The 72,089-nt window shown below is 37.4% G+C and overlaps 1 protein-coding gene across 1 annotated transcript; it reads right to left on the reverse strand.

Moving 5' to 3' along the window:
* Nucleotides 1-8,200: 8,200 nt before the first annotated feature.
* Nucleotides 8,201-50,013, reverse strand: PLSCR4 (phospholipid scramblase 4). Its single transcript, XM_081302290.1, has 9 exons — nucleotides 49,882-50,013; nucleotides 35,085-35,112; nucleotides 33,878-33,988; nucleotides 23,008-23,243; nucleotides 20,050-20,092; nucleotides 18,818-19,044; nucleotides 15,193-15,354; nucleotides 13,192-13,350; nucleotides 8,201-10,439 (listed from the first exon to the last, which is right to left on the reverse strand). The coding sequence occupies exons 2-9, from the start codon at nucleotides 35,089-35,091 to the stop codon at nucleotides 10,392-10,394; spliced, it is 993 nt and encodes a 330-aa protein (XP_081158416.1). The 5' UTR covers nucleotides 35,092-35,112; nucleotides 49,882-50,013; the 3' UTR covers nucleotides 8,201-10,391.
* Nucleotides 50,014-72,089: the final 22,076 nt, after the last annotated feature.

Below are 72,089 nucleotides of genomic sequence, written 5' to 3' on the forward strand. Positions count from 1 at the left end.
GGGGCTGTTCTTCAGCCTTTCCCTGAAGCCTCTTCCCACTTCCCTCTCTCTCTGCTTCCTGGCTGCTGTGAATGGAACATCTTCCACCAAACCCTTCCTCCCTGCCTCATCTTGTGCCTGGAGCAATGGACTCAGCCAATCTCTGGAGCTGTGTGCCAAGATAAACTTCTTCCTCCTCTAAGTTGTTCTTATCAGGTATTTTGGTCACAGTGACACAAAGCTGATGAACACACAACCTAGTCAGGATAAAAATGACTTTAGCTTCCCTCCTGTGTCTATCTCTCAAATGCTGTTTTTCACACCAACAATAAAGACACATTTTCTCTGAAATTTACAGAGCTATCAGTGAAGACAACAGCTTCATTTCTTCCCTGATTTCCATGTCTGGACAGGTCCTTTGTCCATATCTCAAATATGTAGCTGTAACACTCCCTGAATAGAAACCCATAAAGCATTGTGGAATGGACAGAGATATAAAGACACAGGAGACACAAAGGAAAATGGAACTACTTTAAGTACTAGGAAAAATAATCATAATAAATTCAAGGCGATAAAAGAGATGCTGACCATGGTTAGGAATATTTTCCTGGCTGATTGTCATCTGATTTGTCAGACTTCTTTTTTATTTATTTATTTATTTATTTATTTATTTATTTATTTATTTATTTATTTATTTTATTGGTTGTTCACAACTTTACAAAGCTCTTGACATATCATACTTCATACATTAGATTGAAGTGGGTTATGAACCCCCAATTTTACCCCAAATGCAGATTGCAGAATCATGTCGGTTACACATCCATAATTTTACATAATGCCCTATTAGTAATTGTTGTATTCTGCTACCTTTCCTATCCCCTACTATCCCCCCTCCCCTCCCCTCCCATCTTCTCTCTCTACCCCATCTACTGTAATTCATTTCTCTCCTTGTTTATTTTCCCATTCCCCTCACAACCTCTTATATGTAATTTTGTATAGCAATGAGGGTCTCCCTTCATTTCCATGCAATTTTCCTCATCTCTCCCTTTCCCTCCCATCTCATGTCACTGATTAATGTTACTCTTTTCTTCCTACTCTTCCTCCCTGCTCTGTTCATATTTGCTCTCATTATATCAAAGAAGACATTTGACATTTGTTTTTTAGGGATTGGCTAGCTTCACTAAGCATAATCTGCTCTAGTGCCGTCCATTTCCCTGCAAATTCTATGATTTTGTCATTTTTTATTGCTGCATAGTACTCCATTGTGTATAGATGCCACATTTTTTTTTATCCATTCATCTACTGAGGGGCATCTTGGTTGGTTCCACAGTCTAGCAATTGTTAATTGTGCTGCTATGAACATTGATGTGGCAGTATCCCTGTAGCATTCACAATATCCTCAAAAAAAAATAAAATACTTGGGAATTAACCTAACAAAAGAGGTGAAAGATTTATATAATGAAAACTACAGAACCCTAAAGAGAGAAGTTGATGAAGATCTTAGAAGATGGAAAAACATACCCTGTTCATGGATAGGCAGAACTAACATCATCAAAATGGCGATATTACCAAAAGTTCTCTATAGGTTTAATGCAATGCCAATCAAAATCCCAACAGCATATCTTGTAGAAATTGACAAAGCAATCATGAAATTCATATGGAAAAATAAAAGACCCAGAATAGCAAAAGCAATTCTAAACAGGAAGTGTGAATCAGGTGGTATAGCGATACCAGATTTCAAACTATATTACAAAGCAATAGTGACAAAAACAGCATGGTACTGGTGTCAGACTTCTGATTAACCATTTCCACGTCCCCAGATATCTTCTGTCCCTATCTTCTGTCAGGCCTTCAGGTGGCAGGCTAGTTCTCTCTGGGAAGAATAATATTTAATGGCCATGAACCATAGTTCTCTTTCTCTGTTCAGGTGATGACTTGATTCTGTTTCTGTTCATCTGATATTCCTTTTTGAACAGACAACATAGTGGAGAATGTGCGAATATTATTTATTTATTTTTTTTCTGTGAAAGACACTCCTAGATTTTCCTGTTTTGAAAAAAAAAAAATAACTGCCTTTCACACAAAACACCTAAACATATATATTTTAAATTTTGCATTCTTATGATGAAAAGTCATCATTTGCCCTAATAGTTATCTGAAATCAACACTCCTGAGTCTTAAAAACCATCTCAAAGTTTGAAAAAAAGTTTGCCTCTTTTTTGAAAAACTTGTTCACTTTCTCTCCACTAAACGAGGTACTCTGCATAGCCTGGAGCCACAATGTGAGCCACAGAGTCAAAGCACTGGTTCATGAGAGCCGCGACTGTTGATCCCAGCCAAGGGAAAAACAGATGCAAAGACTTCTTTCCTTTGAAGGAACAATATGTTCTTTCACGCTACTTAGAATCCATGTTCAGCTAAGTCTATCAAATCACAGGAAAAATATATTTCATAATTTTTTTCCAGAAATTGGGATGGACTGTTTCTTCCTAAGTGTCTTCATCCAATGATTAAAAAATTAATTTCCCACTTAGTCGTAGGGTAGCTGCATTACCTTTGTTGATATTTGCATTACTTGTCCATGATTGGCACGAACCCTGTAATACTTGCCATGCATCTCTACAAGATGCTGGTGTTTTGAGGCATACTGTGTGACCATGTGCTTTAGAATAGTTTTGAAATTTAAAATAACTTGGAACCTGGTTTTAATTTTTTTATTGTTTAACATATCAATGTTATAAAAGAGGTTGCATTAAATGTTTTAGTCTCTTTTAAATTCTTAGTATGGTGGCAAGGAAATGAATAAAAATTGGAGACCCGCACTTGGGGGCTAGTTCTACTAATTCACAATGTAACTTTGGACACATAACCTGGCTCTCTCTCTCAGCTTCTACCTTTATAGATTATGATGTAGAGCAAGTAGTCTTTAAAGTGTCTTCTGACTCTAAAATCGGTTCTATTCATTAAAATTTACAGATTAAGATGATAAATTCTTGGCTGAAACAAATACCATTTACTAAAGAAATTCATAGGCTGGTGCTGCCCCCTATCGTTCATGGATTTTCTTCTTTCCCACTGGGGTGGTGACTTGGCTGCATATTGATAAATATTTTGTTATTCTAATTGTCTCTTTGACATCATAAAAAAATCAAGAGTCTTAAAAACTTGTGTTATCTATGTTTTCATATATTATAATAAAAAACTAAAGACTCTAATAAGTTATTTTTAATGACTGTTAGCTAAGACAATTTAAGCAAACATGTCTTTTGAAACTATGGAAAGACTATAAAATTTCCTAAAATAAATTTATCTAAACCTGGGTTATAAAAGAGCTGGCATCATTATCAACAAATATCTTTGACCTAACACCAGTATTAGAAATACCAAATATTTTATGGTAATTTGGAAGTTAATAATGTAGGGATAAACAATGTGTCATCTCAAATAGAAAAGTAAGATTTGAGTTCTAAAATAAAGCAACAATCTGCAAAGTCAGAATTATTTTAACAGTTATATTTTCATTAAATAATTTGCCCCACATATTTCTCCCTAAAATTTTTGTATTGTTTGTAAAACTAGGTCACTTCCATTGGAAGCTACATTGCAAACTGGATATTTCTAAAACTCTCTTGCAGTGGAAGACCTAGAAAACCTAGCTGAAGTATAGTCAAAAGACATTCACATGCAAGTGCAGATATTAGGAGAATGAAGGAATTTAGAAGAAGTTAAAAAATAAGGAACAATCAGAAATAGCTGAGTATTAATCAGAAGCTGACACTTTCTTTGGATTCCCAGAGGGAGGGAATCACCAGTCTTCATTAGTGAGGCTCTTTGATTTCACAGACCACAAGGAAGCAGGAGGTGAGACCTGGGGCTGAAAGGTCTAACAATGACACAAAGACCCAGTAAAAGGAGAACCTTCAAAGGAACACACTCAAATGGAAAGGGTAAACTGTGCTGAGGGCCATTACCAAGTAGAAATGACGCATCAAAATTTCCTTGCTAGCGTACCCCATGTTAATGATTTCGCTGTTGACATTGCATGTAAGGTGACCTTGCTCAAAGACCAAGGCGGATCCGGGTTTAGAGCTGATCAGGTTTGAAGAAGTATCCCGGTCCTTGGGTTAAGGGCGTTCCCAGTTTTAGACCTTGGATTTTAGGGAAGTTCGATGTTGAGGATTATTGCTACTGGAAATAGGGCGTTCCTGCTACCTGAGCTCCCATTGAGCTCTCATGAGATTCAGAGAGCATTTTGGGAAAGAAAGCCTCGTGGAGGAGGTGAATTGGGTGGCAGGACAACTGGGATTGCCCCAGAACGTGTGTGGAGGCCGGTGTGAGTTCGGGAATAAAGAATTGCTGTTTGAATCTACAAAGCTGTGTGGTGGCTTGTGATTCTGTGCCCAGCCAAGACTGCGGCAAAACTGAAAAAAATTCATCAACGCTGGCACAAGGAGATTAAGAGAAATCTTGATTTTTTTTTTGACCCATGATACAGGTACAGACAAAAATATTCTCTGAATTCATAAACAAGAGTTGTGACGTTTTCTAGGGAGTCATATTTAAAATGAACTTGACTTGGAGAAGAGCAGAGTGGGGGAATAACATAAAAAGTGGGCTTCAGTTGCTACCACTGCTGGAGCACCAGAAGCAGCAAACATAAACCTCTTCAGAGAGAATGTGCCCCAGGCAGGACCTCCTTGGAGCTTCATGGATTTCCAGCCATAATCCTGAACTTCAAAACACATGAGGTGACAAGCCACCACTGTTCTCTATTTCTATTCCTCTGTATTTGTTAATACCGATATAATCAAACATCCACAAAGAACAGGGGACAGTGGTTTAGCATGTAGCCTCTGAAGCTCCTGCCAACCGGTTTGTGGATGTACAGATTGCTGTGTGACCTTGTGCAGAATACTCAACTTCAGTTTTCCCATCTCTAAAATGGGAGTTATCCCCTACAGTAGATGAATGGATTAAAAAATGTGGCATATATACACAATAGAATTTTACTCAGCAATAAAAGAGAATAAAATCATGGCATTTGCAGGTAAATGGATGCAGTTGGAGAAGATAATGCTGAGTGAAGTTAGCCAATCCCCAAAAGCAAATGGCAAATGTTTTCTCTGATATAAGGTGACTGACTCATAGTAGGGTAGGGAGAGGGAACATAGGAGGAATAGACGAACTCTAGATAGGGCAGAGGGATGGGAGGGGAAGGGAGAGGGCAGGGGGTTAGCAAGGAAGGTGGAATGTGATGGACATCATTATCCAAAGTATATGTATCAAAACACGAATTGGTGTGAACATACTTTATATACAGAGATATGAAAAATTATGTTCTACGTGTGTAATAAGAATAGTGATGCATTTCACTGTCTTGTATTTTAAAAATAAAAGCAATTTAAAAAGAAAGAAAATAATTAAAATGGTAGTTATCGTAGTAAGCTGTATCATAGGCTTGCCATGAGAATTAAATAGATTAATATATTTCATGCAGAGTCATACATGGAATATACAAAGCACTAGAAAGTGGTGTCTGCTCTCATCATTATCAGCATTACAGTTATCATTGTTATTACAGGCAATGGGTCACATTATCTCACCTATCTCCTGCTTAGCTTGGCTTTTCACCAGAGGTGCCCAAGAGCTTATTCACCTGGCCTGGAATAAGATCTTAAGCTAAACCTAGCAGCTCTGTTTTAAAGATTTATTTGCTTTGTTGTCACCGTGGAGATATTATAGGCAGAGGCACAGTCCTCACTCTGGCCCAAGGATCTCCCTGACTTTATCATCCACCAGGGAACACTCACCTCCCACCTACTCTGGGCAACTGGGAACATAGGGTTAGGACCACAGGACTCGCCACATTCTGGTTCCATCTAGACCAGCAGCTTTTCTGTCAGCTGCAATTCCAGGGTCTTCTCTGCCTCCTGCAGTGGCTTTCATTTTCCTTCCCTTTAATCCAAGCTTCATTTTTCCTTCATTACTGTTACAGCAGGGGAAAGAAATTGCTTAGTACCCTATCTCCATGTTACTCTCACCTCCTGATGAAGCTGGGACCCACCTCTACCTCATGATGCAATTGTGAGAATCCAGTAATATACATTTTTAAAAAGAAATGTGTATGTTTCATGCAATTGTTACTTAGCTTCCACTGCAACAATATATTTGCCTCTGTCGTATTTGCTGGGGAATGGAAGGCTATGTTTTCATTTCTGTCTCCTTGAACACCTAGCAGTGAGTGTCATACATGTATTAGGACTTTCATTCATTCATTTGAAAAACACTGAGCATAGTAAACCTATCAGACCCTGTCCTGGGCTTGCAGTTTGCTGTAGTGAACAGTCAATCCCTGCTTTGTTTGAGGAGTTTGCTAAACTGGTCTTTTCAATTGTGCTCACCCTGAATTCATCTTGCAGAGGTAGCTATATATGCAGTTTATCTTACCTTCAATAGTGCCAGGAAGTTTCCCTGTCATGCAGCCTATGCAGCCTGTCTTACTTGTCTGACAGAAAAATATTCTATGGTAACTGAGATGGGGCTAGTGGCATGTGGTTGTGAGTATTCCAACACCCATTTGGGGCATGTTCCAAAGATGTGTGTTTTGTTTAAGCATCTATATTATCCACTAGCTTGTGAGCCCTGGAAAGCAGTAATTATTTATTTTGCATTTTTGTATTTCCCTTTGCCTTGCAGAAATAGCTCAGTGCCTGAATTTAGCAGATGCTCAATAACTTAAGTATTAGAAGGATAAAAGAGTGGAGAGGATGGTAACTTTTTTTAAAAAGACTTTTTCTATTTTTTAGTTGTAGATAGACACAGTATCTTTTATTTTATCCATTTTTATGTGGTGCTGAGGATTGAACCCAGTGCCTCACACATGCTAGGCAAGTGCTTTACCAATGAACCACCACCCCAGCCCCAGATGGTAACATTTTTTGACTGGTGGCTATAACAAATATTTTTAAAAAATATATTGCTTTTATTTTTGCTTTTTTTTTTTTTCATTTTAGCAAGTTCTGAGTAAGGGCCTACCACCTGCTGTTATTAGACAGGCTAACTGGTATCCCGTCAGAGCATACTGCCTCACCTTGAATATACAATGTTCCATTCTGTTTTTCTCTTTTATATGATTTATAACTTAAGAAGCCTTGGGGCAAATGTGAAATGCATTGTGAAGTTATGGGAACGATCCACTTTGAACATTAGCCAGCACTTGTCAAACAGCTGAATTTGATATTTGTCTATTAAATCCAGATCTTTAGTTTTTCCAAACTTTCCTCTTTCAATGTAAATTAAATTAAATCTTGAGCATTAAGAGAAAAAAAAATGAGAAGTAGCCAGTTTGTCCCAATAGGGGCAAGATGTCAGTTTCTGGAATAACTGTCTATTCTATATTTGAACTTTCTGTTTAATTGGTTGGAAAATTCACCTAGTAAGTTAGTCTTGTAACCCATCTCTTTTGCATAATTTCTGGCAAATCTGCTTAAGAAAAAAAGTGCTTTAAATTGCAGTGTTTAGTGACATAGCTGCAAATTCTAGCAGGTTTCCTGCATAATACAATAACATTGCTATTATATTAGAAATTCAAATGCACCTTAAATAACTGGATTAGCCCTTGTAACTAACTTGGTTACATAGGAATCTTAGTTTCTACTGTTGAACGCCACAGAAGTGACTTTATGAATACTATATTAATATAAAAAGGTAAGGACATTGAATGAGCCTAATCCCTAATCTGAAATTGCTTCAGAAATCCCTTTGGTAAAAAATACTCAAAAAATCATGGGCTAGGATGATGGCTCAGTGGTAGAGTATTTGCCTAGCATGTGTGAGGCACTGGGTTCGATTCTCAGCACCACATCTAAATAAATAAATTAAAACAAAAGTCCTCAACAACTAAAAAAAAAAAAACCCTCAAAGAATCAGTCATAACTCAAAGAATTAGACAGTATTTTACTATTAATCACATTACATTTATTTGAAAGCCAAAACAACATGAGCAAATATTTAAAAACACATGCATTTTAGAATGTGTTTGGTTTTTAGTCCACCTGATTAATTTTACACAATGAAATGCCATTAAGAAATGATAATGTGAACTGTATGTTAAAAATATGATGCATGACATTGTTTTAAAGAAAGAGACATTGTAACTGAAAAAGATATGTTAATACCATAAAACCTTAAACAGAAAGTAAAACATGTTATATTTTATTTTATACTATTAATATGTTGCAGGTCTTTGAATACTGAGAAGTAACAGTAAAAAATTCACATACATAAACTTTCTGAATATGATTTGTCTGGTTTTCTATATAAAATGTCAGACCTCATTACAGAAAACACTTTTCACTTATCTGTTTAGGATCATAATTTCATTTTCAAATATAAGGCAATTATTATTTTAGAAAGCAGCAGCTCTTGCAATTTTTTAAAAAAGCTCTTAGCAGCATGTGAAAACGAATATTACAAATAACTAAGTAAAACAACTTTTACCATTAAAATATTAGTATAATTTTAAAATGAGACCCCTTTCTTTCATTGCAAAAAGAATGAGGGCTAAGGCTTTCATCTCAAAACACTCCATCTGAGAATACTCAGGTTTGCTTTAGCTAATAAGTCATAGAGGAATGCATCCCATTCTATCACTGGCTGTGTTGAAAGAACACCCTCCATACCCAGGTAGGAAGTGGACAGGCAACAGAGTCAAGTCAGTCCATGTATTCATTTAAACACCCTTTTTTTTTTTTTTTTGTGCCTAGCCCTTTCTTCATGTTTTAATTTGAAAGAGGGGCTCTCCAAGTCCCTAGGGCCTTGGTAAGTTGCTGAGGTTGATCTTGGACTTGAAATCCTCCTGCCTCAGCCTCCCAAGTGGCTGGGATTGCAAGTGTGTACTGCTGTGCCCTGACCTACCCTGCTTTTAATTACAAAGAAGCACAAGGGATGCTTTGACTCTGTCAGTCCAGCATAATCCTTATTGATAACTTATAGACCAGGCAGAACTACCATGATGGCTGTGTTTTACTATTTTCTTCGTGTAAAGATTTATGCAATATGTAAATAAAAAGCAGCAAAGCAGTATTAAGCAGCATCAGGATTTGTAGCTTGAACTTTTATAAGCTGCTACACAAAATGTTACATTTAAAAATTGAAAATGTATCTACATTTCTTGCCATTGGAGCAGTTTTATGGTCACCTGGGATTTTGAAAGGAAAAAAAAAAATGTCATTTATTTTGTATCACATCCAGTGAGATAAAGAGATTCAACAGGCAATATTTGAGATTCATGTGTAAGGCATTGGTGACCAACAGACATTCTACATTAAATGTGCAAATTATTATGTATAATAATTTATACATAAGATGTATTGAATGCGGGGTTCCTATAAGAATATTAATGTCCCTATGATGCTGCGATCTTGGTTAGCTGTGGTCCTGGTCAGCTTTTTTCCTGATAGTCTGATCCTGCCTTTAGATACACACAGCTTCTGATTGTCCATGTCCAGGAATAAAAAAAAAAAATAGCATGTAATATATAAAAATTATAATAAAAAAGAATACATGTTTTATTTTGTAATAAAATTGAATTTCTTGCTGAAACTTTTATATACTTGGCAGAATGGGCTTTTTTAGTTTGTTTGTTTTGGGGGGGATTTTTTGGTGCCAGGCATTGAATCCAGCGGGGTACTCAACCACTGAGCCACATCCCCAGCTATTGCTTATATTTTATTTAGAGACAGGGTCTTGCTGGGTTGCTTAGGGCCTCACTGAATTGCTTAGGCTGGCTTTAGACTCAAGATTCTCTGCCTCAGCCTCCTGAGCCACTGGGATTACAGGCATGCACCACTGTGCCTGGCCAGAATGAGGTTTGGATATTGGTGCACAAGTAAAAATTTCCTTTTACAATACAATGTAATATTTCTTTCTGTCTACCCTTTGGTCTTTACAGATGAAGTATATAATTATTTTTACCAGAAATTGAGTTTGCCTCCTATTAAAGGACATATTAATAGAGAGAAGAAAGGGGAAAGGGCTAGAGATAGAAGCCAGGTCCCAACAGCAGTCTGCCATTTCACTACCTATAGGTGTGGGAACTCTGGATTCATGTTCCCACATCCCAGGGCCACAGCATTAAAAAGCTTGTTTGTGTGTGCTTCCTTGGTAAATGGTCCTCGCTTCTCAGAAGGAATTCCCAGGCCACCGGGTAGACAGAGTCTGAGCTGAAGCACATGTTCTGACTGTGGTCTTGGACTCACACTCTCAGTCTGGCTGTCAAAGCTTACCCCCAATACAAAGAATCTGCCAAAGCAGAGACATATACTTGCAAATAATTGAGGGTTAACTGTAAGCCTAAGGCAGTTTTTTCCAATTTTTTGCATTAACCATAATTGATGATTGGCTGTGTCTCTCTATCTTGATGAGCGTTGTGGTGGAGACCTTTCAAAGTACATGAAGTCCTGAAATTGGAAAAAGAATCACATGTTGACAGATGGATAAGTACATAGATAATCACATAAAATATGTACACTATTATCCTTTATAATTTACTAGGGAACTCTCCCATTCCTGTTACGATAAATACATCTAATGAAATCTTTATGAAGAGGAACTTTATGTTAACAGCAGCAATTAAAAATTTGGAAATGTGGTAGACAATAAGCTTTCCATTTCCAGTAGTGATTAACAAAACTTTATCATTAGAAGGAGGAAAAACTTAATAAATCTGAGGATGGTACAACACCAGGAGTAGAATGACAGGCACTGAGAACTGGGAAAAGGGCATTGGCTTGAAGCTATTGATTTCACTAAAAATCACAGAATGAGTACTAGGAAGTAGTGAGAATGATAAATAATATGAAATGATGTAAAATCCATTGAATGCCTAATATCTTCTAAGCACTCTCCTGACTACTTTACTTATGTGATAGCTAATATCCACATCCTTAAAAATGTAAATCTTTTTATCTCTACTTACACATGAGGAAACTGAGGATCTCAAATGCTAAATGCTTTGCAAAATATGTACCTAGAATGTGACACAGACATAACATAGTTCTTGAAACACTGGCCAGAGCAATTAGAAGAAAGAAATTAAAGGGATACAGATAGGAAAAGAAGAACTCAAATTAGCACTATTTGCTGATGATACGATTCTATACCTACAAGACCCAAAAAATTCCACCAGAAAACTTCTAGAACTAGTAAATGAATTCAGCAAAGCAGCATATAAAATCAGTACCCATAAATCAAAGGCATTTCTGTATATCAATGAGAAATCCTCTGAAAGGATTTCTACGCCATTTATGATAGAATAAAAAAAATAAAATAAAATACTTGGGAATCAACTAAAGAGGTGAAAGATCTCTACAAAGAAACTACAGAATGCTAAAGAAAGAAATTTAAAAAGACCTTAGAGATAGAAAGATCTACCTTGTTCTTGGATAGGCAGAATTAATATTGTCAAAATGACCATACTACCAAAAGACAATACAGATTTAATGCAATTCCACTCAAAATCCCAATGACATTCTTCATACAAAGAGAAAAAGTAGTCATAAAATCCATCTGGAAAAATAAGAGATCCAGAATAGCTAAAGCAATCCTTAGCAGGAAAAATGAACCAGGAGGCATCACTATACCAGACCTAAAACTATAGTAACAAAAACAGCACAGTATTGGCACCAAAATAGATTTATAGACCAATGGTACAGAATAGAAGACACAGAGACTAACCCACATAGTTAGTTATCTCATATTAGACAAAGGTGCCAAAAATGTACATTGGAGAAAAGATAGCCTCTTCAACAAATTGTGCTGGGAAAACTGGAAATCCATATACAACAAAATGAAATTAAACCTCTATCTCTCACCATGCACAAAACTCAATTCAAAGTGGATCAAGGACCTAGGAATTAAACTAGAAACTGCACCTATTAGAAGAAAAAGTAGGACCAAATCTCCATCATGTCAGAGTAGGCCCTGACTTCCATTATAATACTTCTATAGCACAAGAATTAAAATCAAGAATCAATAAATGGGATAGATTCACACTAAAAAGCTTCTTCTCGGCAAAAGAAACAATCAGTGAGGTGAATAGAGAGCCTGCATCTTGGTAGCAAATCTTTACCCCTCACACATCAGATAGAGCACTAATCTCTAGGATATATAAAGAATTCAAAAATCCTGATAACAAAACAAGAAATAACTCAATCAATAAATAGGCCAAAGAACTGAACAAAAACTTTTCAGAAGATGATATACAATCAATCAACAAATATATGAAAAAATATTCAACATCTCAGCAATTAGAGAAATGTAAATCAAACTACTCTAAGATTTCATCTCACTCCAGTCAGAATGGCAGCTATTACGAATACAAGAATACAAACAACAATATGTATTGGCGAGGATGTGGGGAAAAAGGCACATTCATACATTGCTGGTGGGACTGCAAATTGGTGCAGCCAATATGGAAAGCAGTATGAAGAATCCTTGGAAAAATGGAAATAGAACCCCCATTTGACTCAGCTATCCCATTCCTGGGTCTATACACAAGGGATTTAACAACAAGCATACTACAGGGACACAGCCACATCAATGTTTATAGCAACACAATTCACAACAGCTAAACTGTGGAAGCAACCTAGATGCCCTTCAGTAGATGAATGCATAAAGAAAATGTGGTGTATATACACAATTCAACATTAAAAGAGAATAAAATCATGGCATTTGCAGGTAAATGGATGGTGTTGGAGAATATAATGCTAAGTGAAGTTAGCCAAACCCCCAAAAAAACAAATGCTGAATGTTTTCTCTGATTTAAGGATGCTGATTCATAACGTGGTTGAGCGGGAGAAGCATGGAAGGATTAGATGAACTCTAGATAGGGCAAAGAGGAGGGTGGGGAAGGGAGAGGGTATGGGGGGGAAGAAGGATGGTGGAATGCGATGGACATCATTACCTTAAGTACATGCACAAATGGTGTGACTCTACTTTGTGTACAACCAGAAATATGAAAAATTGTGCTCTATAAGTGTAATATGAATTGTAATGCATTCGACCATCATATAAAAAATTAAAATAAAATAAAAAAAGAAAGTGGCACAGACAGAAATGGTCAGTTTTGAAGTTGATTCCCTTTCTACTGTGCTACGCTGCTTCTCAGAAGGAATGAATCCTTTGGGACAAGTCAAAAGACAAAAGACTCACAATGAGGAAGCAAGCTCCAAATATCATGGCTTTCATCTTCACATCCAGGTCCAACGGGAAGTGGATGTCAAAGTGGTCAGCATCTCCCATGTTGGACAACAGACCATTCCACTTACGGATTATGCTGCCAATGCTGGACACACCGTCCAGGGACTGGACCTACAATGACAAGAATGTGATTTGATGAGGATTGAAAAGTATTAAAGCACATGTCTCAGTCTTCCACACACCGCAGTTTATGCTGTGATAGCATAAATTCAGGCAGGAGAAGAATAATCACATAATTTCAAATGTGGATATTATGGCCAAGAAGGATTACATGTTTTAAAACTGATTGGAAACTAAATTGAAATATATCTTGCAATCCTCAGGCGACTGCTCTTTCCTCATCTTCTAGTTGAGCTAGCGGGAGACCTTGTCACAGTGAGATAGGAATTTGGGGATACAGGAAAAACAAGAGAGACTAAGAAGCACCCAGGAGCCTTTGGAATTCAGGAAACCCCCTGAACCTTTGAAATGCAAAACAAGCATTCCTGAGCAACCCAGTCCAAGACTTCCTTCATTCTTTCCCATGTTCTCCTGCAAAAATGATGTCATCATGATGACAATACTTAAACGTGGGAAAACTGGCAGGATATTGTGTAACTTCAGACTTTACCTCTAATCCAGTTCCTAGCATCTGTACTTCTATAAATATCAATACCCTACACCAAGCAGTGCTGAATCTCCCTCTGGAGATGGCTAGAAATCTCCCTTGAATGTGTATTTCTTACTTTACCCTAAAAGATGCCACTACCCTGCGATAGTCTGCATTCTTTCTTGAATGTTTCTGCTTTCCTGAGTAAATCTGTGTCTCTGACTGGTGCATGCTGAAATTCTTTCCCTTTATGTGTGCCAAAAACTCTAGTGTCCAGAGTCAAAGTTCCCATCTCTGGGAACTCCTTTGGTGACTGTGATTGGAATTGATCATTGAATTCTTCTCCATAGAACAAAGGGGTGGGAATTGGGAAATGGGAGAGACGTAAGAGCAAAAGCAGATTCATAATACTGTCCATTACTTGTGGCTTGAGCTTTTGGGAGAGAAATCCACCCTGCCTAAACATACATCAGGATGCCAAAGGGGACCCTGGCTCTCACCACAGGGAGTATACGTGAATGTCCCTTGGCAATAGGAACAGCCTACCCTGCAATTTGGATTATCTATATTTTATACAAAATTGTCTTTTATAAGTAAGTAGTATTTAATGATACAAAGTGAGAACTAGGGGAAATTTATTGGGTATTATAGGAAACACATAAGAGTAATTTCAGTAGATGATAGGTTGGATTGAATTCTGAGGCCTTCAGAAATGACTCTATATGGAGTTCAGGAAATACTCTAGGAATTTCCTTTGTCATATTTGCTGATAATAAGCAATTATTTTGTAAACCCTGTGATAAAAGTGAAACAAAAGGATTTTTTTCTTTCTTGAGCAAAAGTTATAATATAACCTATGAGGAATTTTATCCATGTTGTCGGTGTTATCCATTTCTTGAGGGTGCAGATAGACATCTATCATACCCATAAGCCATTGGCACAACTCGGAGTGCACTACATGTTCTGTGTTACGTTGGACACTTGCATTAGAATCTATATTCCCATCTTGGAAATTCGTAGGAAAAAATGGTCAAGTAAATACAACCAAGAGCAGAAAAAAAAATGGATTAGGTCAGATTACTAACTCTCAAAAGTTCTGATGTTTTCAATGATTTATTTTTCTTTGTCAAGTACAAAAATAGAAGCAGGGATTTGGGGGAGCCAAACAAAAAGCATTTCACATTTTGGAAAGTATCAAGTAATCTATTCATAATGACTTGAAAATCATTGCCTGTCAACTGGTTAATGAACACCTTCTTCTTACTCTGTAACTCATTCACATGATAAAATTGTCTAAACAAGATCATTCCAAGGTCTATTAGAAAAAAAAAAAACGGTAGAAACATTATGTTCACGGCATTTACCTCGAAAACAGAGTCGGAGCCACAGCCATAGGTAGAGCAGGGTCCGCGCACTCTCAACACATTCTCTTTCTTCTCATTCTGGATGCTGTAGACGGCTCTGCACAGGTTCCAGTGTTCTGCCACAAAGCCAATTGTGGCTCCAGGAGGACACTGCACCTCCAGCTATGGAGGCAGCAATCAGGGAGGTCAGGGAGGGTGGACACAGACCTATGCAACACACATGCCCACAGCCTAGACATGCTCCTGCACTCAAGGATCAGGGAGATTGGTTCTGGGAGAGGAAGTCTAGGTCTCCTGGGCTACAATTAGAGTTGTATTTTAATAAGCAGCCTTGTGGGATGAGGTCATGCTTCCCTTTGGGACAAAGGGCAGGCTTAATTCTGCTTTCTTATAAGAAGGCCAGCTGTTCAGGCTCAGTGTTCCTAAACTCCCCACGCAGCATTGCTTACATACACAGCTTCTCCAAGTCAACCCGTAGACAGTGGACAGGGAGAGGGCGGGGGGACCAACCCCAGCACACTGATGCTCATGTTGCTTGTTGTGCTGTATCAGTGTCCTTTGTCTCTGATCTAGGAATCTCATATGTCTTCTGACACACTGCATGAAACAGTAATAAGCTAACTTTTAGATTTTTAAGTCAGATAAAAGCCAAATCTCAGACTTGTTCATTATAACAAAAAAAGGAAAAGGAAAGAGGCATTCTGAAAACTGTATGACAGTGGCTCCCTCATCTCCAGGTATATGTTCCAAGACCCCCAGTAGATGCCTGTAAGCACAGTTAGTACTGAAACCCATAGACACTATATTTTTTTCTTAAATATAGATACCTATAATAAAATTTAATTTATAAAGTAGGAACAGTAAGAATGTTAACAACAATTATTAATAATAAAATAGAATGGTTATAACAATACTATATACAGTAGTAAAAGCTATGTGAAAATGGTCTCTTTTAAGTGCCACAGGGCAGGTGACATATACAGCATGGATACGCTGGACAAAGAGATGATTCATGTTCCATATCCCATTGTGCTACTCAGAAAAGCAATTGAAAATGTATGAACTGATTATTTATGGAATTTGTCATTGACATTTTCAGACCACAGTTGACAGCAGGTAACTGAAAGAGCAGAGAAACTGAAATTGCCAAGTGAAACTGCAGATGCTGGTGGAGGAGGGGGACTACAGTGTTCCAACAGCAGAGTGCATAGGTGGGCAGATACAGCCATTTTTAAAGAGAGTCTTAAAATATTGCCCACTCTTTTGCTTTATTTAATTATCATTACAATATTCCTTTGTCAAACAAGATCTTCCTACTTAATAAGAGTTATAAAGATTTCCAAAGTGAAAGTTCTACTATTTCTCTGGTTGAATATGTACCTTTCTAAGAATTCTGGGAAAGGACTATAGAGAACATAGGACAGGACAAGTTTCCTGCACTGTCAAATTAAAATACTATCCATGTACATAAAGTAATACTTAAACACAAACATATAGGTTTGATAGTATTGTAAAGGAATATCTCATGTAAGTTTAAGCCTAAGATGTCATCATATCAAAACAGCCTAAAAATAAGTCACTTAAAAAACTCATACCAGGGGATATTACTCAATCATAAAAGGAATGAGGTAATCAATCTGGGTAAAACCTGCTAATCTTGGTCGCATAATATAGGGCTTTGTTTTGTTATATAATGTTTTCTTTTTTTTAAAAAAAGATTAATTTATTTTATCCAATACATAAAAATGCAAAAATTGTACGTATTAATTGGGTACCATCTGATGTTTAGGTTCACTAATACATTCTGTAATGTTTAACATTTTAAAAGTCTTGAAATGCCAAAATAACAGAGATGTAGAACACATTCATGTTTTGCCAGGAGTTAGAGATGAAGAGGAAGGAGGGGGAGGAGGGTGGTAATAGAAGAGAATTTCTGAGTTAATGGAACTGTTTGGTGTCTGTATTGTGGTAGTGGATACAGGAATCTACATAGCTGATAAAACTATACAAACAAAACACACAAAATAAATTTAAAAATAATAGATAAAATCTAGATCGTGTTATGGGACAAAGTTCCGTAAATTGGGCTGCTTTTGGTTTTGATTTGCTTTTCTCTATCCTGGCTTCTTGTAATCCCAGGAGACTGCATTTATAGGCTTTGATTTAAAACCCAACTCATATATGTGAAGAACAATGCTTACCATATCCAAAAGGGAGGTAGAGATTCATTCCAAATATAAGGCTCTTATCACAAAAATAATAGTTACAATGGTGTATTTGAGAATCATAGATAACATTCACTGACAACTATACCATTTGCCAGGTTTTGTGCTCAGGAATTGATATTTATTTATCACTTGTCCCTTATAACAATCATCCTGTCAGATAGGTACCATTAATATCTGTGCATTACAAGTAAACTAAGGCATGGAGCAGGCAGTGGGTAAATTAATATTTAGTAAATATTGATCCTTAACCTATAATGTAAACATCCAAGTTATTCTGTAAGGTAGTGCCTACCCAGAATATGAATCAGAGACTCAAGAGGTTCAGTAAATTGTCCAGATTGATGTGGGCTACACTATATGGGCAATGACCAAACAGACTCTATATCCTGTAAGAAATGCTTCTCCCATGGGGAAGTCCCAACTCTGTACCCATTAATAGTTGCCTAGCATAGCATATTTGGCAACACAAAATTGCAATCCTTATACAATGTAAAAGTGTTCTCTTTGGTTCCCATTTTTCTTGGGCAATGTACCTTGTCTGAGAATGATTATCTAGATGTTAGTAACCATTCTTTAACTTGTACTCATCTAGGGTCACTTTGACCCACTTTCCTTCCGCTATGACTATGGAAAGTCCCATGAGAAACTCTGAATGAGAATGAAAATATGATTAAGGACATTGCATTGTTTCGCTAATGGCTTTATTTAGCTTCTGTAACCCTGCTTGCTTGCTTGTTGCTATGCCAACCTGGATGCTTTTTTGTGGGTTTTTGCTTTTAAATACCCTAAAATGTTGTGAGTCATGGCTGTTTCCTGCAGAGACAGTTTGGGTCCTATAGAAAGCAGTCAGACAATAAAGACTCAAATTTGGATAAAGTTGGGGGACTTGATGTGATTTCTAAGCGACCTGTCCTATAACAAGTGGTGTATATGGAATTCAAACTCTAGTTGGCCTCTCTCTAAAACTGCTTTTCTTTTCCCATAGCAAACGACAATCCTAAAACTGCACAGATAAGTAACCAAACCATAACTCAGCACTCTGGTTCCAGCTGCGAAGGCACTTCATTGATTTAAGCTGCTCCTTCTGTCTCCAGAAAGGTGTGAATTGTGATGGGTAGTGTAAAGATATTGGCACTCCCTTCCATTCTAAAAACATCTGTTATTCTTTGCATTGCCTTATGCAGAAATATGTAGGTGTGACTACTGTCGATCTCTACAAATTCTCCAATTCAGTAGACAGAAACTTAGAATTGACGTCATTGCCCAAACAACCTTAATTTGTCCTTGACCTGCCAACTAGCACTTGAAAAGCATGAACTGAAAAAAAAAAAAAAAAAAAAAACAGGTTTCCCTATATGGTGGAGGAAGAGACAATGGCTGAGACTGCCCTTCTCTACCTCTTGCCTGGCTGAGGGGCAGCAGAAGCAGCAGCAGGTGCATCGGAAAGGTCTCTGCATCGTCATGATCTCTCGCCCCATGAAGTCAATGACCCTGAGGACGAAGGGCCTTAGGGTCCGATAAGCATTCCTGGTGAAGTCATCGGTGTCTTCATTTACGATGTAAACCATCTGGTCTGCACTGTTTTTAATATCATATCTGTTATTGGTTTCGAAATTTGTCATCTCTGAAAGATAAAATGAGAAAAATATATTAAACTATAATCAATTAAAATGGACCTCAAGAAATCTTTGTTTAGGGGGGAAAAAGAACTCTTTTTATAAGTATTTTAAGTCATAGATGGACATAATTCCTTTATTTTATTTATATGTGGTGCTGAGGATCAAACCCAGTGCCTCACATGTGCGAGGCATGTGCTCCACCACTGAGCTAGAACCCTGGCCTCTTGGTTTAGTATTCTTAGGGACTTAAAGCAAAACAGATTTGTAACAATTTCAGGTGAAATATATTCAATTGATTAGAAGGCCAACAAAATCATTCATATGACCAATAAGTATTAGTTAATTTTGAAAATTTAGAACATTTCCTATATTCAGTATAAAATTATTTTAAAAGCGCTTCTACATTAAAGAAAATATGAAAATAATATTCCTGAGATATCTGAAATAAATAAATTACATGTTAAACTGTGAATTAATCAGCTCAAGAAATATGCTGAAATGACTAGGGTCATTACTAGTTACAAGGAAAGTCAGAGGTTCTATGTGGTGGCCAAGTCAATATGCAGAGATAGAATAGACAGGTCAGCCATTTGAACAGATGGAAAGGGAACAGGCTTGATCTTGACTGTGACCATTTCTTTCCACTTCCAATGCAAAGATTCAGAACTCAGTAGATTTAGATTCTGTCCCCAACATTGCCATGATTAGATAACTGTGGGGCTCCTGGCTAACTTATTTGATCTCCTTTCTCCTTTTATTTATCAATGAGAGGTGAATATGGAGGATAAAGTTTAAGTAAAAGGTAGAACACACTGATCAGATAAAACATAAATCCTTTTCAAACCTAAGAGCTTATATGGAATAAATAAACCTATACAAAATAATTTGCTTTATTGTTTTCTTGAAGTCAAGGTAATAAACCCCATCAATGTAAAAAAGGAACTAGATATTTGATAATGCAGATTTTCCCATGATCAATACACTGCTGAACACAACAAAATTATACATACGTTCAATGGGCTCAAAATGCTGAAGAACGTGTATGTTGTCCAGCTGTGGGAATAGAACAAAACAATTAGAATGTAGAAAAATATCCAATCTATTTAGCATTAAAAAATAAAATGGTGAGACAGGTATCAAAATATATCAAGTGATATCTGATATATTTATTCCACTCAATTTAAAAAAAATCTTTTTGAAATTGAGTGGAATAAAAAAACTATCAACTGAAATTAGTTTATCTGCATCTGATCAGAAGAATATTAGCAGAGTTTTCCAGATAAGAAAAACACTCCTCCAGTTCGACTTTATAAAAAAAAAAAAAAAAAGCTGGCTGATACATCAGAAAAACATCTCATTGCTATAGTAACAGCATCTAGAAGAAGATGTGTTTACATAGATTTTTCCTAGATCAGCTTGTAATTACCTGTCTCTCTCTGACTTGTCATCCATAGATGTGCCTCTTAGGCAGTTCAGGGTGAGTTGACATGTTTCAGGCACCAGAAGGAATTCTCTCAGTGGCTTAGAGCAAAGGAACCAAGGGTGAACCTCCCCAGGGGTCTTCATTTATACATTATTCCTCTAGTGCCTCTGGAAGAGGTTTATACACCAAAGGCTGGTCCACGAGAGCAGAAAGAGCATGAACAGGGCTTGGGGAGAGGAGAGGAAGCATTCTCACTTAGAGATACTACTTTAATTTAACTTAGAATCATTCTAGGCATAGAGTTTGATGGGTCCATTATCGGTTATAATTGATAATATTCTAGCAGAACAGAAGCAATCTCCTTGAGGACAATCATTATCTGTGCAATTTTAGATCACTGAGATCATTGACCATTCCTAATCCCTGAGCCCAGAATGTGCCTGGAATGCTGTATTTCACTAAATATTCATCAATATGTTAACTGGGGAAACATATATGATTGCCGTGGTAACATATAAGACTTCAGATAACTAGGTGTGAACATTTTGTGGTATGATTAATTATATAGGGTGTAGAAAGACATAACTGATTTTAGTTAAAATCTTTTTCTTATATAAAAACCTCAATCAAGTGATGTGATCTAAACATAAAATGTCAAAAAGTAACTACCGATATAGATAAAATTTCCATTTAAAAAATCCATGATATTAAAATGCAGAATTAAAAAGTAAATATTCATTCAATGGTGAAAGTGTCCATTGCAGAGAAAAATATTCTGAGAATTAGATGCCTATGAATGTGTGGAAGAAGTTTGCCCAGAAAGACACTATGCGGGAAAAGGAGATATTTGAGCAGTTGGTGAAGTCATTGGCAAAGCCAGTATTCTGGAAATAATGTGACCCTGCTGTGGACTATTATGGAGTCTTGTTAGTCTTGAAAAAGCATCATACAACCTTCACGTGAGCTCTCAAAAAGACAATAGAAAAGTGACTGACTCTATGTCTTGTGCTTACTCACAAGGGTGTCTTTAATAAACACTAATACAGCTGTCATCATCCACTGGGTACACCCTGTGTACTAAAAATATCAGGGATATAACAAGCATTATCTCATTAAAAATTCTCACTACAACCTCCTAGAGTGGCATTAGGAAAGTTATTCAGAGTTTTAGTTAGTAGGGAGTAGATATGGAATTAAAGACCAGGTTTTAATAAAACCTTGTTTTATTTGTTTCCTTTTTTCAAGTTTTTTAAACATATAACATTCCTAAAAGGGAAAATTGAACTCATAAAATATACTACTTTAAAGTCCATTACAGTGATAGCAGAAACTGTTCTTCTAATACTTAAACAAAGCCAGACAATCTTGAAAGAGACATGACTCCAAAAGATACTGGATTTCAGAGAGAAATTTCTGTATTTTTAATCTAGTATAGAAATGAAGGTGTCTAAACTTGATTCACTGTAAAACCTTCATAAGCTTTTGAAGTAATGCAGGGGTTTATGCCACCATTTTGAATGACTGGGTTTGTATTGTTTTTCATCTACTCAAACAGTAATTGAATAAAAAATTTGGCTCATGTACACTTCAACTTTTCCTGATCTTACTGTATTGACTTTCATACATTAACACTGTAACACTGTACTGGCGGTTTTCAACACACAGTATTAATAGATCCTTATCAATATGTGGAATTGAAAAGAGAAACTGGCAACTCCAAGAAAAACTCAGTTGACTACCTGGGAAGATACATGCTGGATTGGGAAGGCCTTACTTATAATATATTTCAACACCTTCTTTTTTTCAAAAGCAAACAAGAGTCAAACGATTCAGAAGAAATTTTACCATTAGTTTTATCTTACTTTCATTAAGCAGGTTTTTTGAGTTTTTGACACAGGGCTTTAAACAATACTACTTGTACAATTTACATATTGCCCCAGTTTCTTTAAAATGATTTTTATTACAGAATTGTAATTATTTGTAATATTTGGGTTCCTTTTGACAAAATTATACATACAAGGAATTTTATTTCAATCCCCCCTCCCCACCATTTTTGCCCTAATTTGTGGTCTGAGATCTTGATGGCTCCAGAATGCATATTCAGGTAGAAATTTGGGACTCATTGTCTCTAATTATATGGAAGGGATCTCTGGAACTTGTCCTGAAGCAATACCCTCACCTTGGAAGTCCCCTATTTTTATTTATATTGTATCTGGGAGTGACAGGAAGGGTTAAGAAAAATAATGGGTAATGAGCAAAAGCTATGGGCCAATGCACTCAGTAATTTCCCAAGAGGCCATATGGAATATCCAAAATGTGAATCTGATTCCTTTATGAAGGACACACTCATCCCACCAAAATCATCTATACTCACTGTTCCTCTTCCACATTTCTAAAATCATTACCAGCTTCCTACCATTTCAATAAACAAGGCTCTGTCATCACTGAGCAGCCCCTTCATCCAGTCTACTCAGACTTTTGTCCCTTATTGGAGCTCCATGGTCACACACTTCATGGGAAAACAGTGCAGAGTTGGGTGGAGTACCTGAATTAAGTATTCCAGGCCAAGAGGGCAGTTTGGCATGGGTAATGGCCGTGGCATCCATGGAACTGGAACAAGCTGACTGGGCCCAGGATATTTGCCAGGCTGATACTGGATAGGATGGATACTACCAGTTGGTTGGTACAAGGGAAAGGCGCTGGGCAGCTGTGGACCGTAGTATCCCATGGGCAATCCACCTGGGTAGCCTGCAGGTGGAGGGACAGCAGGTCCAGGGGGTCCTGGGTTAAAAAACAAATGCAAGCATCATATATCACTAACACTTTAGAATACTGAAAGCGAGTGTGATTTATTTATTTTTTAAATGAAGATAAAATGGACTATGCAACATCTTCCTAAAAATAACATGCTGTGCTGGGCCAGATGGTGCACACCTGTAAATCCCAGTGACGTGGGAGGCTGATGCAGGAGGATCACAAATTTGAAGCCAGCCTCAGCAACTTAGCAAGATCCTCTGCAAATCAGTGAAACTCTGTCTCAAAATAAAAAATTTAAAAAAAAAATTTAAAGGAGGACTGGGGGTAAAACTCAGTGGGAGATTACCTATAGGTTCATGCCTAGTACAAAAAAAAATTTTTTTATTTCATTTTCTGAGTGTGTACCATCTACCAACCATGTACTAAGGGGATTTATTTATATATTAATTCATTTAATTCTCTTAAACGTTATAAGGTAATTATAAAAATAAGGATGGAAACATGAACATACTAGCCTCAAATGCATTAGATTTTCTCTTTGGAGATAATATACACACTTCATTAGTTCTCATAGGTTAGTCAGTAGAAGGCCTAGTAAATAATTACCACTCTAAATTTTTATTGTTATATTTGTTATTTTTTAAGTTTAGAAATAAAGTAAGTTCTATTTTACTTCAAAGGGATGGTCTAATCTCTTTGTTGAACTTTGATTCAATCACAAGTTTTTAAATCCTCCTCTAGATCTCAGACTCCCCCTCAATTGTGACATTATTTAAATTTCTTAAGCCCCTTGTTTCAGGATTTGGGGTTTCTATAACGGAATATCACAGACTGAGTGGCTTAAGCAATAAGCATTTCTTTCTCATATTTCTGAAAGCTGTAAAGTCCAAACTCCTGTGCCAACCTGATCAAGTCTGCTGAGAGCCCACTTCCTGTTTTCCAGGGGCCGCCTTCATGATGTCTTTCCATGGAAAAAGAATCCTCCCTCCTGGGTCACTTCTTAGAAAAGCATCAATCCCATGATGAGGACTCCACACCCAAAACCTAATTACTTCTGAGAGATTCCAACTCTGAGCACGATCACCATGGGGATTAGGGCTTCAACACGTGAATTTAAGGGGGACACAAACAGTCGGTCCACAGTACTTATCTATCCACCATTTCTCCCAACTCCACCTTCAAAACAGAACTGATGAATTTTGTCTTTGTCACTGTAAGTCAGTTAAGGGATCTGTATTTCCTTAAAGAGATACAATATTTTATTAAGAGTAATGAAGATGATGAATTACCATATATCAACTGATGTGTGACTTTAGGATGTTTTTATTATACCAAAGGTCTAAAATCAAGAATTTTTAAAAATAATTGTCATTAATAATTTTTTCACTTTTTTGCTTTCCCAATTTTTACAATTAATTAATTAAAGTCTGCAAGTAACTGAGCCGTGGTTGCCTATCAAGATATGCAACAGATTCTTCTAAAGTTTTATAAACTTAACTGAAATCTTAAGTTTTATAAACTTAACTGAAATCTCATTTGTGTACATGTTTATATTTATGCCCATATTATATAGTATTGACTACCCCACCTCTGTAGCAACCTTGGAAATTGCAAACTGTAAGTTCTTTAAATTTTTATTCAAAATTGTTCAAGATATTCTGAGTCTATTACATTTCTATATGTTTTTTTAGAATTTCTTTGTCAAGCCTACTGGGAAACTGGTAAAAATTATGTTAAATCGGTAGATCAATTTGTGGAATATCACCATGTAATGATATTTAACTTATCAAATCTACAAACAAGGAATTCCTTCCCATTTATTTAGATATTATTTCAACAATGTTTATAATTTTCATTGTGCAAGTCTTGTAATTTCATTAAACTTAATCCATATTATTTTTATTACTTCATTTATTTGAGTCAGTTGTTGTCACTATGTTGTGCAGGCTGGCCTTACACTCCTGGTTTTAGACAATCATCTGGTCCCATCCTCCTGAGTTGCTGGGACTACTGGCACATGTCACCGTACTTGAATTATTTTATTATTTTTAATGTTACTGTATGTGGAATAATAGTTTTTTACACACACACACACACACACACACACACACACACACACATATATATATATCCTGAAAATAGAGATAATTTTGCTTCTTGCTTCCAATACAGATGCCTTTTATTTCTTTTCCTTGCCTAACTGCCCTGGCTAGGACCTCCAGTACAATGATGTATAGAAGTACCAAGAAAATGGCTGGGGATGTGGCTCAAGTGGTAACGCGCTCGCCTGGCATGCATGGAGTGCTGGGTTCGATCCTCAGCACCACATAAAATAAAGATGTTGTGTCCACCAAAAAAATAAATATTAAAAAGTTCTCTCTCTCTCTTAAAAAAAAAAGAAGTACCAAGAGAAGATGTTTTGTCTTGTTCTTGATCTTAAAGGGAATGTTTTCAGTCATTACTATTAAACACATTGTTAGTTGTGGGTTTTCTAAGATGATGTCTATCATTCTGAAAAGTTCCTTTTTATTCCTGACTTGTTGATTGTTTTAATCATGCAGGATGCTGGACATTTTCAAATGTTTTCTCTGTATCTACTGATGTAATCTTGTGGTTTTTTTCTCCTATATTCTATCAATAAAACATAAAATTTGAGTAACTTTCATACGACAAAACAATCTTTCACCTTTAAAATGAACTCCAAGTGTACTTCCTTTGTTGCTGGACTTGGTTCCCTAGTATTTTGTGGAATACACCTGAATCTATTTATGGAAAGGTTGGTCTGTGGTTTTGTCTTTTGTGATGTCTATCTCATTTTTCTAGCTTAATAATATTGGCCTCCTAGAACGAGTCCAGAAGTACTAGCTATTCTTCCAAGGGATTTGTATCAAATATTTTTTTTTTATTAAACACTTAGAAGAATTCACTGATGAATCCATCTGGGCCTAGGCTTTATTTTGTAGGAAATTTTTAAGTTATTAATTTAATCTCTATACTTGTTATATAGGTCTTTTCAGATCAATATTAAATCATTTTAGTAAATTTCTATTGCTTGTATCTTGGGTAAAATGGAATTTGTACATTTCATCTAGGTTTTCTGATTTGTTGGCATAAAATTTCATAGTATTACATTATAATACTTTTAAATTTCTGCAACATTGGTAGTAATATCCTGACTCTCATTTTTAAGTGAAGCAATGAGTCTTTTATTTTTTAACCCTTGGTCAAATATGATTTAAAATTGCTTAATTTTTTAAAATTTTTTTCAAAGAATTGACTTTTGATTTTTCCTATTATTCTTTTCTCTATTTCATCTATTTCTGTCCTAATCTTTATTATGTCATATTGCTTGATTTAAGTTTCTTTTATTTTTTCTTTTTTTTTGGCAGAAAATTGAGTTATTGATTTGAAATCTTTGTTCTTTGTTGAAATGTGTTTATAGGTATAGATTTCTGAGTAATACTTCAGCTACATCTTACAAATTTTGTATACTGTGTTATGTTTTCTCATTTCTCTTGAGATAGTTTTATGCTTACAGTCACTTTAAGGTGTTTTTAAATATCCTCATATTGATTCACTTTTCAGATTTAAATTTCTCAAATTTCCCTCCATTATTCCTGATATTTAACTTTATTGCATTGTGGTATGAGTACATGCTCTGTTGGATTTCATCAGCTTGACATTTACTGAGTCTTGTTTTCTGTGCTAACCAGTTGTCCATCCTGAGGTTGTCCTCTGTGGACTGAGAAGTGTACTCTGCTGTTATTGGGTGGAGTCATCTACAGATACCTGCTATGTCTAGATTGGTTTGTAGTGTCTCCATCTTCTGTTTCTCTTTTGATCTTCTTGATCATACACTGTTCTATTCATGATTTCAAGTAGGATGTTACTGTCTACAACTATTGGGTTTTTTTAATATTATCCATTTTGCTATTAAGTTCTGTCAGTGTTTCCTTCACATATTTAAAGTTCTTTTTATGTAAATACATATATAATTGTTCTTATTGTTTGACTGATCCTTTATTATTTAAAACTATCCTTCTTTATGTCTAGTAACATTTTTTGTATCAAAGCATATTTTTCTTATATTGATAGCTATTTCAGTAACACTTATCAACCATTAAGTTTGAGAAACACAGTTTTGATGTTGTGTCTTACAAACTGAAAATGCATTTGTGGACAATAAAATCAATTTAATAATCCAAATTTCAATTTTTAGAAATAAAGTGATGTAGATTAGACTAAAGTAAAAAAGAAACATTCAGACTTTATTGCCAGTATACTAGATGCTCACTGTATTGAGTATGAGTTGGTGTTAGTTATATATAAATGTATACAAGTATATCTGCATATGCATTGTGTACTATGGATGGGTTCTGGTACCTAACCCACCCATAGTTAACATCATCACTAATGTTTGAAGCCAATGTCTTAGAGAACTTTTACTAATCAATATAAAGGAAATTAAGGTTCTGTTGTGGAACTGAGAAGATGGAGACACTATTAAATCATCATGGTCTCATGGACAAGAGCTTCTTTACCATGGCTGGAGAGATTTCTCTGCAGAGTTCCTCCTTGAGGGGAAATTAAAAAAAAAAAAAACTAAATATAGTTTAAAGTGTGGTTTATTTTTGAAGATTAAATTGTGTCCTTATAATGTGTATATGTACATATATGTGTTTTCTTGAGTATCTGCTCAAAAATTATTGGATTGTTAGTCCACAGGGAAGCAGGAAGGTGTGAGAGGTAAGTGTACTGAAGTTTTACCTTGTGCCCAGATAAATTTACTTGAGGGAACAAAGACTGGGATTGAGAGGTCCAACTTGGACTACGTGGTTGGAGCTACATCAATGGTGTGTAATTCTCCAAATTTTTCAGGTTTTGGTGGCTGTGGGACTATAAGACTAGGAAATCTGGTGTCTTTGGCAATCAAAGATGCAATGCCACAGAGCTGGTACAGTGCAGGGACTGATAGCTCCTGAAAAATGGCGCCAGCCCCATGGACAGCTGACCATGAAAAGTCCACTCCAGCAAAAGGAAAAGGACTTTTTGAGATAGGAGAAGACTATGCTGTCTCCCTGAGCCCCAAGAACTGGATCCCAGACACCAAGCAGAGAAGGAAGAACTCCTGTTAGAGAGCTTGGCTGATGATGCAAAAACAACACAAGAAAGATTGTAGTAAGCACTTACTGAGATCCTATACTCTAAGAACTTCCTTAATGAACTTACAAGTATTAAGTATTCTTATACTTATATCAATCTGTGTGTAGGTACTATTATTATCTTTAATTTACAGAGGGGGAAACTGAGGCATAGGGAAATTAAGTAATTTACTAAGGGTCACTGCGTGATAGGTGGCAGAAATAGAAATAGAATTCAAGTATTTTGACTGCAGAGGCACCTCGCCTTCATTCAATTATACTAATACTTAGAAATAAGGAAGAACTCCCAAAAGGGGAGTTCTTGGAGGGCTTGGACCTCCAGACTGGAAAAGCAACCCTAGGTAGTAGCTATTTAAGATTCTTAAGTTGTGCATCACACAATCTACCTCCACACACACACACACACACACACACACACACACACACACATTTACTGGGAAATCCCTGGGGCAAAGAACTGTTCTGGAGTCAACCAATGCTGAGAGAGCCTGGGAAGTGACATTCACCAAGACTCCCAGAAGTTCTCTGGAATGACATATAGAGCACACTTGTACTTGTGTAAGCCAAACTGGACAAAGACTTTGAGTCCTATGATGTGGACATTAAAGGGAAGAGTGGCCTTTGCAGCTAATTTAGTCTGGGACATTCTGGGTACTCAAAAAAATCTCATGCATAAAAGTCATGAAGTGTGAAACAAATTCTCCTAATGCTATCTTAAACAAGGCTGAGATAAACATTTCTTTAAGTAAGAAGCAATCCTTAAGCCCATTACAGGTCCTGCTTAAGGTTAGAAACAGAAAGAGGTACAAACACATGACTGTCTTAAAGGACACACAATCCTGAGGAAGATACACAGATTCATACAAAAAAGTGAATGGGTATCACGAAGCAAGTAACTGCTATAATGGTAGATGCATGCATAATGTGTTAAGGGATTAGAGAGGAGGGACACTTACGCTAGGTAGAGGAGGTACACTGTGACCTAAATGACAACATATTGGACCCAGCCAGCACCTTCTTTTTTTTTTTAAAAGAGAGAGAGAGAAAGAGAGAGAGAATTTTTAATATTTATTTTTTAGTTATTGGCAGACACAACATCTTTGTTTATATGTGGTGCTGAGGATGGAACCCGGGCCACGCGGATGCCAGGCGAGTGCGCTATCGCTTGAGCCACATCCCCAGCCCAGCCAGCACCTCCTTGATGCGGAAAGATTTTACTGGAAAATAGACCAGATTGAACAGGTGAACAGAAAGAGCTTTGTACTACAGAGAGAGAGAGAGGGCTGTGTATGGAGATTCAGTAAACAAAGAAAGACAGGTGGGAGTACAGAATAGGAAAGACTTTACTAAAGTGCTTGAAGTCTATGTCAGTAAAATGGAAAGTGGAGTGGTTGTTTTATGTTTAGAACTCTTTATATATGAGAGGGTTAGATTAGATAGAGAATCACTGTGAGCATCCAAATGGAAGGAAGGATGTTTGACAGTGGTGAAAGGAACAAAATGTGCAGAAATCATAATTAACAACTAAGAAATAGTGGTGACTTAGCAACGGGCTGGGTGTGTGGAAAGAATTTCTGACTTGGACTTTTATGTGCCTGCAGAATAGGGAGAAATGGTATGAATTTGGGAGCAAGATGAAGAAGATAGATGGAGGACTGTTGAGTTTGAGAACTCATAGCTATCCTAAGGAAGCAGTCTACAGGCTGTTGGAGATGTAAGTTTAGAGCCCAACAGATTGAAATGGGTCGTGGACCTGAGATTCACAATGCAAATGAAAGCACTAGTGTTTCAAAGATCACTTATGAAAGCATGTGACAGGAGGGTGAATGGAGGAGGTGAAAGTGGGAGGCTGGACAGAGCCGAGCATCAAGGAATGCCAGGAATCACCAGTGCTTCAGGGAAGGCACACAGAGTTCCTGACGGAGGCTGAATGAGTGTGAGCAGAAAACAGGGAGAGTAACGGTGACTACAAAGGAGGTCCACTTGGAGCTGCATGAGATGAAAAGGCCTACAGCCATTAGACCACAATGTAGTCAGCATTATATGAATAAAAGTTACACAAATTTTCTTAAGATTACTAGTCATCATATCACTTTAATGATATAAGGTACATAATGATTATTACACCATAGGAATACTAATCAATATTCAGTTTGCTGAGTTGTTAACACATCATGTACTTTTAATATAAAATCAGAGCATGTAATAAAATTTTGAGTTAATAAATCAAAAAAGAAAATTATAATTTAGATTAGGGGATTTATTCAGTATAATGATTATATTTCTAAGAAAAATTATTTACAAATTTTATGTAAATAAATGGTTTTTATTATAAGTATGTATTATCCAGAGTTAAGAGAAGTGAGGGGAAAAAATTATGTGTGGAGAACTAGTATATTATTCTCCATTCTGAGCTTTGAAACTGACCTTACCAGTTCTGTTTGGTTCTGCAAGACAACATAACAGAAGAAAGCAAAACATCACATTTAATTTTGTGTATCTAGAGAATCTCACACTTCCATAAAACAAAGAACTCTTATAAAGAACTATCCTACCAAAACTAGTATGAGAAACCGTACCATATGGGGATTTGAGTTTTCCTGGTTATATTGTATATTACCATTCTTTCTGATTTTAAAAAATCATGCCATTTCCTTTTCCAGTAGAACTACATATAACAATGATTTCTTTATTCTTCTAAATAAGAATAGTGACAAACTAATTTTTAGTAAAAGCACATATCTGGTACTATAATGCAAGTGAAAATTACAGAATTAAATTTAAATGAATTTGTTAAAACCAAGTATCTCAAGCACAGTGTTTCAAGTTTCTTCCTGTGAATTACCAGAATACAGTTTATGTCGTAAGTCCCTGTTTTCCCCCAGCCCACTGGGTGGTGATCAGAGAGGACTTTTACTATATGTTTAGAACTGAAAATTCACTGGTTGCATGCTCTGCACTCCTAGTATTTTTTTCAACATATATAGTCATTTCACTTGAAGGGATGTCTTCTATTCTTTAACTAGTTTTTTTGACATTGAGAAAAATAGGTAATTTTGCAGATGAGCAATGTGATTTACAACCAGTGTTTGCTTCTTAGGAATGGCGAACTTTTCACTTTAATGGATCTAGAGTGATGGCTGAATATAAAATAGGTTATATACACTGTTTTTCACTGAAGTGAAATACAGAGAAATGGTTAAATAAAGTGTGGCTGGACCTTAGGAGTGTCAGTATTCGGATTTGGGAGCGGTTGGCCAGTTATAAGGTGCTATAATGGATCTCATCTGCAGGACAGGAATATAATTTAGGAAAAGGTCAAGGAAGGTCTGCTGTTTTCAGAATGCACTGTAGGGCCCAAGGACACCCGAGCTCCATGGCTAATAGAATAAGAGCAAAGAAAAGGTCTCTGACGGCTCCAAATTCCTTAATAGGACACCCATAGCACAAGAGTTAATAACAAGAATCAACAAATGGGACTTACTTAAACTAAAAAGTTTTTTCTCAGCAAGAGAAACAATAAGAGAGGTAAACAGGGAGCCTACATCCTGGGAACAAATCTTTACTCCTCACACTTCAGATAGAGCCCTAATATCCAGAGTATACAAAGAACTCAAAAAATTAGACAATAAGAAAACAAATAACCCAATCAACAAATGGGCCAAGGACATGAACAGACACTTCTCAGAGGAGGATATACAATCAATCAACAAGTACATGAAAAAATGCTCACCATCTCTAGCAGTCAGAGAAATGCAAATCAAAACCACCCTAAGATACCATCTCACTCCAGTAAGATTGGCAGCCACTATGAAGTCAAACAACAACAAGTGCTGGCGAGGATGTGGAGAAAAGGGTACACTTGTACATTGCTGGTGGGACTGCAAATTGGTGCGGCCAATTTGGAAAGCAGTTTGGAGATTCCTGGGAAAAATGGGAATGGAACCACCATTTGACCCTGCTATTGCCCTTCTCAGACTATTCCCTGAAGACCTTAAAAGAGCATGCTACAGGTATACTGCCACATCGATGTTCATAGCAGCACAATTCACAATAGCTAGACTGTGGAACCAACCCAGATGCCCTTCAACAGATGAATGGATAAAAAAAATGTGGCATCTATACACAATGGAGTACTATGCAGCAATAAAAATGACAAAATCATAGAATTTGCAGGGAAACTGAGCAGATTATGCTTAGTGAAGCTAGCCAATCCCTAAAAAACAAATACCAAATGTCTTCTTTGATATAATGAGAGCAACTATGAACAGAGCAGGGAGGAAGAGCAGGAAGAAAAGAATAACATTAAACAGAGACATGAGATGGGAGGGAAAGGGAGAGAAAAGGGAAATTGCATGGAAATGAAGGGAGACCCTCATTGCTATACAAAATTACATATAAGAGGTTGTGAGGGGAATGGGAAAATAAACAAGGAGAGAAATGAATTACAGTAGATGGGGTAGAGAGAGAAGATGGGAGGGGAGGGGAGGGGGATAGTAGGGGATAGGAAAGGTAGCAGAATACAACAATTACTAATAGGGCATTATGTAAAATTGTGGATGTGTAACCGACGTGATTCTGCAATCTTCATTTGGGGTAAAATTGGGGGTTCATAACCCACTTCAATCTAATGTATGAAATATGATATGTCAAGAGCTTTGTAATGTTGTGAACAACCAATAAAAAAAAATAAAAGAAAAGAAAAGAAAAGAAAAGGTCTCTGCCATCATCCTACAGAACCTTACCCAGTCGTTTCCACCTCTAAATATACATTTAAATTACCTATTCAAAAAAATAGCACTATCATATCTAGAATTTTCTAAATCTCTAAACAATACTAACTAAAATCATTTATTGAGTGAAAAGTAATTATATATTAAATTTTTTACACATTGCCAATTTGCTTTCTAAAAAGAGGTGAATAACTTAAATTTATATTAGTTATATAATTTATAGTACTTAAACATAAGTACTCATTGTTCTAAGTCACCACCAAAGTGTACTGAGACTTAGAAATCATTTGTCAGAAGGACAAGCTCCTTAGCCAGCACCCCCAGCCTTCTCTTCCGATTCTCTGCACGTCTCCTGATGTCTGTCCCATGCAGGCCTCACACAGACCATGATACACTTTTGAACATAGAACATATAGTTTTTTTTTTTTCTGCAAGAAATAGTCCTTTTCTTTGAGAAATTCTTACCATGACAGCAAAACTTAACTTTCTCAGGGCTTTCCCAACCCCGTGACAGAGTCAGATACTATCTTGATGGCCCTAGAGTATTCTCTTCTTATGTCCATAGTAGATCACAGATAACATGCTATCAACATTTGTACAACTTCCTCCTCAGTAGCCAGTCCATCCTATGAGGACAATAATACGTACTGACTGACTGACTGTAAAACCCTTGGCATTCTAACAGCTCATCAATTTATTATCATCAGTTAATGTGAAAATCAACTTTAACCAAGTACTATAGTTATCTAAATATTTATCTTACCTGCCATAAAATGAGAATTGTAGTCAGGAGGAGCATCAGGGTGCGCATCTGGTGATTTTATTTGAGTTTCCAATTCACCTGTGGGCTGCTCCTGGGCTGTAGGGACTAGATCTTGAGGAAGAGAAGACATGATTGACAAGGGTAATGATAACATAATTATAAAATGCAATCATTTTTCTCTTTTGGTATGTGTCAAGGAATATGCTTATATTTGTTATGAAAAGCTATAATTCGTCATCTATTACACATTAACCTACTAATTCATATTATAGATTTTAGGCCAGATAAATTAAAAGATAAATCTAAGGAATTCATTGTGCTTGTGACTAGAGCAATAATTTTCATACTTGTGGCTCAGCTGACCTGAGGCTCACTCCTGCCTGTGTAATAAACTCCCTCATGAAAACAAAGAGCCGTTTTCCTATCATATGGAGAATATATGCAAATACACAGCGACTTTAATTTCTCCTTATTCTTTTTGACAAATGGTGTTGAAAGAAATTTAGTATTTACCACCACAAATACTCAGTAGTTTTGAAAACCGGTAGTGGAGCACATGTCTGTTATGTGCAGATCAGTCAATACCTGGTGACTCATGTTCTTACTATGTTCTATCTAAAACAGCCTATCATCTACAGTCACTGCTAATGGGGAGGGACTGAAGTCCCTTTGCATGATGATATACCTCGTCCTCCAATTGAGGATAGAGAGATTTTGCTTTTCAGTCTTTGTAAGAAAATGTTCTGAATTTCCTGAGCAAACAGCTAAATTCTATCCCATAGTAAACACAGATTTCATAATCGTGGTGTTCTCTCTTGCAGTTGCTAGAAACCACAGTCCTACCCTCAGGCCTTCTCCATCAAGGCCAGGTGTCACTCTCTGCTCTTCACCACCATGGCTCTATGTAGACATATTTTTATTTCCCTAATTTCTTCCACATATTCAAAAGATTTTTTGATATATATGGGCCAATATGAAATGCTATTTAAACTATTTCTAATAGACAGATAGGGATGCTCACAGGAATAAATAGAATACATGCAAACGCACAAACACACACACACACACACACACACACACACACACACATATCTCCAAATGCTAAACAATAAAAACCTTCAAAATGATAACTGCCTTTTTAAGGAAAGCAATACCACAATTCACATTTGAAAGTAAAACAAGTTCAAATTTATTCACGAAACTGTACCTGACATCTTGAAGAAATCCAGTCAATCCTGAAAAACAAAAACAGTTAATGCTTTTACATATATATACACACACACACGTATATATATATATATACACACACAATATGTACTTACTGTTATTACTGATATATGTGAAAACTTCTGTAAGTTCTCAGCCTCCAGTTATCCTTCTTTCATCAGTTCATGAATTCAACAAATACTTATGAACTCCTATTATATACCAGACACTATTACAGAGGTTGAGAAAAAAAAAAACAACAACAACTTCTGCTGCTCACTCTGCTGTCATTTAGACTTCAGTGGGGTGCAAATAACAGAAAGAGGTCGACGAATATTTTGAACTTAGATAGCACAGTTATGAAGAAAGCTAAATAAGATATTCCAGAAGGTCAGGGAAAGCCTCTCTCAGGAGGGGCCTCTGAACTTCCTGGACTCTGAGAAGGAAACAGCACAATAAAATTGTGGGGAGAGTTCCAGGAAGACAGGGAGCTCGCACAGAGGCCCAGAGGTGGCAGTGAGCTTGGGGTGCTCAAGGGACAGAAAGAGAAAGAGGTCGGTGACAGGGCCACAGAGAAGGAAGAGAACCCAGGTGAGAGATGAAGACAGACACAGAGGTCGGCTCACACCTGAAGGCCGTGGTGAGGAGTCTGGAAGTGGTAATCATGACAACTGGAGGATTTTAACCCGTGGGGTGGGCAGATCTGGCTTAGGCTGGATCCTGAGAAGTGGGAGCAGAAGCAGGGAGGGGGCCGCTGCAGTGCAGGTGAGAGCTGCTGCTGGCTGAGTTGGCCAGTGCAGGCTGGCCCTGGGGAGGGACAGACAGAGGGAGGACATGGGTTGGACAGAGAACCCACAGGAGTCCCTAATAGACCAAGGAAAAGAGAGGACACAAAGGAGTATCAGTTTTCAGGCCAGGGAAACAGTGGGTGGTGATGACTTTAACTACAGGGAAGGTGGTGGGGTAAATGGAAGGACTGGAAAGCAGGACTCAACAGTTCAGGCTGAGGTATGTTATGCTTAAGAAGAGGCCAAAGCAAGACCACTTGGACATTTAAATGGAAAATATGTATGTGAATATTATGAGAAACACTTGATGAAGGAAAAAGTTGAAAGAAGGGGTGTGGTGGACTGAAATTTAATTTTCCAGATTCAATCAGGATTTGTTTTCTTTTTCTTTTCTTTCTTTCTTTCTTCTTTTTTTTATGACTTCCAGATTTCTGAGTTTTGGGTGATGAAAAGGAACAAGGAGAACAGTCTCAACAGAGGCTATAATTTGCTGAATACTTTTCAAAGACTAGGCAAATGGCCTTGCACTTTATATATATATCATCTCTAATTACAACAATATCACTTTAATTCATAAATGGCCAGTCCAGTTAAAGGCAAGTACTTCTAAATCCTAAGACCATTCCCTTTTCACACATCATCCTGTTTATCAGAGTATGGGATGTGGCAATTTGTGTCCAAGTGAAGTAAAAAGTCACCAGAGTGAAGTGATGTTAGGGTCTGTAAACAAGTCTGGATGGGCCTGGCATTTTGCAGAGGGAGTGGTTTGTGAGGTGGCGCCAGCAAGCCATTAAGTGTGGAGATTCCATATTGGTTGACTGCTGTATCTAGTTTATGTTAATTAAGATAAGCTGTGTGGAATGTATATATACCCCTCCTGTCCTACAATAAACGGCTCCCACTTCTGCTGTATCAATGTACACAAGTTGCTCGTCACCCCCCGGTTATTTTGCTGCAGCCGGACTGCGGCAAAGTGATAGGTCAAAGAAGATGAGCAGGCCATCCAGGTGGACCACTGGATGCAATGAAAACCACTGTGGCATGAGACAGTGTGTAGATTCTTGGCTCAAATCATTGTCTGGCCAGGTGAGGGGAGAGTTCAGCCAGTCCTGGACCATGTCCACTCACGTTCAGATCTGTAGTAAGTACAATATTCTGTGTATCACAAGAGGTTAAAAAAAAACGCATTTGGGTACAAAAAAGACTCAATTCTAGGTGAGGCAAAGAGTTCAGTGAGGTAGTCCTATTCTTCAACAATGCTCATTCCTACTATTTACGAAAATGACCATAGCTTTCTGGAACTTTCAACTCTAAACACTCCCAAGGACGTACTCACAAGTGACTCCTGGAGACGTACACAGATATACACAAGAGGCTCTTGACACCCCTCTTCATATTAAAAGAAGTACAAAACGTACCTAATGTCCATCAGTGGTCAACCATTCTGGTTTATTCATACAGTGCGCCAGCAAGTGAACCATAGCCAAAGCAAACCACAGCCACGCAAGAGTAAGTATCAAAATTCCACCACTGAACAAAAAGGCAAGTGATGGGTGAACATATATAATGATTCCATTTTAGAATGTTCAAGAGGAAAACTAAAAAAAACACTATCCAATACATATATGGTGGAAAACTTAAAGAAAATACTAGCTGATAAATAAGAAAAATATCAGGAAAATGGTTGTATGAGGAAGAGGGGCTAAAGGGGTTGGTAGTGGTCTACAAAAGGCTCCAACCCCTGCCATGTTCTAGTCCTATCAGGGTGATGGAAACAGGAGTGATACGTTGCCCTTAGAACTTAAAGGGCACACATATGTTTAAACCTGCAAATTCATATGCAAAACATGATTTTACAATGAACAAGAATCATTGGACAGTTCTATGTAATCTTCTTCTAGTTAAGTCTGCTGCTCCTTTTGTTGTTGTTGTTGTTAAATCTGGGAATTGCAAAGTATCAAGGGATCATGATCACTATTGAAACTCCATGATAGCCATGAAACTAATTCAAACAGATTAAAGTGCCTTGGTGAAAAGGGTCAAGATTATCCATCTTTCTCTCCATCCATCCACTTAGCCATCTGTTCATCTATGTATGTATCATCTATGGAGCTATGTCAATAGTGGCAAACTCTATGGAATGGTAAAATGAGCAAATTTTAATAATTGCTGAGTCTAGGTGAGGACATAGATTTGAAAATTATTAGTTTTCAAGTATTTCATTTTCAAAATAAAACTTGAAAAAAATCACAGAACGTTGTACCCCAAACCTTACGTAGTACCTTTGGGGTATAAACCTCAAAATCTTGTCTTTTATGATAGTCCTGGATGATCCTATAATCAGGCACACTTACAACTGATATAAAGAAAACTAACAGATCATAGCAGGCCAAAATTAAAAATCCAATCTGATTTAAGTGATTGAATAACAACTTGAAAAGGTAGATTGATCAAGGCTGGGGGTGTAGCTCAGTGACAGAGGCTTGTCCAGCATGCTTGAGGTCCTGGGTTTCATACCCAGCAGCAGAAACAAATAAATAAGGAAATCTGTAAAACTTAGATATCTATAACATTTTAAAAATCAACTAACATTAATGAATTGAAGTCAAGGAAATGGCATAGTACCTCACAAGCTATAGGTGCTTGAAGGACTATTTACCTCCCCTGTCCTTTGGGCTACTAGTTGTGTATAAATTCACAGATTTAAGAAACACAACAAAACCCAAGCATAAAAACATAAGAAGGGGGCTGGGGTTGTGGCTCAGTGGTAGAGTGCTCGTCTAGCATGTGCAAGGCCCTGGGTTCAATCCTCAGTGCCACATAAAAATAAATAAATAAATAAATAAAGGCATTATATCCAATTACACTAAAAAAAATTTTTAAAAAATAGGAAGTTGGGGACTTACATCAAAATATATCATAGACAACTTGTCTAAAAGTTAATAAGGGAGAAAAACTTAAATCTAAAAGCCTATTTTGTATTTTGGACTACTACTTGTGCTTTTCTTTTCACCACCCTTACTTTTCATCCATTTCTTATACAATTTTACAACAATTTTAGTCAAAATGTTTTGTGAAGCAGGACAACTTCTAGCTGGGCAAAGGTAGAATGCAATGACTTTCATACTCCCTTAACTTCTATGGAAATACTAGGTAATCGGTGAAAAATAAATCAGAAAAATGGTTGTATGAGGAAGAGGGACTAAAGGGATTAATGGTGGTCTAACCTCACAGGTTGAAGAGATGACTTTTGGCATACTGGATGGAAAACTGAGCCATGCCTCCCTAACAGGTCAGTGTTACAAGGTCCAGACAACTCTTAGTTGCAAAGACCTTGGCATTTGGGGTGTGCATGGTTCACACTGGGGAAGCTATACTAACTGGAACATGAGGCAAAGGGAAGGAGTCATGAGATGAAGAGGACCAGGTTGGTGAAACTGGGCTCTGCTGACTTCACCGCAACCTTGATGTCTCACACAACATCCTCCAGCAAGGGAGGGTTTGCGTGAATATAACTTTTCTGCAACATTGCAGCTGTCATATGCTCACTCCTGAATTTCACTTCTGTGTCATGGAGCACAAAGCTACAGAGTCCACACCAGGGATATTTGAAACTTCGATCATAAAACCCAGAGTGTTCAGCTTTTTCCTGTTAGTATCAGTAGGGATCTATCATCAGTCTTGGCCTCTGGGCAGGAAAAGTTATAGGCTAGTAAAAATCTCTAGGCACAAGGCTTGGAACCTGCACATGCATTCTGAAACCTGGGGTCTTACCTGTATCCAATGCCCCCATCCCTGAGAAGAAAAGAAAGAGCAAGAGGCCATCTATGGACAGCTCCTTAGCTGTTTTAGAAAAATAGCTAGTCCCTGCACAGTAGTATACCAGGTGCCACCATCTCCCATCTTTCTCTTTTCTCCTGATATCCTTTGGACTGACTGACATCCTTCAGAGATTTTATTCCCCTCTTCAGTGTACCTGGAGATGAGCAGAAGATTCCACAGCTGTTACAGGGTGTACGCCAGCACTTATCAGGCAATATGGACAGTGGTCCTTAGTGTGGGTTCAAGTCCCAGGTCTCTTCCTAAGAGCCAAGTGACCATGATGACCAGTCTGTTCTTGGGTTATTCTGTGTATCATGAGCATGTGGCAACTGGATCAACCTCACAGAACTGCTATGAAGACTAAAATAATTCCACGTAGATGGGACTTAAAAGAGTGGGCACATGGCAAGGCCTCATTTGCATGGTTACTATTATTTCACTAGTAAAATATCCCAACTGGTGGAGAGAACAAATAAATGTCTATATGCAAAAACAGTGAATGGCCATTTAACCTTCCAACCTGTATTACTGATTATCCACGTGTAATACTTTCTGTGGGGTCTTGAGCACACAGCAGCTTCTCCCTTCAGTGAGTAGGGTTCTAGAAGATGCACTATCATAAACACCCCTTATAATGAATTCCAAAGTCAAAAGAACTGGGAGAAAGAAAATGTAAAACATTGCTAAAGGGCTTTTTTCCTATTTGTAGGTAAACAAAAGACAAATTAGAGTATGGTTTAAATGCCTACAGGATTTGCTTTTCCTTTAGAACACCAACATTAGTAATATCATTCAGATGATTGGTTTTACCTAATAGGAGATTTTAAAAATAGCAGATAATGAAAACTACATTAAATACCTCTTCTAAAACTTAAAGACTATCATGTTCATTATATTTTCAACATATAATCATTGAGGCTCTTTTCAATCATCCTGAAACACTATGGAAAATGGACCAAGTCTGTATTATTGTATACTTCATAGTATAAAATGTAAATGAGATCATACATGTTTCACTTGATTCATCTGAAAACCCTAATCAACTCTTAACAAATAAAAATGTAGATGTTTCTAATTGTTCACATTTTATACCCCTCGTTGTATTTCACAACCACCATCCAAGCTGGGTGCATATCAGTCAGTGTGCTAACAGTTCTAAAAAAAAAAAAAATGTATATGCCTTGCTTAAAAAAGAGACTGAGAAACCCCAATGAAAACTGAACATGGAGGCTTGAGTGAGCTTCCCAGTTAGTAAACACCAACGTGCCAGGAAGGTGATATCTCCTGTCGCCACAGAGAGCACGAATGGAAGTTTCATGTTCAGGACCTTCTCAGTTGTCACCCATGTGTCTCTCACCTTGACTGCTTCTGACTTGGATCCTTTGTACTAGAGCTTTAATCTTAAGCAAATCATTGTTCTGAATTCTGTGAGGGTGGATGGGAATCCTCAAATCTGTAACCACTTTCTTAAGTACTGGTGGCCTGGAAACTTCCAAACTTGTAGCTGGTGTCTGGAGTGAGGGCAGTCTTCTTGGAATTGTGCTCTTAAACTTTCAGAATCTGTGCTATTTCTGGGAGGTTGGCGTCAGAACTAAACTGCGATATTGTACTTGATCACTGAAGAGTTAGTACAATAATTCATGCATACACATCTATAATAGAGGCAGGAGCATGAACCAATTAGCCTAGAGAAGTATAATCAAAACAGAATCAGTTTTGTATATTTTTTTTTCCTGGTCTTCTTGGCCTGAAACTATTTCAAGGCAGTCTGAAATGCAGTCACAGGCACCAGGTGCTAAGAGAGGCCCTCTTGCTTAGCTTTGAGCAAGGAAAAGAGTATTTCTGAAGCTCACAATAGTTTGAGAATTCCCTAATAGTTCCTTTGCCCCATTCCTTCATGTCCCAGATTTTGATAATCCCACTGTGGAGAAAGTATTAATTATATCACAGCAGGATGGCAGGTGTGGGCAATAATAAGAGAAAGGACTCTTCCTTCATACAAATGCTGTGGTACCAAGAGGCTGGGTTGAACCTCAATTGCTATGACTTATCCTTTAATGCAAGTGAATTAGTGGAAGGCCCACAGCAGAATAAAGTAAGAAAAAGCTCATGTTTCTGGCTAGAGAAGCCAAAAAGAGAAGCCCAGAAAATTGGTAAATAGCAAGGAGATCACAGAGCAGCAGAAATATGGGAAAATGTCCCCCAAAAGTTGTTTATGATCTCCTAAGCTCATCCATAAACAGTGCATGTACAGGTCTAATCCTCAGTATCTAACTCACGAAAATTTTGGGAACTGCCCATGTATCAGACTGGTCATTTTCTGGGTTGTATATACACCAGAGAGATCTGAATACCATGGTAAAGATTACAAAAAATGAAACTCATCTTGAATTAGCAAATAGAACTTGTGGCCTCCACCCAACTGGGTCAACAGCCTGCCAAAATATTTACAAAATTAATTTTCTCTACAGCATTAAACAAGACTCAGAGTCCCATAAAATAATATTTCAAAATTTCCAGGACAGAATACAAAATTAGGTTTCAATGAATCAGAAAAATGTCAGCCCATGAAAAGAAAATCAAAAGATGTTAATGCCTAGATGACATAGATTTTGCAATTATATGACAAAAATTTAAAGCAGTGCTTTAAAAATTCAGAGGATTGAATGTCTCAGCAAAGAAATAAAATGTAAAAAGGAGCAAAGGGAAAAACATTTTAACTAAAAATATGCAATAACAATTTAAAAATCACTGGATGAGCCCAATTGACAAATGCATATTACGTGGAAAAATTTACTGAGCTTAATGATAAATCAAGAAAAAATTAACCACTCTGAAGAACAGAGAGAAAACACTATGGAAAAAAATGAACCGGGCTGGAGATATAGCTCAATGGCAGAATATATCCTTAGCATGTGTGAGGCCCTGGGTTTGACCCCAGCAATGCATAAAAAGAAAAAATCATACATACCTTTGCAAAAATATTAGCTAAACTAATGAATTAGAAAAATTCCTAGAAAAACACACTATCAAAATTGATCCAGGAAGAAATACAACCTCAATAGAATTATAACAAGAGAATGATAGAGTGCTCAAAAATCTCCCCACAAAGGAATCCTGGCAGAGATGACTCTACTGATGACTTCTACAAAATGCTTAATAAAGAATGAATAACAATCCTTCACAAACTCCTCCATAAAATAAAACTTCCAGAAAATAGAACATTTTATCAAGTCAGTATGAACCTGATATAAGAATCCTAAGAAGGCATCCCAAGAAAAGAAAGTTCTGCTAATATCCCTTAAGAATTCAGACACAAAAACACTAAAATCAGCATAGCACAGTACAGTGACACAGGCATACCATATTTACAGCAGTTCAATCCATAATAGCCAAGTCATGGAATCAGCCCAGGTGCCCACCAACAGATAAATGAATAAAGAAAATATGGTACACCCACACAACAGAGTTTTACTCAGCATAAAGAAGAATAAAATTGTGTTATTTGCTGGTAAGTGAATGGAACTGGGTAACATCACACTACATGAAATAAGGCAGACCTCGAAAGTCAAATGTCTTCTCTCATGTGTGGAATTTGGTGGCAGTGGGATAGCAGAAAAGGGATTTTTTTTTTTTTAAAAGAGAGATCTCACTAAAATAGAAAGGAGGCTAGGCATGGTGGTGTTCACCTGTAATCCCAGCAGTTTGGGAGGCTAACACAGAAGGATTGGAAGTTCAAAGCCAACCTCAGCAACTTAGTGAGGTCTTTAGCAACATGACAAGACCCAAACAAAAAACAGAAAGGAGACCAATAGAGTAGAGAAAGGGGATCAGAGGGAAGGAAGAGAGAGCGGCACTGGGAAGCACTGGGAAATGAGTCAACCAAACCATGATATGTCTATGTATGAATACACCAAAGAGATTCGCATTTGTGTGTGTATGTGTGCATACATATATAATTTATATATGTATACATATATACATATATAATTATAGTGCACTAATTAAAATAATAATAATAGAAGGGACATCAGAGCAAGTGGATGGGGGAGGGAGGATGGGAGGGCAAAGGAAGGTACTGGGAATGATATTAATCAAATTATGTTATGGGCATGTACAAATTCAGCATAAAAAAATCCCAGTATTATGTATAATTATAATGCACACACAAAACATTATGAAACAAATACTAGGAAATTGAATGCAGCAACATAAAAAGGGTAATATGCCATGACTGATTGGGATTTATCTAATAAAAAAGTTTATCATGCAAAAAAAAAAAATCAATGTACCATAGTAATAAAATGAACAAACAAAAATCTCAATATATTACAGAAAAAGTATTTGACAGAATCCAATACCCTTTTTTGATTAAAAAAAATCAAACACTCAACATGTAGAAGGAGAATATAACTTCCCGAATCTGATCAGAGGCACCTAGAGGCACTCCACCATCAACATCACAGTAACTGAGGCAGACTGACTGCTTTCCCTAAGAGAAAGGATGAGAGGATTCACTGATGCACTTCTATTCCAATGACCAGGGAGGTTTTGGGGCCATAACAATTAGCTTAGAACAGCAGCAATGTGGCATCCAGATTGGGAATAAAGAACTGTGATGTTTCTTGTATTCCCAGGTTTCTGAGGAATCCATTAAAGACTGTTAGAACTAATGAACAGGTTCAGAATGTGGTAAGACACAAGATCAATATGCAAAAAAGTTGCCAGTATGATACTAATATAATTTTTGCCATATCTCTTTTGTAAACCCAACTACATTTCCTCCACACCAAATTCTAAAATATGTAATGTTTTTTATTTTAAGTGATACTTTCTGATTCCCATAGAAAGACTATGGAATGGAAACTGGTAACTGTAAACTACATAATTATCTAGCACAATGGTTAAGTAAACCCACTGTAGTGAAACATTACGACAAAACTCATATTCCTTGAATAATTCCTTGAAAATTTTAGTTAAAACGATTTCATAAACATCATAAAATGTTAACAAATATAAATTGGGTAATTATGATAGTTTTGTTTTTTGTTTTGTTTTGAAAAAGACAATCATGCATCTTGTTATACCTGTGGCTTATCGTTTTTTATTTTTATTTTTAGTTGTAGATGGACACAATGCCTTTATTTTATTTATTTATTAATTTTTATTAAGCCCAGTGCTTCACATGTGCCAGGAAAGTGCTACAACTCTAGCCCCTGTTTTTTTTTTAATTATGGAAATCTTAGAGGAAATATGTTAAGATGTAAACAATATTTCCTTTTTAATTTTTCTGCAAAAAATATAAAATAAAAATATACTTCATGTTAGATTTTTTTTTTAAAAAAAGGAGGAAACTGACAATATATTCCTTTACAGTGAATGCATCACTAAGTACTTCTCCAAGTTCACCAAAGATGAAACATATATGTACCCTTTTATGTACAATTCCCTTTACAGATTTTAAGCCCAATGCTTGGTTCCTGTTTTGCATTGTGCTGACTAGTTTTCTGGGCTTCTTGGTTACCAGAGAAATCAATAGTTGAGTGGGCTCCATATGAGTGGATTAAGGTCTAATGACTGAACGACTGAGTCACGCCTGTTCCACACCCTGGCACCTTAAAAAGTTGCTAAAACACAGGCTGGAATTAGATGAGCTATCAAACTCAAAAAACATTTATAAAAGTTAAACTGACAAGATAAACACAAGTCTACTGGGATAAAAATATCCATTAAAAATGTCACATAAAAATAATCTTGTTACAACTGTACATGTTACATATATTCATTTACTTGCATTTTTGCATAAAATCAATCCTATAAGAAATTTATAAACAATTAATTTTCACTATGAACAGATGAAAAATGTTGATAACATCTAATCAGCTTTATAGAATTGTTTTACAACTTAAATATAGTTCTCATTTTATTCACACCATGAATCCTTCCAAAGAAAAAGCATATGGTAGAACATCTCCTTCTTTGTAGCCAATGTTGATGATCTTGGAGGTTGGTTATGGTAGCTTTATTTTAAAATGAAACACGAGATTGCATGGAAGCAAAATAATAACTTTTATTAAATATATTAAATTAGTTCCAATTGTTTAAAGAGAGTGTCTTCCTAGAGATTTTCTAAGCACATATAAACAAATGTATATAACTTTAAATACACACGGCAGTATTCCATATACTTTTCTGCATCTTGTCTTTTTCATTTATTAAAATGTCTTATTGACTATTTCAGCTCACCTGACATTATTATTTTTAATAAATGTACCATAAGGTATTCGATTGGATGCTTAATAATGAAATTTTAAATTGTTTCCAAATTTATGCTATTGCAAACAATACTGAGACACACACACACACACACACACACACACACACACACACACACACATATATATATATATATATATATATGTTTGTAAAATTAGTGCATTAAATTCCTGGAAGCATAATGAGAAGATTGAAGTTTTGTGCATTTTGGATAAAAGCAGATTATATTCCAAAGATTTGAATTAGTTCAAATATAGTTCTCAAAAAAACTACACACCCAACGTAGTGTTTTATCAAAATCTTTGCCATTTCTACTCAGCTAGGTTAAAAAAATGATAATGGAGGCTGAACAGCTTTTATTAAGTTTGAAAGTCATTTACTACTCCATTTCTGTGTACTGCCTGTCATTATTTAATTATTAGTTTTGTTTCTGTTTTTCATAAGAATGATATTAAAATTTTATGCTTAATTTTTTTTCAAAATTTGTCATGTTTAACAACCATACTTTTTGCATGGAATTGTTTAAATTTTTTTGTAGTCCATTTTAGATGCTTTCCATCTCAAAGCATAGCATATCTCTCTCTCTTATCATAAAGGATGGGAACTAGGAATATAAATTTCAATACAATGCTCATGAAAGGCATAAGAGGTGTTAGAAGAACAGTCCTATAGATTTTGTTTTAACAAAGTTAATGGGTTGTGAAATCCTTCAGAAAGAATATTTCACATCTGTGCCTACAATAAATGTAATCATCCTTGTTAGGGAAGGAGAAAAAGGAAAGGATTTTCAACAGTACCTAAACGAATTATCTTCAAAGAGAAAGCAAATGAAGAGAATATAGAAAGCTTTGTGAATGATAATTAATATATTCAGGAGGGATATATTCTGTATAAACTACTAATCACAAGAGCATCTTATGATCTTCCTATTCTAATAACATAACTTTTCATTATATATGATAGAACATGAATATCCATATCAGCCTAACTTTTTCTGTATTGCAAATTATTATTTACAAAACATGCTGCTCTGTGTGTGCGCAAGTGTGTGCATGCGTGTGTATGTACACACAGTTTGTATATGCATACATACACAGAGTACATATACTATGCTCTGCCTTATTTTGGTTGTGCTTCTGATAATATATTTGGACATATTTCCATGTGAAATCATATAGACCTACCAAATATTTTGGCTTTTTTAGATTATCTATGATTTCACCACTGGATGAACCATAATTATACAACCAAATCCTAATCAATGGTTTCAGAATTGTTTTCACATTTAGTATATTAGAATCAATCCTACTGAACATCTTTGACACATATTTTTGACATAGTTTTTTTGTTCGTTTTGATACTGGGGATTTATCCCAGGGTGCTTAACCACTGAACTAAACTCTGCCCTTTTAAAATATTTTATTTAGAGACAGGTTCTCACTAAGTTGCTTGGAACCTCACTAAATTCCTGAGGCTGGCTTTGAAACTGTGATCTTTCTGCCTCAACCTCTGGAGCTGCTGGGATTCCAGATGTGCACCACCATGCCTGGCTTATGGCTTGACATAAATTTTTATTTGGACTTTTGGGAGAATATTTTACTGAATAAATTCTAATAAGTGAAGGAACAGTTGAAAGTTTTAATAGTTATCATCTTTAAAGTTTTTTTTTTTTACCAATTCACATTATCCTTATAAGTTTGTAAAAGTATATTCCTCTCAAGTCATTATCAACAAATGTATTATCAGACTTCCAAAATCAGTAAATCAGGCAAAAGTTGATATCTTAATTTAATTGAATTTTTTTTGATAATTAGTATGACTGAGAGTCTTCATCTTTTGCTTACCTGTATTTTTTTAAATCTTATTTTGAATGGACTCTTAATCTTCAATTGGGTTGTTGATTTTCAAGATCATTCATAAGAGTTCTAGGTAATATTAGCAAAATATACTTTGTTGTAAATATACTGCTGACCTGAGCAGGCATGGTAGCACACATTTAGACCAAAGCAAGTTGGGAGGCTGAGGCAGGAGGATCTCAAGTTAGAGGACTACCAGGGTATCTTAGGAAGACCCTTTCTCAAAAAGAAGAATAAAACACATTTTAAAAGGGCTGAGAATGCACCTCAGCCACAGAGTCCTTGCCTAGCACATGGGGAGGGCCTGTGTTTGATCTTCAGTACTATAAGACTCCAATGTCCAATGTCCTCCTGTGTGTATCTAGTTTTCATATGCATGTGCTAATAAAAATCCTATCCCTAAATATCTCTAGGTTTTGTATTATGCTTAGAATAATGTTTTCCCCACATGCCATGTGCACATTCAGATTTTCTTTTTCTTTTTAGGCTTTATATATTTGGATTGAAATTAGTAAACCATATAGACTATATTTGTGTATTAAATGAGGAAAAGTTCCAGTTGTATTATTAGTTTTCCCAGATAAATACGTAGTTGTGCAAACACAATCAATTAAATGTCATTTCTTTATTCTCCTTTTGTTTAAAATGTATGCTTCAAATGCCAGTTTTCCTTTTACTCTTAAATCTGTCTCTTCAATTTCACAGAAATGTTTGGTAGTGGGTCAGCTCACTATCTTTTAAAAACTATGACTCTATAATACCTTTTAATCATACGGTCAAGTTATCCATATATATAACTGACATCTTCATATTTTCAAGTAGTCTTTCATAAGCTAAACAGCCTTGTTAATAAAAATTAAGATGCCAATTAGGATTCTATTTACATTGTAAATTATTTTATGGAAATTACATTTTACCTACTTAAATATTATATATTTTATTGGATTCTTATATAAACATGTAGCTTATTTTCATTTAAATTCCTAGAATTTTATATATTTTATAGAAGAGATTTTTCAAATTTTTTATTTCATGCCAAATTCAAGTTGATTTTGCTTTATTGAATATTCTAATTAACATATGAAGCCTCATATAAATTTAGTAAAATGCAGTTGAAAAATGTTACTTGTCCTATGAAGTTGCTGCCTATGAACATTCAAGATACACAACCGGGGTGTTCTTCTCTATTCAGAATGTTGCTGTGTTGTGACTAATGTTACTAGCCTGTGCAATTCCCAACAAGGTCTTAAGAGCACGATTATAAGCATTCTTGCCTCATTCAAATTGAATGGAAAGGATGCTTGTGTTTCACAATGAACTATAACAGCAGATAGCTGAATGTTATCTATTGCTACTACAGTAGCATGCAATTTAGTATACTGAGTCTATCCTCTTTTAAGTAGGTGGGAAATAAAACTTAATGCATAATATTTTCATGAATTTGTTTTACATGGTTCCATTTTAAATATATAATATGCTTATGTTAATTGCTCGATTTTAAATATGCAATGTAAAGTTAAAAATCAAGACTAAATTATAGGTCCCAGGAGTAGCTCAACAAAGCCATAAAATAAACGAAAAAATATTTGAAAATATTGAAATGTGAACAGTTTTTTTTTTTTTTTTTAAGAACAAGTACACTTTCAAATTAATAGCATCTCCCCAGTTTGCCTGAATTGACGGTGTGAAAGACCTGTAACTCTCCTTCCTCCCCTCCATCCCCGTCTCCCCTTAGCCACCTACTGAAGTTACCTTAAACCCTTCCACTAGCGAGCGGCTGGCCCGAGTCCGGTGGGAGCAGGGGGACTGCAGCCAGGCCACCAGCGGACCCAGCACTCGGGACCTGTCGCACGCACAGAGAGGCCAGGTAGAGTGCCGTCGCTTCCCGAGAGCGCGTGTCCCCCGGACGGAGTGAGTCTCCCCAACAGAGTCTCCACCAGGGCGGCTGCCCCGCGCGGAGATCAGGGGTGCGGACCCCGGGGCGCTCGGGCGCCACCGCCCCAGGGCTGCAAGTCGCTACCTTGTCTGCACCGCAAACGCCAAACTTCTCACCCACCTGAGGATGTAGTGTCTGAACAACCGCCGAGCTGCAGCCCGGGACTCTGCGCCGCGCGCCCCGCAAAGCCCAGCAAAGCCCCGCGGGAAGGCTCGGTCCCGGCTCCTGCGCCCTGGTCCCCGCTCACTGCCCGCTCCCTGCCGCTCCGCAGACCGCTCGGCTCCGCGACGCCCTGCGCGATCTGATTCGCTTCCTCGAGGAAAGGGAAAAACCTGGAGGCGGGGAAGGGAGGCGGAAGAGGAGGATTTTTGAAATAAAAAAAAAAAAGAGAAACCGCGCGGGGGATGGGGGTCGGGCCCGGGGCCAGGCGCGCAGCCAGGGTCGCCCAGACGATCGGGTGCGCGGCCCAGGCCTACAAGTCCGCCCTGGGGTGCCTCTCCCTGGAGGGTGGGCGTCCTGTAGTTGGCACCACCTAGGGTACTAGGCAATGGGAAATGAAGAAGGAAGCAAGTTGTCACAGGTCTCATAGGAGGTGAAAGAAAAGATAGGAGCCAGTCGAAGGTGGCCTCTGATCTGGAGAGGCAGGCCGGACCCGGGAGAAAGCTTTGCTAATGGAAAAAAGGAGAAAGCTGTTTCGCAAGTCTTTTGCATTTGCATTTGCTCCCGGCCCAGACCCCTGGCTGGAAGAGTTGGCCTTGGCAGCAGCAGCGCAGGGCTGGCTGGGAGCCCCGGGGCAAGCGGCCCAGGCATTTTCTTTTCCTTTTCACAGGATTGAAAGAGGCCAATCTGATCAGGGAGGAATGGTGGGGGGCACCAGGAAAGAGAAGAAATGGGAGCAAGATTGCTGTGTTTTCTGACATGAGAGAAGCATGCCATTTGTTAATTACCGTTGTAGGCACAGTGGCTTCTTTCAGACTAATTAGATTCAGGTCCCTGGTGGTTCCTGGGGAGACCACAATTCAATGCTGGAAAGGGGTAGGTTGGGGGGGGGGCACCCAAATGTCATCTGACCTCATGAAGAATCACAGCTGGACAGAAGTAAAATTGATTAAGCCCTGAAGAGTTTTTGGCACTGTTCCACTGCGGGAGAAGTTTGTCTAGGGGAAGGGATGTGGGTGTAGAGTTCTAGAATTTTCCATCTTCCTTTGCATGCACGTTATTTGTTAGTGTTTGTGTTGGAACCCATTTACCAATTAATATTGTACTGCCATTACTAATTTCAGGGGACATTTCTCAAGTGCATAAATGGGTTTTTGAAGTGTAGAACAAAGAAACTGGCCCTGAAAGCCATAGAAAAAATATAATAATATTTACTTAGTTTCTAAGTTCATAAGAGGAGCCACAAAATTGAGCTTATGAATGTAAATATGCATGGTGGCCACATTAAACATGCCCAGAATTTAAGACCAAAAGATATCTTGTGAAACATTGCTTTGGGGGATAAACAAATAATTGAAAATATGCCTTCAAAATCATACCTTTCAATTCACAAGTTTTGTGGGAAAGAAGAATGACTCACACCTGTCTTAAAATTGTGTGACCTGTTTGTCTTCCAACCTGCACACTTTCATGGATGACAAAGGTGGCATTTTTAGGTACCAATCCTATTACTTCTTTAAATTACTAATCTTTCCTATTCTCTTTCTTCCCTCTCCTGTCTGTCTCTTTCTCTGTCTTTCTTTTGACAATTCAGTTAAATGTATGTTGATCGAGTGAGTGTCCAAAAGACTATCAGGACTTTGTTTACATTTTTTTTCCATTTTTTTCCTCTCTTTAAATTTAAATTATAGGTCTTATTTCAAGGTATACTGTTCCTGACAGGTAGACCTGTGGTACAGAATAGAGGACACAGAGACTAACCCACAAAATTACAATTATCTTATATTAGACAAAGACACCAAAAACATATATTGGAGAAAAGAAAGCCTCTTTAACAAATGGTGCTGGGAAAACTGGAAATCCATATGCAACAAAATGAAATTAAATCTCTATCTCTCACCATGCACAAAACTCAACTCAAAGTGGACCAAAGACCTAGGAATTAAACCAGAAACACTGTACCTATTAGAAGAAAAACAAGGCCCAAATCTCCATCATGTTGGAATAGCCCGAATTTCCTTTATACATCTTGGAAACAAATTGTTAAACCTCACACATCAGATAGAGAACTAATCTCTAGGGTATATAAAGAACTCAAAAAGCTAAACACCAAAAATACAAATAACCCAATCAATAAATGGGTCAAGGACCTGAACAGACACTTCTCAGAAGATGATATACAATCAATCAACAAATATATGAAAAAATGTTCATCATCAATCACAGAGAAATGCAAATCAAAACTACTATAAGATTTCATCTCACTTCAGTCAGAATGGCAGCTATTATGAATACAAACAACAATAAGTATTGGTGAGGATGTGGGGAAAAAGGCACACTCATACATTGCTGGTGGGACTGCAAATCGGTGCAGCCAATAGGGAAAGCAGTGTGGAGATTTCTTGGAAAATTGGGAATGGAACCAACATTTGACCCAGCTATCTCACTCTTTGGTCTATACCCAAAACACTTAAAAACAGCATAATACAGGGACACAGCCACATCGATGTTTATAGCAGCACTATTCACAATAGCTAAACTGTGGAACCAACCTAGATGCCCTTCTGTAGATGAATGGATAAAGAAAATGTGGCATATATACACAATGGAATATTATTCAGCAATAAAAGAGAATAAAATCATGGCATTTGCAGGTAAATGGATGGTGTTAGAGAAGATAATTCTAAGTGAAGTTAGCCAATCCCAAAAAACCAAATTCTGAATGTTTCCTCTCATATAAGGGGGCTGATTCATAGTGGGAAAGGGAGGGGGAGCATGGGACGAACAGATGAACTCTAGATAGGGAAGAGGGGTGGGAGGGGAAGGGAGGGGGCATGGGGTCATTAATGATGGTGGAATGTGATGGACATTATTATCCAAAGTACAGGTATGAAGACACGAATGGTGTGAATATACTCCGTATACAACCAGAAAAAGAAAAAAAAAAAAGATATACTGTTCCCAATTTCAATTTGCTGATAACTCTATGACAGATAGTATACTTTCATGATTCAGGCATTGTTGTTTGACTGCTATTTGCAGCCTCCATGTGTCTCAGTGAGATCCTATATCCATTCATTAAGAACACAATTTTCTTTACATTCTTGACCATATTTATAATATTTATTTTACTACCAGAGTCCATTATTTGTTTCACTTTGGGTTCTCTTTCTGTGGGCTTCATTTTTGCTGTAAGTTTTTTTTTTTTTTTTTTTTTTTTTTTGACAATGAGGCATAATTTCTAGTTTCTTAGGATATGTATTAGATTTTTGTTGTACACAGGACACTGGATAGTACATTAAGGGATCCTGACATTCCTTCCTCCACGAGCACTTATTGTTCTCTGGCAGACATTGAAGGCTTAACACACTTCACTTCTGGAACCTTCGTGTGCACTGGGGTAGGGCAGTCTTCAGAGTCCTGAAGGGGTTAGCAAGCCCCTCGTTCTGGTTCTAGTCTCAGATTCTAGTCTCTTTCCTTCATGACAGACAGGGATGGAAATCCCTGCTCTGTCCCCTCAGCTGTTGCTTCCTGCTGGTTTCATTTATCTGACCTACACATGTTGATCAATATGATTTCAATCTCTGTCCCCCAAAGCCCAGATGTTAGAGGCTTTGTCCCCAGCCCATGACAATATTGGGAAGTGGCAGAACATTAGGAAATGGGATCTAGGGTAAGGAAATTGGATCATTGGGGTTGTGCCCTTGATGAGGATATTGGGACCTGGCCCTCTCCTCTTTCTCTCTTGCGTCTCCACTGCCATGAGTTAAGCTGTTTCCTCTGCCATACTTTCCCACCATGATGTGCTGGCTTCACCAAAGGCCCTAAAACAATGAGCCACCTGATTGTGGACCAAAACCTCCCACATTGTAGGCCAAAAGAATCCTTTCCTCTTCTTAAGTTGATTATCTCAAGTATTTTGTTACAGGAATGGAAAGCTCATTAACACACTTGCACAGTTCGACATTCAGCCAAGGATTTGATGTTGTTTATAGGCAAGTAGTGAGTTCTTCCCTCTATCTTTGTCCACTTGAGTCCCTCTGATGATGAGGAACCTCTTCACTGACATCATAGCTCAATAACTATGAATACTTTACTCGAGTTCTAACTGTCCTAAGACCAAGGACTGGGAGAAAAACAGAACTATCATATATTTTATTAGGTTTTGTTGCTTTTCTTTTTTTAATTGTTAGATGTTTTCTAGTTTCTGTCTGCTTTTGACTGATCTCCAGTGCCTTCAAATAAGTTTGTTAAAAATTTTTTTCTAGTTTATTATTGTTTACTGTGGAGAGTTTTTCCAATCTAAGCTGATATCATAATTGGAATTCACTAACCCCTAACCTTTTAAATCAGTCACTTCCATATAAACCAAAATGTTCAAAAGCACATTTTATTAAACAAAACCAATATCCACAACACATTCTTTGGTTCCAAAAGAGAATGCATTTGTTCTTTAACACAATAATCCTTTAATTTTTTTGTAAGTAGTCTCTGTGAATGTTTTCTTCCTAAGACATCCATTTCTTGTGATGTTTACCGTGATGGCGGATCCCTTATCTTGAGATCAACTTCCTTAGGCTTATTAATTGCCTTCTAATATTTGTTCTGATGTGTCTATAATGCAATGAGCTGCCAATGCACTTCTACTAATGAAGCCTAGTTGAATTAAATTTGTTGACATATTCACCACTCATGTGTATTTGCGATTAATTGAATCCCAACATTAGTTAATTAGAGTCTGTTTTTCATTGTAGAGTGGAGGAATTATAATTATTAGTATATGTTAGATGAACTTTTACTTCCTAACTCAACTCTTTGGTTCTGTATGTGAGAGTGAGAAAGCTGGAACTCAATGACTTTTAACCAGAGTGTGTGAAGATGAGGCCAGAATTGGGGGTGGAAGGAGAAAGGCATAGTGGGAGTCATAGTTGGTCCAGAAACCAGTAAAAAGTGAACTGTGCACAGTTTTCAGTGTTGATCCTCTATGCTATCCTCAAACCTCTCCATCAGGACACACCTGCTTTCCAACCAATAAGCATGAGAAGAGCACACGGACAATCGGAAACATTCCCATGTGGGTGCACCCTTAGATAGGAACAGGATGCCAGCAATGACGTGTTTCAGGGTATAGATTCTCCTAATTGCATTCCTCCTCACCGGTGGATTTGACACATGTTGTTATAATGTCACTCATTATCCAAGAAGTCCATAAAAATAGAAATCCGTGTAACAAAATATGTTTCTCTAGAGCACTGTCTTTCTTTATTTTGTGTTGCTACAACAAAATACCTGAGGGTACATACTTCACAAAGAAAGAGGTTTCTTTGGCTCGTCATGATGCTGGTGACTAGAATATCCATAGAGAATGGTGCCAGTATTCTGACAAGGTATCTCTGGTGACATCATAACATGGAAGATTAGCAGAAGAGGAACTGACTGAGTACCAGAGGAGCCAAGTGTTTTATAACAACCCACTCTCCAAGGGGCTAATCTCCTGTGAGATCTGCATTAATCCATGAAAGGGGAGCCTGATTACTTCCCACTAGGACTCACCTTTCTGTTCCACTGCCTCAACACCACCACATTGGGGACTTAGCTTCTAGCACAAAGTCCTTCAAAGGGACAAACCATGTCCAAACCAGAGCATGTACCTCAGGCAGAAGTTTCCTGCTCCCTTTATGGCTACGCCTGCTAACCTGGGGCTGAATTGGAGAGGTGTCATCCTGTGAGTGACACAGTCAGTGGCTACCTGAGAACACAGTATGCTTAGCCCTGTCTGGGGAGCTCATCAGACCTGCTCTGTAGAGTTGTGGATAAGGTGTGTGTGGGTAATGGAGCTTTTTGTTTTAGAAACAGAAAAATCACATTGTACCTATATAATTTCATTTCTTCAGTTCAGCCCATTTAACTTCTTGAACTTGTAACCAAAATCAGATAGGGTTAATGTATGTTTTCCTAAAATGTTAGCTTTTTTCTCATTTTTTTTATTGTAGGCATTTGCTTATTTATTTATTATTTTTGTAGTACTGGGAATTGAATCCATGACCTTGGGTATGTGAAGCAAGCACTCTACCGTTGAGTTGCACCTCCAGCCCTCAATCATAGAAAATCTGGTACTCTGTTTATCAATGTCTAATATCTTATTACTGATAAAAATGTTGAGATAAATTAAAAAATCTGATAGTCCATTTTAAAATACTCACCTCTAAGATGACAGAAATTCCAAAATCAGTATTTGCTGTAATTATTCAACCAGGTAAAAATCCACTTAGATTGTCCTGTGACACAATTCACCTTTTAATTTCTTGCCGATAGCAATAAAAGTTAAAATTTATGCTAAATGTATGTTTAAAATGATACTTACCATGACATTTTCACAGTCTCTCTACACTGCCAATGAGGGAAGAGAAATAAAACCATTATTTAAGATTTCACATTGGAGAATAGAATTTTGTTAAAATTATTTGTTATTCCTTTCACTAAATTCTTGCATACATTATTTAATATTTTTACTATAAATTTGCCTGAAATTGATATTACAGTGTTTCATGGGTAGATTTTTTTTCCCCAAAATGATATGTTGAAGCCCTAAATTTTTCATTTCTATGCACATGACCGTATTTGGAAATAGGATCTTTGCAGATATAATGAACTTAAAATGCAGCCATAATGAATTAAGGCAGTCCATAATCCAGTGACTATGTCCTTGCATGGGGAGAGGAATTTGGACACAGAGAGGCAAGGAGAATACCATTTAACACAGCAGGAGAGATTGGAATAACATGTTTATAAGTCAAAGGACACCTCGGATTTCTAGCAGCTGCCAGGAGCTAAGAGAGCCCCCAAGAGAGAGAATCATCCCTACTTAGATTTCCAGACTCCAGAACTATGAGAAAACAAAATTTTGTTGTGTAAAGTTACCCAGTTTATGATATATTTTATTTTTATTTTTAAATATTTGTTTATTTGTTTTAGTTTTAAGTGGATACAATATCTATTTTACATTTATGTGGTACTGAGGATTGAGCTCCATACCTCAAGCATGCTAGGCGAGCGCTCTACCACTGAGCCACAACCCCAGCCCTATGATAAATTTTAAAAGGCAGCACTAGGAAATGAATACAATGTGGTGTGTGAGTGTAGTCTCTCACTGTCAATATTATTTTTCTCTTTTTGAAAATTTTGGCAGTTTGTCTCTCTTTCTTTTTCTGAATCTTTGCACATTCCACAATATTGGAAAGAAAGGCTGACAGTGACTTTGAAAAGATATTTTTATATCATTATGTGACTGCGGATGTAGCTTATATAATTTTAAAAGCTTGATTTTGTTTTTACTGTCTGGATCAAAGTGACTTTGGTACATGGAGTGCGGAGTGAGTTGCATTTGCAAAAACATGGTAATAAACAATGTAAAAGAATGACTGAAGTGTTTGGGGAACACATGGAACACCTATCAAAATCATTTAACTATTACTTCAAGAGGCGCAATTAGAAATAATTGCTTAAAAAGAAAACAAAAAGTAGATCTTAAAATTTTTTGAAGTGAAATTGCACTAAAAAATGATGAGTTTTTTTCTGGTTGTTTTTGTTGTTGTTTTTGTGAAAACAGAACCTACACACGTGTACTTGGATGCATGAAGATATTGCTGTGATCTGAATGCTGGTGTCTGCTCCAATCTCCTAAATGGGAACCTAAATGGCCAATGCATTAATATAAAGAGTTGAAGCCCTTAACAAGCGAACAGGTCAGGAGGGCTCATATCTTATGAGTGAGGTCTGAGGGAGAACCCTTTCCCCTTCCACCAGGTGAAAGTGAAACAGCAACAAGATACCATCTATGGAGCAGAGAGGAGCAAACCCTCATCAGACACAAAGTCTTCTTGATCTTGATCTTGGATTCCCCTGCCTCCAGAATCATAAGACATAAATTCCTGTTGTTTTTAAGTTACCTTGTTGAAAGTATTTTTTCTAGTAGGAGAAATGGACTAAAGCAAATATCTACAACATGAATATATGTATATATACACTACTGTGCTCATATGTGATTATACAAGCACGGAAACAAAGGAAGTACAGATTGCTGTTATAAACATGGGCTCACCAGGATATGGAAGTGGTGGAAAGATGGTAGGAAGGGCAAGATCTTAGTTTGAGAGCATGACATGATTGGCCCAGCAGGTGTACCAAAGTCTGTCTTGAATCTAAAGACTGTTGTCATAGTTTTATAATTGTAATTAGGATATTCATTTCAATGAAGAAAAAAGCATTAATCATTTTTAAAAAGTGTGTTCTGTTCCTTGAAACTTAATTATATTACATTTCCTTCTTTTTCCTTTCAGACAGCATATTAAATAACTTTTCTGTCCTTTCATCTGCATATATTTAAATCTTATTCTTACCTTTTAAAAATCTAACATTGTTTTATATTAGGTCTACTTTATATTTATTAACAAATATGTGTCTATAAAATGTTTCAAATACATTTTTGGGGGGTGCTGGGGATTGAACCCAGGTCTTTGTGCATGTGAGGCAAGCACTCTACCAACTGAGCTATATATCTCCAGCCCCTCAAATACTTTTAATTAGAGTATACTTTCTTCACTGATGATCAGGCTATGTAATTTTCTGTTTTATGCATTTTTGAAAAATTCCAAAATGCTTACTGCAATTCAATAAAAGTTTGTGGAAGCAGAAAATTTTTGAGGTCAGCATTCCCAAAAGCAGAAAGGAGAAATGAAAATATTTCTTGAGATCAGGAAAATTATTTAATTATCAGTAGATGAGAACAGTATTTCAAATTTAAGTTTTATACCTGGAAACTTTAAGCACCATAGTCCATAAAATTATAACATGAAGGTTTTTGATTCTAAGGCATGACTAGCACTAAACACCTAAGAGTTGGCTATTGTCCTTAAGTGTGGATAAAGAATTAGAAGAGCCTCTTTTTGTACAGTATGTATATGCATTGTGAGTTGTTTGCTCATTTTAAAAAATTTGACTAACTCAGAGATACTGAAATTTTAGGAACACATTCAGGAACTAAATTCTTGAGGGTAAGACAGAAATTTAAAACAATGAACTTTTAAAAAAATTAACTGAAGTCTTAAAATTAAGACATGTAAAGAAACAAAATCTATTATCCACACAAGTGCTCAGAAATCTATCCTAAACTACAAAGCTGATGATATTACTTCTTTGACAAAATTTTTTATTTCTTAAGAAAAATCTTTCATTATAAGGTCTATGGTTTCCAACAAAACTCTTGCTGTTTCTCTGCAACTCCAAATTCTAACTTTCTTACGTCCATTTAGTATTTCTGCTTTACCTCCTACCACTGTCCTGTTTTCTGTGTTTTGCAAGACGCTGAATATTATGTACATCAGGAAACCATTGCATTGTGTTGGCTCATAATGTTTTTTGACAAGATGACAAATATCGTGTCACTGTTTCATATCCTCTTCTCCATTGAGCTATGTCTGCTTGTTCTTCCAGACTCATCTCAGATGTCACCTCTCTGGGGGAATCCTTTCTAACCTTTCCAATCTGACATACTGAGGAAGTTAAGCCCTGTGTTGGGGATTCAGAGAATAACATGGAGTGTCTTCCCTTATTGAACTTGAACTCTTATCACGTCAGGGCCAATGCACAAGTAACTAGACTGCAGGGTAATTTCAGAGCATGACAGGTAGTGTGGAAGCAATGAAACAAGGTGGTGGGATTGCATGATGGAGGGTGGAGAGGTGGGGTTACATTGCAAAAGGTGTTCAGGAAAAGCACCTAGGACACTAGAGGAAATGCCATTCATGCCAAATGATTAGAAAGAGCCAGTTGTAGATAAATATAGCCTTCACTAGCATTCCAGAAAGACAGAACAAGAAGTATAAATATCCTGAGGGAGGAAAAAGCTGCATATTGAAAAATCAGAATAAGACAAAGCACAACAAATAAAATGGCACTTCTGTAGGAGACAAAGAAACGTGGTGTGAGGATGAGGTGTACGTCATCAGTTCTTCCATAAGTATTTCAACTCCCCAGCTAGCACCTTCTTCCTGTCCTGTTCTATTCACCCATTAAGCAAATGATCAATGTAGAAATTTCCAAAATGTTGTTGCGTTCTGCGGACCACTTTTGTAATCAGATTCATCGTTATATTTAGATTTCAAATTGAGTCTGGATACATAATAATATATGTTCAACATATATTTCAACTAGATATGTTCTGAAATGCTATTGCACATACCCAGGAATATGATATAATTTTAAAAGATGCCAATAATTAAACTTAAAGAAAGTTTGAAGCTGAACTTACAGTGAGGAATGTCAGCCACTTGTCATAATTTGAAAGGCTAGGAAATTCTATCTTTAGAACTCCCACAGAGCAAGGGAGCACAAGTGCACACAACTCTACGGCACTTTTCTGTTATTTCATGCAACTAATATTGAAAACATATTGCCCTGATCAATCTGTTTGGGTACCATGGGAATCAAAATAAGGGTTAAATTCTTAAAAAGTGTTCTGATTATTAATCTATGAAAAGAAAAATGAATAGTGAAAACCAACTGGAAGCATGCTATCTGTCTCATACATGCAAAGATGTGTATAAATGAAGATCTGGTTTGGGTCCAGGAGACAGACATTTCCCTTGTAATCCCATTAATGTAGTAATTACTATGCACTTTCCCAGTAGCCACCACCACCTGCTCCTACCACACCTTGGTGTTCTAGGGTGCCAGTCATTCTGATTATCAGTTCCTAGTTTTGTGCCTCTTCCATATCAACATTTCCCACCCACATACCTGCTGAAGGTACTGAATGAACATGCCGTATCTGGAAACAAACAAAATTAAAAGAAAGCTGGGCATAATGGTGCATGCCTGTGATTCCCATGGCTCAGGAGGATAAGGCAAGAGGATTGCAAGTTCAAAGACAGCATCAGCAGCTTAGTGAGGCCCTCAGCAATTTAGTGACACCTTATCTCAAAATATAAAAAGGACTGGGGATGTGGTAAAGTGCCTCTGGATTCAATCCCTGGTACAAAAATAGAAAAAAAAAAAAGGGAAAAAAAGAAATCATTGGCTTGTGAAGGGAAAAATACAAAATCCTGGTTCTTTTTTGCCTTACAGGTCTCTTGCTGTGCTGTGGGACAGAGAAGGGTAGAAGAAACCCAGGGAGCTCAGAGAAACAGAGACGGGGCAGCTTAAGAACTGTATAAGTTTTGCTATCTGTATACAGTTGTTAAGTGTTATGCTTAGAAATGTAAGCATGGGACACAATTTTAAGAAAATAAGTTAACATATTAACATATCCATTGGATTATATGAGGAAGACTTTGGGGACAGAGTAGATTGTGATTTTGTTGTGGAAGACAGATACTAAATGTGTGTTGGGCTGAACAACTGAAATTTCTGAATCATGAGGAGTATGTTGAACAATGCCACCAAGGGAGTACAGTTCCAAACATGCAGAGTGACAGGAACAGGAGGGGCCAAGCTCACTTTTCTAACCACCACCTCTTGTGATGGCTAACCCATCTAATCACCTTTTTTTAGGCCATGTCACCCAACACTGCTGCAGTGAAGATGAAATTTCTAACACATGAGATTTGGGGGACATATTCCAACCATAGCAATGTCAAAGCCAATTATACTAGATCAGAAAATACATGCCATTTTAATGCCATGTTACATTTTGATGAGATGGTTCAAAGAGAAGCATATAGCATGTTCCTGAGATGGGATTGTTTTGGAGAGAAGTTAAAATAAAAGGCAAAGGAAAAGTAAAGGCCTTTAGTCTCCAAGTTCAAATGCAATGACAGCCTTCCAAGACATTAGAAAAGTGCTCACTTTAACTTCAGTATTGCCCACCTGCCATGGTAGTAGCTATCAAGTCACAGGAGAGGAGCATCCCTAAACATGATGCTACTTCTCAAAACTATTGGCTTTGAATTGTTAAACAATATGCACTAGTAAGGATAATTGCACCCCTTTGAAAACAACTATAATCAATGTTCTGAGACCTTGAGTGAGTCTGACAAACCTTGATCAATAGGTCTAATCATAACTGGGAGTAACTGTGGCAAAAGGAGATAATCACCCAGCCCCACTCCTCCGACACCCAAACTTTACTTAAGAAGCATTGATGGCCAGGTGTGGTGGTGCATGCCTGTAATTCCAATGGCCCTGGAGGCTGAGGTAGGAGCATCTGGAGTTCAAAGCCAGACTCAGCAAAAGCAAGGTGCTAAGCAATTCAGTGAGACCCTTTCTCTAAATAAAATACAAAATAGGGCTGGGGATGAGGCTCGTGGGCTGAGTGCCCCTGGTTTCAATCCCCAATGCCAAGTAATAATAATAATTGTTTTAGTCAGATTTTTCACTTCTGTGAAAAAAAGGATCTGACCAGAACAACTGTAAGGAGGAAAGGTTTATTTGAGGGCTCAAGGTTTCAGAGGTCTTAGTCCCTAGAAGGCTGGCTCCATTCATCAAGGCTCAAGGTGAGGCTGAACATCGTGGTGGGAGAGGGTGGCAGAGGGAAGAAGAACACATCACTGTGAATAGGAAGCAGAGTGAGAGACTCTACTCTCCACATACAATATATACCCCAAAGCCACAGCCTTATTCCCACCCGCTCCAGCCACACCCTACCATTTTAGTTAATCCTATCAGGGATTAACTCACTGTTTATGCTAAGGCTATAAACAAATCATTTCTCCTCCAAACTTTCTTGCATTGTCTCACATGTGAGCTTTTGGGGGACACCTCACATCCAAACCACCACCACCACCACCATCATCATCATCATCATCAAATAAAGTATTGGTGGAAATTTAAGCATTTTTGTTTAAAAAGTCAGTGTTATGAAGTCAATATTTGAATATTTGTACTTCCCTCAAGTCCTATGTTGGAACCCTAACCTTCAATGTGACAGTATTAGGAGGTAGGGTATGGGGGGTAGTAGATCATGAGTGTGGCATCCAACTGCCACAGTCCGGCTGCAGCAAAATAACCGGGGGGTGATGAACAACTTGTGTAGATTGACACAGCAGGAGTGGGAGCCGTTTATTGTAGGACAGGAGGGGTATGTATACATTCCACACAGCTTATCTTAATTAGCATAAACTAGATACAGCAGTCAACCAATAAGAAATCTCCACACTTAATGGCTCGCTGGTGCCACCTCATAAACCACTCCCCCTGGCAAAATGCCAGGTGCCATCCTGACTTGTTTACAGACTCTAACATTTCTCCCTTTTGTTTAATTTAAATAACGACCATAGTGGTTTTTACACAAACACCATAAATAAACTGCTACAAGCAGAAGGGGAGGATACAAAATGCCACAATACCAAGCCAATTGATGGCTCCATGCAAGAAGCCCTTGGAAAAATTATACCAGCAATGACACCGTTAGCAAAGATATCAAGTTACAATTTGTTGTAGATTACAGTTTGTTGTCTCAGTCCAGGTAAAGCAATGTCTCAATAGATTAACTCACAGTCCAGGTAAGTTCTGCAGGCAGCTAGCTTAAATCACAGTCCAGGTAAGTTCTGCAGGCAGCTAGCTTGATCAGCAACATTGGAAATTCTTCCACCTTCGTCTTCACCGGCACTGGGATGAAGGCAGGAACTCCAGATGGCTAAAGAAAATCCTGTAGTATTCCAGCAGGCACTAAGAAAACAACCTTCTGAACAATTTAGTACATTATTTCAAGGTTTTTTACATTTGAAATAAGCCTTAATAGTGCTCATTACTCATTAGCTTCCAGGTGTGGGAGAACCATTGTAGTTACTGGCCTTGGAAATGATCAAACTTCAGGGACATGGCCATCTTCTGCCTGTAGCGTCCCGGCAGCCCCAGATGGCCCTGGGGAGACTCCGGGGAGTGTCCCGGACACAAACTGCCACTGGGCACAGGGAGCAAGAGCCTGCGAGACTGTGCCTCCGGGTCAGGTTTGGATTTGGGCTCTCGCAGTGGCGTCCCGCTCCCTGGGTGGGGAAGAGCCGGATGCCTCTGCTTGGAAACTCCTTGCTGTGCCATGACCGGCTCGCGCACAAGGCAGCCGCCTCCAGGCCGATTCACACACCCTCCGGTAACAAAAGTATTCAGTAATAGCTTTTTGCTGCAACTTTTTTCCTGATAATCCTTCCTCCTCTGAACTTTCTTCTTTCTGACTAGAGTTCCTGGGCTTCCATCAACATATGCCCTAACTATTCTTGGTTCCACTGGGGTGCCTTCTTCCCTTAGTAATTTACTTCTCACCCCTTCCATAATTTCATCATGAAGACAATACAACATTTCAAGACAAAACAAGACACAAACATACTGTATCAATCTTCTCCATTTTCTCAAAATGGCCATTTTTCCTCTCACCCTATCTGCCTAGGGACGAGCAGATTGGCTTCCATCCTATCTATGGACGGGCAGCTTTTTTTCGTCACTTACCCCCAAGTGTCCCAGGGCTCCCCGTAAGGGGCCACCATCTGCCACAGCCCAGCTGGCTGGTCAAAATAGCCCGGGGGGGGGGGTGGTGACGAACAACTTGTGTAGATTGATACAGCTGGAGTGGGAGCCGTTTATTGTCGGACAGGAGGGGTATATATACATTCCACACAGCTTATCTTAATTAACATAAACTAGATACAGCAGTCAACCAATAAGAAATCTCTACACTTAATGGCTCGCTGGCGCCACCTCACAAACCACTCCCCCTGGCAAAATGCCAGGCGCCATCCTGACTTGTTTACAGACTCTAACATCCAACGAATGGGACTAGGGTGCTTATTAGGAGAGAGGGGAGAGCTTCCCTTCTCTGTCTTCCTCACTAGGTGAGGATACATGGAAAACACAACCTCTGCAAACCAGAGGAAGGCCTTCACCAAGAGACTGACAGTGATGGCAGCTTGGTTGTGGACTTCCAGTCTCCATAACATGAGAATGTTTGCTGTTCAAGCCACCTCATCTGTGGCATTCTGTTATAGCAGCCTGAACCATGACAGTCGGGTACCCATCTCTCTCCACAAGACAGAATTTCTGTTTCCCAACCAAGATAGAAATAATCTGTAGTATCAAAATTTTCTGAGGACAGAAAGAATTGGGAAAATCTCACATGCTGATATTAAAAGGAATTAATAGAAATGCTCTTAAGTTTTTTGAAAGAACAATAGTTAATGATCACACAGTTGCTTTCAAACTTTTTTTAAACGTACTTCTCTTTAATCTTTATTAAGCTAAATCTGAGTAAATGAAAGGTTTATCAAGTAAAAATGAGTAAGTTCAAACTGTGAGAAGTTTAATAAATTCATGATTGGGTTGGTTGATATTGAAGGAATTCATGAAAATTTTTGCAGAGATTTAAGTATAAATTTGACTTTAAGTATGGTGATTTTACACATGATGTCTATTAAAACAACAACAAAACCTTAATTAAAAATGGATCTATAGGGGCTGGAGTTGTGGCTCAGTGGTAGAGTGCTTCCCTCCCACATGTGAGGCACTAGGCTTGATTCTCAGCACCACATAAAAATAAATAAATAAAATAAAGGTAGTGTGTCCATCTACAACTAAAAAAATTCAAAAAGTATCTGGCAGCATTCAGGAAAAATAAACAAAAATTATAGAGTAAGTCACCTGCAGACTCAGAAAAATTTAGCCATTTCATGTGACTGCCAAAGAAATTGATGCTACAGCCTAGAGTAGTAGACATCCAGAGTCACACACAAAATGTGACATGGTTTTACCATACACTCTGCAGGGCTGAGATGGTGTCTGCAGGGTCACTTAGTTCCTGAGTCTCATTCCAGAGTCCTGTGGAGTGAAAACATCTTAAAGAATGAGAGAACCTCAGGAAATATCTCCATTTGAAAACACAGCTGAACCTAAAGATAGTCACCCTGGAAAAATGAAGATTTGGAAAAATGGAAGGGTGGGTCAGTTGTCACAGATATTTGAAGAACTGTTTAGAAGCAACTTAGCATCTCAATGTGTTAGAGCTATAAACACGGGACAGAATTTTCAGGGGAGGGCTACAGATTTCCTTTCAATATGCCACTTTCTAATCAATAGCTTTTCTGAAGCTTTCAAGGTGGACCTCCTGTGCCATCCAAAGTGCTCCATGAACTGATTATGCAGGAGACTCCAGACCTGCTTGGTTCCTATCCAGCCTCCAGCTGTGGAATCTGAGAACAAACACAAGCAGAGAGGTTGCTTTCTGGTAGGCGAGATCATACCCAGTGATGCTTAGAAGGTCACTGTGTCTTCGTGGGAAGAGCCTGTTCACAAGGGACAACCATGACCACGACATCAATGAAGATGATTGTCAATGACGCCAATCGTGGTTTTTTCACATTTGGGAAATTAGGGACAGTACATTCATTCTCTTGAGCTCTCTCTCTTCTTCTTATGAGTAATTCAAAATAATATAATACATTTTGTTATTTCACAGTACACATCATTATTTGAAAGACAGAACAAAAGGCTGTCGTTTTTCAGGAAGAGAGTACCCTGGAGCTAAAGTTTGAATTTTTGGCTTGCATACCCTGCAGAGCTTGCTTGAGAGCTGCCTGGGGCTCACTGAGGCAAGTTTTGAACTGCTCAGTAGGTCAACTGGGAGGAGGATTTTGTAACAAAGTTTTACCTCTTTTCATATACTGTGTGGCCTTTATGTTTCCATTCTCCAACCCTTTTGGTTGGTTTAGTAAATAAAGAGTCCATGCCGATTCCCCTGGGTTTGGAGTCAGGTAAGAACAACTGGAATTTGAGATATATTTATATATCTCTGTGACATCCTCTGCAATAGTAAAATAGTAGTCTTTACCAAACTGGTTGTTTAATGATTAAGATAACCATGTGTATAAAGGGGTTAGCAAAATAGAGCAAATAATGAGTGGTGAAAAAGCATTAGATGATAATGACGATGATAATGATAATGATGATATTGATAATCTCAATCAAGTGTGATTCCACAGTCAGAGATAGCTAAACTACTGCTTTGCTTTACCCAGCAAGACTTTTTGGACTGTTGGTTTACCAGTTGTCTGCATTAAATTATGTTTTACTAAACAATATCAGAGGATATGTAAGCTTCATTGTTAAACGATCAAATGGATATTTGTTATGAATGCTATTCGTAAATTTATAGAAATATCTTCATTTTAATTGGTATCTGTTACTTTATTATTATTATTATTATTATTAGTAGTAGTAGTAGTAGTAGTAGTAGTAAATAGTAGTAGTAGAAGAAGTCTTAGTAGTAGTATTCATCATATTTTGAGGTATGGAGAAGTGAAAATGAAGAGCACATTATGGAATTGGGTCAGGATAAATAGATGTAGTTTTGGAATCTGGAGCAGGAGATTCTGTACAGCATATGATGAGAAGGTGACTGGGTCTTCCATCACCAACTGTCACCTGTTGGATCCTTCTGTGTCAGTGGAGGTCAGTGTAAAAATGAGGGGCAGTATTTCCTGGTTCCCATGGTGTGGGCAGTCATTGCACAATGGTGGACTCTTTGGCTGCAGTCCCAGGAGGACGGTGTCCACCAATGAAGGCCAAGGAGAAACTTAAGTGTGGACAGATCCTTCCTGCTCTGTGCATAGATAAACAGAGGCAACTGAGCACTGGGCTGGGTAAAGAGCTTTTCTTCAGATGCATCCGAAAAGGATGGTTGACTTGCTTTTCTTCTGCCTATGTTGTCAGAGAAGAAGCCAAAGTACTCACAATGACTAATGTGGCCTGGTCCCTCTGACCTTGTCTCCCAGTCATCTGGGTATCTTTTTTGAATATTAGGGTCACATGTCTACCTCATAAACTTTGCAACAGTTGCCTCCTTTGTCTTTCTCAAATACTATATAATTTTCCTACTTAAAATTTTTATATTTATGAATGCATTTATTAAATTTATTTCCCCCCAGGCAATATTATCTCCACTAATCCTAGAAAAGAAAAGAGTAAAGTCAGTCAATCAATCAATCAATAGATCCATGCACAATAGAATAAACTTTAGAATTTAAAAGTAAATGTAACAAGCAAGGCTAGGGACTTCATGAATGGAACCTCAGCTTTAATAAATATTATAAAACAGGAAATACACTTAATGCTTTTGGAAGGAAAGACTCAATAAAAATATAAGTACATACTTAACATATTAATATACAAAACCATTTTCTAAAATGAACTAAAATTATCTTCACATATAAAGGCCAATTATTGGTCAAAGAAAACACAGAGAGTATAATTTTAAATGAAATTCACAATAATAGAGCCACCTGTTTGACAGTGACTCAATACAAAACGATGATTTTGCAAACCATATCTATTAGGCTTCAAAATCTAATTTATCAGCAATATAGTCACAAATACATGATAGTTACCCAACATTTTTAAAGTCTACTTTCTATTTTTTCTTGTTTAGTCTTCATAGTATATAATTACTTACACTGTGATGAGTTTTAAATCTTAGAGATATAGTATTAATTGAAACAGGTTTGTACATAAGCATCCAAAAATAAATAATAGAACATTTAAAAATAAGTCTAGTTACTTCACTTGTACAATTTGTTTGCTCTCAGTTTTTATGTATTTTTCCTGGTTAAGTGTATACTACCTTGTGAGTTCAGCACTTCCCAAGTTAATGTCACAAAGAAAAGAGACCATTCACTCCCCACTCATTTAATTTAGTAAGATGTTTTTCTTCGGCTTCTCTTGTCCACGGATTTTGTTAGGTTCGTAATTGAAAATATTCAGTAGTTTTCCTGATTAAAAATAATCTATGAATGGGCTGGGGTTGTGGCTCAGTGCTAGAGTGCTTGCCTAGTATTTGTGAGGCACTGGGGTTTGATTCTCAGCACTGCATATAAATAAATGGATTAAAATAAAGGTTCATCAACATCTTAAAAAAATTTAAAAATGATCAATGAATCTTTGTGTTATGAATAATTCAAAAAATACAGAAAAGCAAGTGCTCCTATCAGGTGAAACACACACACTCAAACAGACACCTGAATGCAGAACAAAAGAGAAAGTTCCTTCTCAATGTCAAAAGTACATGTATTAATTACAAAACACTCAAGTCCAGGCTGGAACCTGTGAAAGTGGCTGTGGGGTGTGGTCTGGCTGATCCCCTCTCAGCTAGGTGACCTGTGCCAACAAGCTGCGCCAGGTGTGTCTGTGCTACTTCCTGGAGAGAGAACACGCACCAGATTCCAGCTGTGTCCTCCTCTCTCCTGTCTCTTCTGCCCTGGCAGTCCTCCTGTCTCTTCCATTTCTGTTGCTTTGTAATGTCCAACTCTAGTGTGTTCAACTTCTTTCTGTCTCAATTCTCCATGGAAATGACTCTGTCGTAGTTCACCAAGGACCTCTTTATTCCTAAATCAGTGGGAACAATTCAGTCTTTCTTTTTCTTAACTCTGGCTCTTTGCTCCATGATATCACCTCCTCCTGGTTCTCAGACTTCTGCAGTTCTTTGTCTCTTTCATGGTCTATTTTTCCACACCATCCTTATATATTCATTTTACCTGGTTACATTACTTGGCACACATTTGTTGGAAAAATCCCTTTTTAAATGTCTTGGATAATTACTTACAAGTTTAATATTCTCAAACCTCTAGTTTCCTGAAGATCCCTGTCTTTGCCTATCAGCTCACAGTGCCAGCAATTTTTTTCTGGGTGTGACACAGCACCCCACATTCCCCAGGTCCAAAACAAAGTTCATCTTACCTTGGACCTGTTCCTGTATGTTTCCTATCTTGACTGGCAGTGCCGCAATCCACTTAGCTAGAGACCAGAAGTCTCCTTCAAAACTTTTCCATACTTCATTAACCTAGTTCTAATCCATTGTTACGTGTGAATATATCTTAACTCCCCAAATATTTGTCAAATAATTTTCTTTTCTCCCCTTCATGCCACCAAAGTATTTAAACTACTTCATCCTATATGCTGTCATAATAATGTAACTAAATACAACTGAAACCACAGAATTTTCCTGTTTAAGTTCACCATGTCTCCCTGACATGTGCAGGATGAAGCCAGCCTCTAGGATGGCACATGAGACCCCTCTGCCTCTCCATTGTCATCTCACCCATCATTCCCTGCTGGTCCTCATCAGAACCCACTACCAGCCAATTCCCCCACACCATGTTATTTGTCATAGCTCTCCCTTGGCTCTGTCATCTCCCCCTACAATCCTGTTCCCCCTCCTGCCTCCATTCTGCCCTTCCCCTAGGTGACTCCTGCCTAGGCCTGGGCTCAGTCCTGACCCCAGAGCCTTTTGAACCCCTCCTCCTGCCAGCCTTCCTTGACCCAGGGGTTAAACACTCCTGCTGTGCCTTCATCATATCACATATGCACTACCATGAGCTTTGTAGCTTTATGTGTCTATTTTTCGCTTTTTTTTTTTTTTTTAACAGACTGAACTGTATGGAGGCAAATCCTGTGTCTATGTTGACACCTGTATAACCACAGTTGTTACCACAGAGGCCAAGACACCTTTTCATTTAAGATGTACTGCAAATGGACATCGTATCTTTTAACTAGAATTCTTGAACAGTTGTGTACTGCCAAACGGAAAGTTGTGCAGGCACTAGGCCCAAGGACATAATATGTGTTCCATTTTTAAAAATTTTTTCATTGCCTTAATTATATTAAAATTCAAGATCACTTAACAACACATCCTGTAAACTAACTAACAATACGCTGAGCACATATTGGATAAATTAAGTGTTTCAATGCCAATTATTCTCGTAATTTGTTTCTCCATTATTATGGTACATGTCCAAAGAAGGGATTAAAACTATTGTTTTATTTAAACTATGTCTACATATTCCCTTTCTTTTTCCATGAATATGTTTTCAACAAAGTAAGAATGTTCTTGGACGTGGTAGCAAATATGATAAATGTTATTACATCTACTGCAAAGTTAGCCATGAGCTGGACGTGGCCTAATGATATCAATTACGTGCTTATTTTAAATTTAACATTTGTATGTGCTCTACTGAGTCTGATCCAAATTTTGAATGTTTCCTAACTTGAATAGATCAAGATGTGACTGAGCATCTTACTGGTAAAAAATAAAGGACATATATTGTCAACTACAATGCATATTTGCTCAAAAATAAGAAATAGAACAAGAACATTTTTAGTTATAGATTTAAAGAAAGTGTTTTATATGAATTATATCATTACAACCAATAAAACATAGTATTTAAAAATATGCCTTTGATGGGGCTGGGGATGTGGCTCAAGCGGTAGCGCGCTGGCCTGGCATGCGTGCGGCCCGGGTTCGATCCTCAGCACCACATACCAAAAAAGATGTTGTGTCCGCCGAGAACTAAAAAATAAATATTAAAAAAAATAATAATAAAAATAAAATGTGCCTTTGATATTCCTGGTAGTTCTGAACAACTCAGAATGGAAAATAAACTAATTTTCACATATTAGAGTGCTAAAACCATGTTTGTCAGATTAAGAAAATTAGCAATTCCTCTGCCACTTGCCCACATCCTTTTATCTAAATCTCAAAATTTTGAGGGGGCGGTGTACTGGGGATTGAACTCAGGAGCACTCAACCACTGAGCCACATCCCCAGTCCCATTTTGTATATTATTTAGAGACAGGGTCTCACTGAGTTGCTTGGTGCCTCACTTGGGCTGAGACTAGCTTTGAACTCCAGATCCTCATGCTTCAGCCTCCCAAGCTGCTGGGATTACAGGTGTGTGCCACCGTGCCTGGCTTGAATCTCATGATTTTTAACTATGCTAAAAGTCATGGCTGGCAGATGACATTACACTTTCAGTTTTACATATGCATCAGCATTTAGAGTTAATATCTAAGAATCCTAGAATTGCTAGGGACAGAGTTTTCCTGCTATATTCTCTTTTCTAGTTTTTTTGTCTCTCCCAACCATATACTTTGAAAAATCTGCAGCTTTAGAGATATGCATTCACTTCCTATGAACTTACCCTTTCAGAACGTACAGTTTCAGGTTTGGGTGTACTCCAGTTGTGCAACCATTATCACTGAGCTACAGGAATGGGCCCAGAACACACAATGGCCTGGCTGTCTTCCCAGACCTTCCCTGCTCTCTGGTGTTCCTGGCCTGCTATCACTTACATTCCATTTCCATGTGTTTCCTAACTTCGGTTCTTTCTTTTTTTTTTTTTTTTCATTTTTGTTTTTCC

This window comes from Spermophilus citellus (genome assembly GCF_964194105.1).
Source record: "Spermophilus citellus genome assembly, chromosome: 7".
NCBI classification, from domain to species: Eukaryota; Metazoa; Chordata; class Mammalia; order Rodentia; family Sciuridae; genus Spermophilus; species Spermophilus citellus.

What these genes read in the sequence shown, in the direction of transcription:
- PLSCR4 (XM_081302290.1), bottom strand. An exon ending in GCCCCTCAGCCAGGCAAGAG is followed by an intron (nt 15,355 to 18,817) that starts GTAGAGAAGGGC and finishes CTGCCTCCATAG; the next exon opens with CTGGAGGTGCAGTGTCCTCC. An exon ending in TTGGAGCTTGCTTCCTCATT is followed by an intron (nt 10,440 to 13,191) that starts GTGAGTCTTTTG and finishes TTCCAATTTCAG; the next exon opens with GACTTCATGTACTTTGAAAG.